The sequence below is a fragment of the Typopeltis vanoorti genome, chromosome 22 (assembly GCF_054136105.1).
Source record: "Typopeltis vanoorti isolate ZY-2024b chromosome 22, IOZ_Tvanoo_1.0, whole genome shotgun sequence".
In the NCBI taxonomy this organism is placed as follows: domain Eukaryota; kingdom Metazoa; phylum Arthropoda; class Arachnida; order Uropygi; family Thelyphonidae; genus Typopeltis; species Typopeltis vanoorti.
In genome coordinates, this window is record NC_143570.1 from 43,427,558 (window position 1) to 43,499,646 (window position 72,089).

At 34.0% G+C, this 72,089-nt stretch overlaps 1 protein-coding gene across 1 annotated transcript; it reads left to right on the forward strand.

The window, feature by feature from the left end:
• Positions 1–32,286: 32,286 nt before the first annotated feature.
• mei-W68 (meiotic W68) lies at positions 32,287–33,363 on the forward strand. Its single transcript, XM_090412403.1, has one exon. It carries the CDS (start codon positions 32,287–32,289, stop codon positions 33,361–33,363), a length of 1,077 nt encoding a protein of 358 aa, XP_090268529.1.
• Positions 33,364–72,089: the final 38,726 nt, after the last annotated feature.

Here is a 72,089-nt window from a genome sequence, read left to right on the forward strand (position 1 = left end):
CGAGCATGGCTGTGGAAGTGCGTGTGACGTTTGGATGTATTTTCTAGACTGGAATTGTTTACAGGATTTCATCGATAATAGATGGAAAAAAAGAGGAGTACTTGCATGTTTTGGAAAACGCTGCACTTATGCAATTCTGCGGTGTGTGGACATGAAGTGTTCTAGAAGTGTAATACCCATGTCACACAGCAAATTACTTATAGTGCCTGAGTTTGTCTTTAATGGGCTGACCATTTCATTGCCCCGATCTAAACTCCATTGATCACTTGTCGAATAAAGTGGAATAACGTTTAAGTTTTCGCCTCTTTGGGGAGTCAACATTACTGACAGTACTCAGAATAGCCATTCGTGAAGGATAAAACTTAATTTCACATGAAAGTTGTCAAACCTAAGTGGACACTTTACCAGGTAGAATATACTGTGAAATTTTGTTGAGGTTATGTAGTTAAGTTTTCATTTTTTTTATATGATGATGCAATATTTTGATATCTCTATATTTTTTGGATATTTTTGCAGATATAGTGATTGTTCATATGCTACGATGAAGACGGAAAGCATTAATAAGTTTTATGAAAAGTAAGATGACTAGTTGCCCAGCATGTGATAGGTTTGGTTGTGAAGAGGGTAGTTTGGAAGAGATGCAGCAAGAAATTCTGGTAAATCATTCATATGAAGAAAATTTACCCAGCTAACCAATAATACGACCAGAGCTGGATGTTTCCTTTAACATCACTAGTGATAAAGAAAAGTTTTGCTAGCCGAGATATAAGCCTGTTACACCTTATACATCGAAGCCTTAGTATGACGTAATACACTGCCAAGCGACCTATTCGTAGCTCAACTGTTTTAATAGTGTACCTGCATTTCATCTCCTCCAAAGGAGATGAGAGGAAAGCCTCAATAATGGCAATGCTTTTTTTTTTTTTTCATTTCTTCTGCATAATTGTTAAATCTCTATTGGGATATTAGCTAACATACCATAATGTAGAATTCCATTGTGGATGTCGTGAATGTTTATACAGTAATGATTTTCATCCCTCGGTGAGAGACAACCAGAGGGCTAAACTCGTTTTTTCTTTGAATGATAGTCGTCTTCTTCCTATGCGTATTAGGCCTAATGGCCCATTACGATTCGAAACCGGAAGTCCCACGGAATAGGTTGGTCATTCCATATTCCCGGAGTGTTCTATGTCTGTAGATGCGTGTGTTAACGGGGACGAAAAACCCGATTTTCCCCGTGAAAATAAAACCCTACCTCCGCATGAGACCGGCAAACTCACCTTACGTCGAAAGAGACCAGATGAAGGTTCCTCACGTCACGGACAAGTATTGAACACAGCTCTTTCCGACCAAAGTATAGATGATAATATCTTGTATCATCTCATCCTTAATCTGCCAACAGTACTCAAATTTATGGGAGGGGTGATTCACATAAAATTTCTTTAGAAATTTGTACGTCAAAGGGAAAACTGAATTAAATTTCCTCTGTTTTCATGAACGATATGGAGAATTATCTGGATCGAGAGACTTTCTTTCTCTCTCTCCTATATTTCGTGTCAGCAGGGCCGGTTTTATCATTAGGCGAACCTAGGCAATCGCCTAGGGGCGTTAAGACTTCGGGGCGTAAGAAACAGACTTAGAAAAAAAAAGAAACCATTTGTGTATGAAGCAGAGGATGAATTCATAACAGATTTTAAAGAAAACTTTAAGGTAGATTTTTATTTTTCAATTATTGATACCACAATTGTATATGTTGATGAAAAATTCAAGCATATGTCTACAATTAACGAAAAGTTTGGTTTACGTTTAATTATATATGAATTTCAAAAAATTACTTCAGCAGAACTGCTTAAAAAATGTTTGATATTGGAAAATTATTTAATTTAATACGTAATAATTCTAGAGATATTGACGGAACAGATTTATGTAGTGAATTACAAATAATAGCAAGGCGAATTCCAGAAAATACTTCCTCATTAGATGTCCTGTCAGCAAAAATTATTTAGAAAATAGTGCTCCAAATGTGTTTATTGCTCTGAGAATTTTTTCGACATTGCCAGTATCGGTAGCAAGTTCAGAAAGGAGTTTCTCGAAATTAAAACTTACACTCGCTCTACGATGGCTCAAGAGGACTCACTGGTCTAGCAATAATATCTATATAGCATGAAATTGCATCTACAATCAATATAGATGAATTAATTCAAAAGGCTTGCCAAAGCAAAATCTCCAGAGATTAAATTTTCATAATTTTTGTATTTAAGACGTAATAATTTTCTTGCTATACAGATATTAGGAGTAATCATATATGTATACAAATGTATTGGTTTTGATTAATAAATTTCTTAATGTTCATAATGATATTATTTTTCTATAAATATCCACATGTGAGGTGTGCTTGTGTGAGTATGAAAAAAAATATATAGAGCGAGAGAGAATGTACAGGGGTGCCTAAATTTTCTTTGCCTAGGGGCATCAGATACTCTCGGATCAATCCTGCGTGTCAGTGTTATATTTTTAGCAGAAACATATTCGTAACGTCTATATTAAAATGAATATGATATATTGCTCTTTATCTGTAACTTAATAAATGCTTATATAATTTTTCCATGGCTGATATGAGATAGTAAATCATAGTGAATGATTGCATTATAACCACGATTTCATTATTCAAACTATTCTTTTGATTATTTTGTTTTTAGAATGCGAATAACCATTAGTTCTTTCTCGGTAACTTTCGACACGGAAAACAGTTATGATCGTCAGCGGAAACCTAGTAAATGACCTTCAGGTGCCTCCCCATACCCGAAAACCATTTATTATGTCAGATGCCATTTGGATTTGTTTTCCCTACTGTTTTGTGTTTGAACATGAAAAATACATAAAATGGACAATAATATTCGGTGAGTACTTTCCTAAAACATATCACTGTATATAAAATCTTACGGGCGCGTGTACAAACTCATTTTAGAGAAAGTAGAACTCATCCTGTCAGTGAACACATAGTTTCTGAAGAACGATGAAAATAAAAAGTTAAGACGGTTCAAAGTTTCATAACACTAACTAGCTACATGAAAAAATAAAAGAGCAAGAAGCAATCAGGAAAGTACTTCACACTCTTCGTAGAGAGAGAGATGTCGTCATGATCGATACAAAACGAAAATTTTCTGGGAAGCAAACTTCATTTAACATTTTGACTTCATTTTATCTTTGTACAAATTAAACCAGCCTTATTTGCAGTCGAAATACCTGACAGCCTATAAGGATTTGAAGCAAGATACCGTCTTTGTTTTTCTTGAGTTGCTTTAAGTACCCTGATAAGGGTAAACCAAAGGTAATGGTCCATCAAATTTCACGCTTTAGCAGGCTAAGTCAATTACCAATAAACTTAAAATTTAATTAACTTGAAACACGAAAAAGTAAAGTTTCTCTCTACTCCATGCAAGCTAAGCCACTTTTTTTAAAAAACAAAATCAAGTTATAAAACTATTTGTGAAAAAGAATAAAAATATTCTGTGTAAACATTGCTGGAAAAATATCTCCTTTAAGCTGCATTTTTCAAGTGAAAGTGTTCTTTGGAAGGTTGTCAATCAACGAGCACTTGCGTCCTGTTGAGTACTTTTTAGCTCTTAATTAACAGATAGGAGTGGTTTACTTCGTACCTTCTCCTCATATTAATTTCTTCAGCATACAGAGTACAAACTTTCGTTGATTTTGTTAAGTCTTGACGTTTACTGAACCGAGGTAAAACGTGTTAAGCATACATAGTAGTGACGTCTATCAGTTTTTTTTTAATTTTCATATATTTCTCCTTCGAATTTGCATGCACGCTTAAATTTAATATATATTTGTATAAAATACTTAACCATATTTTCACATTCGAATTATGAACTTTTGTTGCTTACGAAAGTTGTTTATCCTTCATATGAAATTTAAATTTTTACTCATTAAAATTTTAATTGCATTATATAATAAAATTGTAATCGATAGCTTGTGCGTGACAATAATTAACTATAGACTTCACTTGTGTGTTAAGACATTGTGATGCATTTAATTATTTTTTGGATGAATTTTTTTCCATCTAAAACGTTATTTGTTCATTGTAGGGGGGAAAACACTTCCTACCAGTAAAGTTTGTAGAAATTTAGGCTTTTCTGAAGCCAGAAGATTTTTCCTCTCTCTCCTAATGTAAAACAAATATCTCCTCCGAAGCCAGCTGTATATTTGGCAATGGTAAATGGGAAAAAACTTGACTTACTTCAAAAGCGGTGTCAACATCCCTATTCGTTTGTGACATTGGCATAAAAATATATCACTCAAAATCCAACTATAAACAGCACCATCCACATATAGAAGCGGAGGGTTTCAAGAAATACACAGAGCCTTAACTCTGGACTAAAGAGTGCTTGGAAATATCGGCAGCCTGATGTGGAAGCGATCTAACACTTGTTCGGTAGGTGTTTTAAAAATAAGACGCTACTTTGTTTTTTTAACGAAACGGTATGTGTGCACGAAAGCCAATCAGTGACCCTAGCAATCAACAGCGCAGAATACACTAGTATAAGATCGTGATTACTTTTCTTTAGACTAGTAGTAGATTCCTGAAATCACACTAAACCCTCTTTTGTTCTGATAGGCAAGTATGTATATAACAGATGCCCGAATGCAACATCAAAGATATGAAGTTTGGGGAAAGAGGTGTAATAGTCCGGAGCTGTTTTTCCTAGTACGAAATGCCAAGAAAGTGAAGATTGTTGATGTATGCAACTCGGTTGCCAATTTATTATTTTCTATCGTGATATCTGGTAATGGAAGCTCATACGTTGATTCACTCGCATTGAAATTTAATGGAGGAAAAAACGTTAGAAATAATAATTATTAAATTATTTAGAGCTAATTTTAGTGTTCAGTGTTTTAGCTAATTCACTGGCTAAACCAGTCTGGTGTTTACCTTCCTGTTAGAGTACGTACTCGCATGTGCTTAGTTTATTTCTTTGAGCCAATGAAGATGCTTTGATGAATATTGGCATAATCGTGAATGAAATCGACCCATGTTTCTTTGAATATAACGATATCCTGTGTTATATAACGATATCCAGTGTTGTTTCACGAAGTAGGTAATAAGACGTGTATTTCCGTGCGAAGCCAGATCTCAATCCGATACAACGCATTTTGGACAACATGGAACATCATGTGCAGTCAGGAGTGATATGTCCAACGATGGTACGTTTACTAGTCATGTTTAAGGAAGAATACTACAAGATATCCAATTCGTACACAAAACTAACCATGACTTTATTCAAAAGTATAGCCTATTAAGAGCTGTTACGAATGGATAAATTCTATTTTCATATGCAAATCAGTACTTTCACCTATAACGTTCAAGCAAAAATTTCAGATTATGTTGTCTGAGAATATTCGCTAGACATGAAATAGCATTAAGATTGGTACAGTCGTTTAGCAAAGAAGCAAGTTTTAAATAAGTACACGTTATCGCCTTTTGGATTAGAATAGATATTAAGAGCTGTAAGTATCTGACTCCTGCATCATACGTATTTGAATTATATATTAGGATACATCTAGTATTTCGAATATCAATTTGTAGATATCATGAAATATAAGAAATTATTAATTCATAATTCAACTTAATGCCACCTGAGTTATTTCTTTTTAAGTTATAATTATATACCTTTTGAATAATATATCATACATTTTGACATTATGTAAGTTAGAAAAATACAAATAACATTGAAATCAATATTGTTGCTCCTCTTCTTTTCCGATAAAAATATTTCAAAATAATCGCTTGGATAGGAGCCAACCTAACCAATCAAGGATAACACATTGATTTTCATCTCATCAGTATATATCACTTTATTTATTCTTTATTTTTTTCGAGGTTCGCAGCCATAAATAAATCTCATGCAGTTTAAATCATAACGCGATAGAAATGTTTTTTTTTTTTTTCGCATTGCGCATTATTTCCTGCTTGACTTCCAAGTAACCATCTCTTCCTGTCAAATTTCTGTGTGTGTCACAACCGTTACTTGACGAACGCTGATGCAGCAAACAAGAAAAAGAAGAAAGAAAATAGATTCAAAAGAAATTTTATCAATTTTTCCCTTCCAGCGGAAGTTCACAAGCCTCCACATCATGCGCTAAAAATATTTGCAGATGAAAAAGTTTCCCATTTAATGGAACTGTTAGAAGAACTTAAGCTATAAGGAATTCACAGCTGAATGGAACAAAATCAGCAATTTCTTTTCTTTTATTGCATTAGAAAAAAACTCTCAGGCAAAATGGGGACTAACGCATACTTGATACATTTCACGCTTTCACAATTCGTACCGCAGGGAAATCAATAGACGCTTTTCAGTGGGGAAAAATGAAAATCTCTGCCCTGTGTTTACCAATCTTTTAACCCTATATTGTCATAATTTTCTATATCATCCGAAGCCTGCTATTGAATGAAATATAGGTAGGAAAAATGCATTCTTGATCTATGTTTATTTATGATCAATGAGCAAATTCGTGATAATGTTTGATTTCACTCCATTCAGATGTTGTATTAACAGTATAAGAAGGTTATTTTAATGTATGTTACTATTTACTATTTTTATTTTAAATAGCTTGCGCTTTGCTTGCCGTTTGACATACGAAGGCTAAATTAATTCAAAACGAATTCATTTCAGTGTCAGAAATCAATAACAGGTTTTTAAGTATTTTTCAGTAGTACGGACTTGAACCAAAATCCCATCGAATTTTTTACAAGTATTGCGGGATTGACTAGCGAAACAACTAGTCCCTAGTCACTAGTGTGTATAATATTTCATATCTGAAGTCTTGAACAAAATAAGCCTGTATTCCGCTTAATATCATAATGTTAAAATTAATTTTTAATACCAAATCCAACCAAATAATTCAGAACATCACTGCCGTGCGAAAGAAGGAATTTTTTAATGTGTTTCTTGTTTGCTAGTTCAAGACGTGAGGGTTGTGGTTTTGGGGAAAGATAGTGAAAGAAGGATATTTATAAAGAACGGATGTTGATATGGAAGACTAATACGTAGTTTGGAAAATCTGCGTCAGTAATGAAAATCTCACTACTAGTCAGATATTCTGAATTTACTCAAAATTATTTATGCATATGACTCCATGTATTGACATGTATTTTTAAATTTTAGGTTAAACCCTTAGCAATGAGTATTTACACCTGCTTGAAATAACAATTCTATGTGCGTTTTGCAAAATGAATAAGTACCTACTAGGCTTGTGTGTTTGAAATTATTCCAGAGTTCTGGCTAAATAGACTCAATTAAATAGTATTTGGAATCTTTGCCTTTTTTCCCAGTCGACCATCTGCATAATGTGTAAACAAAAAGTTTCGAAATAATGCAAAGCATTTTGGTTGTATGGACTTAAATTTGGTGTATATGATGTGTATATATATATATATATATACACACACACACACACACACACACACACAGGGTGTCCCAAAATTCACGCAAGATTTAAATTTAGCGCCGTTTGTGCGGTAAAGTGTTGCGAACGAGAAAAAAAAGACAGCGTGACAGCTGACAGTTCAGGGTTATTAAAAATTGACCACACACAGCGAAGAGAGTTCGTTGAATGGATTATGGAACAACAACAAATGGATGCTTATTTTTCGAACAAAATCATCTTCAGCGATGAGGCTCATTTTCATCTTGATGACTTCGTTAATCGACAAAATTGTCGCATTTGGGGTTCAGAAAATCCACGAGTGATTGTTGAGAAACAGACGCATCCACAACGTGCCACTGTTTGATGCGGATTTTGGGCTGGAGGCATCATCGATCCATTCCCTGGTCGTGTAATTTCCTGTTTTGGTGATCAGAATTGGCCGCCCAGATCATGTGACTTAACGCCGTTGGACTTTTTTCTTTGGGTTTTTTTGAAATCTAAGGTTTATACCAACAAGCTCACGACCACCCACGCCTTGAAGGAGGAAATTGAGGGCTGTATCAACGAAATTCAGCCACATTTATGCAAAACGGTCATGGAAAATTTCGACAAAAGAGTGCGTATGTGCCAGCAAAGCCGTGGAGGCCATTTACCCGATATGCTATTCCAAGTATAACCCTATACTGTATACTTTATGAATCAATAAGAAATTATAATTTTTAATTAAAAACCTGTGTTTTCTATCAAAATTACTTCTTGCGTGAATTTTGGGACACCCTGTATATATATATATATTCCCGGCTTGTGGCTGTAATCTGGCAAAATTTGACCAAATCATCGGATATAATTTCGCTTTGAGTGGATGAATTAATATGTAGGATCATTTTTAAAATTTGTCGAATCATTTCGTTCTTAAGGAAAAAATCTTAAACGGTCTGTGATTGCATTGCCAGTTTCAAAGTTTTCGGAAATAATCCAAGTTAAATAAATCCGTTAACGCCTTTTACTCCCAAAAGGAATAGGCGAGGCGGTTTTAGCTCTAACTAGGATTCGCAAATAGTTGGCCAGTCGATCTCAAAACTTAGGCATCACTGATGGGTGACCCAATGACTGTCGATTTTAATAACAACGAATGTTATAATTCATGCTATAATTAAACTTAAATAGTGTATTATCCTGTTTATCCAACTCTGACCGATAAATGAGCAAGTAAGCACGTGCTACGTGACTTAGAATTTAAATTTAGTTCACCGATCTTTTTCGTTTGTCTCTGATGACGTTCCTGTAACAAAACGAAATATTTTAGACTCACCGAATTGTATTTTTCTGTATATATGGGTTAGCGTTATTAAAAATATAATAAATAGACTGTTAAAATTAAGTTTTTAATACTTGCAGTATTTACGATTCAAACAATTAGAAAATTAATTTTTAACGACTGAGAAAAATAGTTAATATTTCTTCAAAATGATTAATGTTTCGGGACATTTAATATCAAATTTCTTTTATTCTAGAGAAAACATTTAGCAACCTGTAAAAGGTTGAGAATTTTTTTGTGTCTAATATAGGAAACGGAAAAAAACCGAAAATACATTTTGAGATAGGCGCATCCATTTTATAATTCCATATTTCATAAAGTTATCGAAATCCACAGAACAAGACGGAAACAGGAACAGAGCATTCAGTGGTACAATTATCTACATATCTTTCATGGGGGAAGGAAAAGGATTGAAAAACGAAATCGATAACTTTGCTTTAGGCGGGGATGAAAAGAGATTAAAATACATTCCGAAATCAGCCTCCAGAAGAATAGATCATTCCATTTCTCATGTTAGATTAAAGAAGTACATGTGTGTTTAAAATCAATACTGTTCTTCCTTCCCTTTTTAAACGATTCAAATCTTACATATGCTAAAACACCGGAACAAGAGAGCGAATGCAGCCGCTTTTTTCATTTTGAATTTCCTTTGTACTTGCATACAGATTTATAATTAAATTGTCTATCGCGATCCTGCCTTGCCATAAAACGTAGTTAGCATGTCTGTAAAATGTTTAACTTCAAGTGTTATTTGCATTTAGTCACAAGTATTTGGCTATAAGGTGTTCAGATGTGTACAGTTTGAAGAGTACGCAGTTGAAAGAAATTGGAATTATTAAACTGTATAATAAATGTGAATATGCTCACAAAACATTATCAGAAAACGTAAGCAAAATTATCATTCGTTTGCACGTGTTTTCACTTCTACAAAAAGTAATGTTTTCAGAGCGACCAATCGTTTCCGTTTTTTTAATGGTGATTTCAGAAGGCTATATTGTAAATAGTAAATGGCGTAGAAAATTCCAACGGTAACATTGAAGGAAGATGGCTCTTCATTCTTGAACACAAGGCTTCTTTTACGAAGAATGACCTGTCATTCCTTTGCGCCTCAGTTGTTTCTTTTCAATGAAGACATTGACAAATATTTCAAGCTGATGATAGGTCAATTTGTGTTCTTTATTATTAGCAGATAATATAAAACCTTTTTTTAAAATTATCAAATGTAAATTCAGTATTGGTAAGACAGAAAAATAACTAAAAAGACAAAGTATTCTAGAGATGAATATTATTTGTTGCTGATCAATTCTTGATGTGCAGCAGGTCTCCGAAACATTAAATATTGAGCTGGATTTCTTCGCATCAAATTTTTCATATAACGATAATTAAAGACTGCCAACGTTTTTTTTTTTTTTCAATACTACGATTATTCAGTATATTTGATATTATTTTTGAAATTTGAACACTCTAAAATTCATTGGCATCTTTTGAATGTTTGGAGATATCTTAGAAATAATTGGCTCATACAAAACCGGCTAATTTGTACTTGGGATGTCTGACCGCAAATTACTAATGTATACTTTCTACAACATGATATACCGTCTAATGTCTTTTTATCTTGGAACACTCGACATCTCCAACCTCACTAACACTAAAATTATACTTTTTTTCTCCCTTAGAGAGAACATATTACAAAGAATGAAATTTATATTGCGCAGGTGCAAATAAAGTCAGAGATCACTAGTGAGATTTTCATATTACTACTTCATCGCATACAGACGTTCTACTTGAATGTTTAAGATTATATTAGAGCAATAAAATCCAGTGACGCATTACGTATAAAGGATGTATTATGCAGAAAGAAAAACGTTGACACCACTGCATGAGACCAAATAAGTAATTTTCATTTATAAATAAAAACTGAAATCTAGCCCTGATCTCCAACCAAAGGATGTCACTATTACCGAATGTGCTACAAAGGCACAGCTTAATAATAATAGAATATTATTATTTTTAAATATTTTATTCATTTTTTGAGAATTTTAGTAGATTTTAATATAATTTATTAATATCCTGAGAAAGTAGCTATAACGTTTCGTTAAGATCTCTCTCAAAGTATCAGAGGTCGCGCCTCCTTTCATCACAGAACTAAATATGCCCAAGGCTAAGCTTAATCTCATATTTTACAGTTCTTTCCACCACGAAGTTTTGTTAAACATAAATACCCAAAAGGGAGCACATTAACTCTTAGCAGCAGTCTTTTCTTAAATTTAATCCTTGAACCAGACTCCATCCTAGGCAGAGGGAGAAATGGATTCCATCGGAACCATATAACAAGCGCTAACAAATAATTTCAACGGATTGAAGCTGCATTTTATCTCGTGTAATAATTCATTGGTAACTCTCAAGATTACAGAATTCGATCATGCTGGATTCCATTTTCGTATATATAACTGGAAACTAAAGTTTATCTTTAGAAAAATTCCGTATTTTATAATGAAATGCTGAGAAAGTAAGGTTAAAATAAGCCAGTCGGTCAATTAATCAAATGTTTTAAGTTGAAACTAGCAAAAATGAAACTCTGTTATGCAAGCCGTTGAAAGTACTTAGAGAATTTATTTGCCAGTTATTTATATTATGTAATCAAAGACGCAAATACCGCTAACCTGCGAGATTCGAATTTTGCAATCGAAACACGGGGGCAACCCTCTGGATTTTTTTTTTTTTTTGACGTGAATATGTCCTTAAATTCAGAACTGTATTAGGGGGGTACTGGACGAAAAGTGGAGTGTAACGAAATCATTCGATAAGGTTTGGCCTAATAATTTCTAAAGTATTAAAGGCAGTCAAGCCAAACTTATATAATTCGATAGCTGAGGGAACAAAGATTCGTCAGTGACCTTCAGATAGCGCGCCGCGCCCCGCGGGTAGCATTGGGGGCTCCGCCATTTTGTGTACGATCCGCCGCGCCTCGGAAACTTCCACTCAGTATAACTTCTCACTCTGTCGTGGTACGACATTCGTTTTAGTGTCGATCAACAGCTCTCGTCGAGATCTATCTACTTAACGCCAAATTCGTAAATTTCAATAGTGTTGGTGAAGAAAATTTGGATTGAAGATGAAAAATTTTAGAAATTTCACAATGTCTGCCTATACTCGCTGGAAGGCCAGCCAGAAATATGCTGAACGCATACGACAGGAATGAGCAGCTCGTCAGTTTCCAATAATGTCCCAATGTCTGGGAGCGAAAGAAATTGAAAGCGACGCGGCTGACGGCGGCGGCGCAAGAACCCATGGATGCAAATGACATAAGCGACTATGCCACCTTCGGAAGATGGATTGAACGAAATGGATGCGGATTTCGGAAGATCGGTGACAATGGAAGAGCATTGGAGGTCGGCGAGCCCGCTTGTGCCATAAGGATTCACAAATCGCATAATGCACTTTCGATCGAGTCGTCTTTCAGTACGACAAGTCACAACAAAATCAACTGGTGTACATTGCACTGAGCAGAGTCACTTCTATCGACGGGCTGTATTTGACTAACGAGAGAGACGATTATGAATTTTATCACGGTTGTGGAAATTCAGCACCCACTGTCAGGGAGATACGCGACGAATACGAGAGAATGAAGAAACACCACTTGCCGACGCTGGTTAAGCAAGTTGACAGTTTCTGTGGTCGACGATCGTCGACTGCTGCGATCACAGAGGAGGTCCAGATATTAATCGTAGATGATGATCATGAAAATGGCGAAAACTCAGGGCGGGGAGTCTTACTTGTCTCGGCGATCAACGCACAGAGTTTGGTGGAGCACGCCGAAGGTATCGAAACTGAATCCATTATGAACAGATCTGACCACTTGGTCTTCAGTGAAACCTGGATGCCACACCTGTGGATGTATCTGGTTTCGAACTTAAAACATGTAAGAATACAACCATAGAAAGGCGACATAATCAACCGTCAACTTCGTCGTCATCGTCCAAACGCATCGCCGGTGGTGTCGCCATATACAGGAACCTCAACAGCTTCACCGATTGTCAACGTATCATTACCATTGATGTCAGTCGTAAGCTTAGAGTCGAAGAACCATCCGTGGATATATGTCTGGACGACGTAACGATCAACGATGTATCTAAATTTGTCCTCGGAGCTGTGTACATTCATCCGAATGCTTCATCGTCAGCGATAGAATGTTGTATCTATCGATCCCTGCTGCAATACTCGAAAAGCATAAAGAAAATAATCCCCAGTATCGAGCCAGACCTGCATACGCCCATCAACATCACAAGTGACTTCAATGTCGATGTGTCGCAAAACTGATCTCTGCAGGACTTTATGGAACGCGACTTTAATCTAACTTACGTTCAGACCACGGCGACCACGCTAGGTAACACCTGTAGTGATTTGACTTTCGCCAGAAATTTGGATGTATCTTGTCTACCGTTTGTATCTTACTTCTCTTACCATAGACCTATGATAACTAAAATTATAATCGATTATTAAACTTGTTTTTATTTATTTACACTTCCCAGCACATATATAATCCGCTGGCGTGACGTATTCACGTAAAACCCCTCCGGCCCTGCTCCGACACAGCCATATCCGATTTTTTTGTTTGGGGTAAGGGAGATAGCTGCAGCATCTGATATGTATATCCACACAGCTTTCTTTTCTTCCTTCAGATTTATTCGTCATCGTTGAAGGGTCAGATAATCGATATCATGCAAAAGTAGGAGTTTTTTTTTTTTTTTTTTTTTTTTTTTTTTTTTTTTTTTAATAACCCAAAACAGAAAAAAAATGTGCGACAGTGTTGCCCTCATAGCCTTGCTTGCTTACACTGCAATCCCAAATAAAATAAAATATTGAATGCAATTTAATGTTATGAAGTGGCACGAAAAACACTGATGACAGTAAACATTATTTATACTGATTTCTACGTAGCTTAAATATGCAAATTAGTTATTAAATTCAAATATTTAATAGCTAATTTGCATTTAGTTATTAAATATTTCCATTTAGATTAAATAAAATAATATATATATTCATATTGAAATAGTGAAAGCAATAATATTTACATAATGCTTAGCGTATTTCTTTTAAAATACGCTACATACATATGATTATTACAGCTTTACTTTGTTAAGGTGATTGTTGTTTACAAGAAACAAGGATACAAATTCTTATTTACCTCATGGAATCCTTTATTAAGGTTCCAAGTAGCCAACTGTACCTGACTTCTGTTTTTGTAAATAAAAAAAAAAAAAACGAAATATATGGATTTACACTTCTGAATTAAAACTCATGTTACTTATACAGGTTTGGAAACAGCCGTGGTTCTCAATAACTTGTATTTATTGAGAACCACGTTTCTTGCATTATCAAGTTTAGTGTTGGTCAGTAGGTGCAGACTGGTTTTCACTGCAGAACATTGTATAAAGTTATCAAGGAGATAACTCGAGTTCAGGTTCATTTATAATGGTAACGACGTCATTATATCTAATAACAATAACGTCAAAAAAAGAAGTAAAAAAAGAACCTAATAGGTGCTTTAATCTACTTGGACTGCGTCAATGTGATAATCACAGCTTTTTGGGTATTGCAATTTTAAAACAGTTACAAATTGGTGCACAGTCATTTTGCCTTATTGAGAAATATTGCAGAATTGCCTTTGAGTTACTAATATTTTAATATTTTGCTTAAACTGTGCATATTAAGAGTAATTACAGTAATTAATTTGAATTACAGTAATAATTATCAAAAATGTCAATTGGTGTTATTAAATGTATTGAAATGTTATTCTAAAACGATAATTAATTTATAATTATATATTCCTCTCTTCTAGGAAATTGGAATAGGCATTCGAAACACTCATCATAATGTTCGAACATTTTTTCCCACATGCAAGGACTCCAATAGCCACTTTTGGTAATTATGTGCGATTACTTTAGTTTAGTTCATTTATTTCATTAGCTAAATCTTTAAACGAACAAATCGTAGTTCTTGATCAGTATTTTTGTATTCATATACACTGAATGGCCACTTTATTAGGAACACCTCTCCATTTAGGAAAATGGGGGGGTTCTTAATAAAGTGGACACTCAGTGAGACGATATTAGATGTCAATTAGTTCTTCACTAATAATGGCGACATATGTGACATTTTTAATTCTTTCCCAGTAGTCACAGGATGCTTTTTTTCGTCGATTTAAAATAATAATAAATTACAAGAAGCAATTAGATTGTATACATACTTCCATTTTACACTGCTTACTTATAACCTAATTTGAATATTCTGTTCCTTATGATCCCAAACCTGAGCGGCACAGTTGGGAACATTTTCTATCAGACAGTTACTAAGTTTTTACTGCACAAATATCAAATTTTGTTATAAAACAAAACAGGAAATTCATAACTTGGTAAGTTTTCACTAAAGCCATATAAAAGTATAAAGAGATTTAACCTAAAAGAATTGTGTTTTAGTACGAAAAAGTCGAGTAATAAATATTGTCATAATTCGCCATAGATTTAGAAGTTGTTACTACCAAATGTAACATTAATGTCTTAGTATTTAATTATATTTACAGTGGAAAGAATAATCGATGATGTTTTATTAATTGAGATTTGTTTCATTAATTCAAAAATGAAACAATGCACATAAAGACACCGAGGTGATTGTGGAACTGGGGAGAATGTTCCCTAATGCCACTTAGCAGTTTTACTAGTCCCAACTATTCTTTGGAATATCTAGTGCATCATTTCTTTATGTATTCATCGCAAGTAATTAGCGATGGCGAAAATGCTAATTTACGCAACTTTCTTGAAAAAGAATATGCAACCATTAATTTAAAATGCATTACGCACTTACAAGTTCAAGAAAAATGTACTCAACTCTTGCTTGCAATTCTTAAAAGTATTACAGCACATTTTTTGGCAGAAAATTTTTACATTGTAATCCATCCGTCTTTTGTAAAACATACCTTAAAAGAACTTGAACATAATGGTTAGGACATTTGACCTTCTCCTCCTATATTAGATAATTCATTCTTGAATAAATCATTGCACTACACTTGAAGAATACGAAAAGCACATTATTTCTCTCTTATTCTTATTTTCTTTGTCTACTGTAGAAAGTTTTCCTTGAAACTTCGTACTCAGAAATTGGAAAAATAAATCATTGTCAAAAATGAAGTATTACTGGTCCAGATAAGAAAATGCGACGAAGAGAAATATTGGGTGACCGTGTCATGCCCATAATAGTGAGGTTTTGATTAAATTTAGGCATTTATGTTTCGTCTATTACTTTATAAAATGATGAAGTTTAACGCTATGTTTGAATTATAATAATCAACTGTAAGTTACATTATAACCACATGAAGCTTATAAGAGCACTACGATCTCTTGGAGCAAATAAAGAACTATTGATTTCATTCGTATTTACAAGGCACAATCGCATAATGCCTGTAGTGGCGTATAATGTATTGGTTAATCCACTCCCAGGGGTCAAAAGTATAAAACAACAGAAATAAAACAAAATAAGAGCTGCAATTATTATATTTATGGCTCTCAGTAGCGTGTTGATTCGCGTATATAATCCCACAGCTCACGACTCGCACGTGAGCAAATTTACTAGAGGGTGAAAAGCATTCCACACGCATTTGGTAAAAAGCGAGATTCCGTTTTTTACGTAATGTTTAATATTTTACTTATTGTTTTGTGATTTTAACGTGCATTCTCTGCAGTAGCAAATGTTGGCTTCAGTTGGTATTATTTGTGTGGAATTCGTAATCTAAGATAATTAGGTATTGGAAATACCTAATCACGTGACGAAAACGGCGTATTATTTGATTCAGTAAACCGTTCTAAGTTGCATTTCACAGAGCTGCCCAGAATGATAAATGACTTGCTCCTGTTTGTCCTGCGTGATGCCACAGATGAATGCATCAAGAAAAATAGATAACCTATATAACGCAAAACGCTGACGATATATTATTGTGCTGGTCGGTATGAATTATATGATGATGAAGTTTGTCTGAATTTTATTATTATTGTGTGGGTCGGTATGAATTTATTAGAACAAACGGAACATCAATTTAGGTTTTTTATGCATTGCGATGAGAGAGCGAAGCTGACATACCATTGGTCAAGCGAATGTTCTCCAGTCGTTCTGTCAGTTTTGCAGACGGGGGGAGCGGGGTAGGAGAAATTCGGTCTTCTGAAGAACACCAATCTGGGAAAACTAATATTTTGTATAAGAAGATTGAATATTAATTTATATGTATGTATGCGCTCTTTCTCTTGCTAACTCAGACGTGTGATACAGCTTAAAGAAATGCGTGTTGTTACCTTGAAATAGCAAACAAAAACTTCTTACATTCCGTTATATATTACATTCCCTTATATGCTCGGCAAATATATATATATATATATATATATACACATATATATATATATTTAAATATTTCTGTTGTCGCGTATAAGAAAAATACGATAAATAAAAGTTGTATGTTGTTGGGAGCAAGAACTCCACGAATATCATTCATACAAAGTGTATGTATTTGGAAACCCCACACACATACACACAAGTAATTGCAAGAAAGAATAATAAACGTGCTCTTTTCCAATAGTATTTCATCTTGAATTTGGGAATCGAACTTCGTAAGCTCACTTTAAGTATTTCAAACAGTTTTGAATGATTATGCACAGCACCTCAAATCTGTTTGTCTGAACAACTTCCATTTGTCCCATTTTCTGTAACCGTGAATAAACAACGTCATTAAAAATATAGGAAAAAACTCAACAAAGTGACTTGTAATTGAATTGCTCCAAAACAAAAATTACGTTTTTGATTTGGACTTTTTACTCGGTGACTTTTTATTACCTAGGTTAGTGCCGGCGTACTATAAACGGATTTCTTTTTTAAAACCATTACCCATATATGAGAATTGCACAATTTGAAATAAATTAATCTTGACACACACAATTGGCCGAGCATTTAACGTAAAATGGACTCATTCCAAAGCAAATGTTAAAACTTCATTATAATAAAATCGGATGGGATGGCAACTCAAACTCTGATCAATGAAACTGGAACAGAGCCAATGGAGTAATAGCCATTAAAGAAGAGACATATATCAAATGAGAAGCTGAATATATAGATTTTTCCTCTCTTGCCAAGAAAATGCGTAGTGATGTATTTGATTAGTTTGATAGCTTTATACAAAGAAATCGAAGTTTTAATGTAAGGTTTAAGAACTTAACGAAAAATGCTTTTCATGAGTGAAAAGTTGGAGTTTTAAAAGTATCTGTTATGAGAGCTTTTAAGTTGCTAACCATTGTTCGATTGTCATTTTATTGCTATTCATCAAATAATAGTTTTATAAAACGTACATTTAGCTATCTCTAACGTGACAATTTAAGTATATTCTTGTAATTTAAACTGGCATTGTATATTATGTTATAAATGAAGAACTTTTTATTTTGAAATTCCACTTGGATATTCAATTGCTAATGTAAGATTTATTTTTGCCACATAAAACCGGTAGTGCTCACCTATATCTGAATTATATATGGATCAGCTACCTTTGGTCTAGGAAATCACTTTCAACCCAGTTAGTATGAGTAATTAATAAAATATACGAAATGCCTTGACATTGATGCACTTGAGATTCCAAACAGATTACACAACAAATGTCAACTCACTGCATAACTCAAAAAATCCAAAACAAGATATATATTGCTTAGAGAATTTCCCAGTTTGATGGTGAATATGCTGCACATGATTAATTATCCACAGTAATTTTAACTAGAACTTTCAAATGACGGAACCATCTTATTCCAGTTACACCTATCGGTGGAGTTATGTGCTATCTTCAATGGTGCGATTGTCCGTAAACGTTTTCATTAGACTTCGCATGATTCTGTCCGCTTGGTACCAGCAGTCATTTTGCTGTTACAGGGAACCTTCGATATGAAATCAGTCGTCATTGCAATTAATATCTCCCCCCATTTTACCCTGGTAGACGACTAAGCAAGCTATGAAAACTAGCTTAGAAAGAAATAATGCAAGTAAGGTAATTTTATCCTAACAGCCTTAAATGTTTCTCAGAAATCACATTTTTAGTAAGCAATCCTTGACGTAAATTTCATAATTATACTAGTAAGTCGATGTTGTCTAAAATCAGTCAGTAATACTTTGCTTCGATTCCACAGCATTCTTTGGCATAAGAAGACTGGAAACATCTGCGATGAACGAATACATTGGGATGATGGACTAAAGCTTAATATACTGTTATCAGTTGCGTCACATTTTAGCAGTCGTTCGAAAATGCGCCTTCGTTAGATCATACTGAAGATAATTTTTGATTAAGTGAATTTAGGAGATTGACAATCAAGATCTGAAATTATGTGAGTATATACTCTACTTATTTTAGCACATTGTAACGCATTCCATATCTGGCTTTCATTTCTAGAGATGAAATAGCTGCTCTGTTATTTTGAGCAGTGGCAGTGAAATAATCACATATTTGCTTTCTGAAATGATGTAAGGTCATTAATCCTTACAAACACTATTCTTTCGACATTGAAATGGATATAATTATTATCATTATTATCAAATTCCTGATAGAGAAAGCTATTATGCTACACGATTTGCATTAGTATAAACCTCATCAATGGTTTTCCTCCAAATTAATGTGTTATTTGTCAGGACTTCTACACTATCAAATCATTATATTTTGGTCTTCTAAGCCGTAGTGCTTCCCAAACTTATGGATGTAAAGGCCCCCTTGGAAAAATACAAATATTTCAGGTCAGGTCCCCCACAGAAAAACAAAGCGTAATACAGATATACACTATTATATTATTTACTGTATTTATATTCAATACAAAACATACACAATGTTTCAAAAATCAAATGCAAATATTACATTTTTAGCATCTTACATACACGTTTGACATGACACACTTAGTCTTAAAACATTTTAAATTTGTTTTCATTATTTCACGGCCCAATCAACAAAACTAACGGCCCCCCAAGGGGGCTGCGGCCCACAGTTTGGGAAGGGCTGTTCTAAGGCACCAATAACTGAGTCAATCCATTTATATCTTGATTTTTGTTAGTCAAACACTTATGTTGTTAACATTTTCTTTCCCCATCCTGTTTAAGTGACCACACCCCTTATATTATCTGCTCTCACGCATTTCTGAATGCTAACAATTTCGAGTTCTTTTCTAATATATTCATTTTAATACGCCATTGATACCATCTATGCGTTCTTCTATATTTTATAAATTTATGTCTGTTCTCTCTAGTGTTTGATCCACTGCCTTATTTCATTTGAACATTGTCTTAGAACTGCTAGTTTGTGTTTAGGCTAATTACTGTCTAACTCCATATAAATTTATTGAGATGGCTCTACATCAGACCAGCCTCATAATTGTGTATTTCCATATTTAATTTGCCATAATACTAAAAGTGGTGCCTAAATAGCTAAAATATTTTACTTCTTATATAGGTTCTCCATTGGGAATACAGTAGCAATTTTCCATGTTCCTGCATATTTTCATGGTTTAGTCTTTTATTGCTGAGTTTCATGCCAAATTTGTTACTGTAGTCATTCAATTTAGTTAAGAGCTCTTGCACACTTGTACCTGGATTTATTGAGGAGTGTAACAACTGCATGAAGTAATAAACTGATATTAACATCCCCAATCTCCAATTTTGTTATTAGTTTTAATGTCGCTTTCCTTCATAATGTGATCCATATAGATTTTACATCAAGCCATATTTTTATATATCATTCAATTCTAACTGCAGACGTACAGCGTATATTCCATATACCGCTTAATATAATTGTCCCATTTGCACTTTCCTTGACTTTTGTTTAGCGACTTTTAAACACAGATTAGCTTTCTTACATTATTATCTATATTCTTTCAGTGCTTCTGTTGACTTAACAGGAACTCTCGATGCGCTTTCTTCTATTCCAAGACTGCCTCTTTGACTTCTTGAGTCCACCATGAAGTTCGTTTTTTCTATCTTTGCAAACTACCTCACTCTTCGCTCGCTGAATCAATCAATGATTCTTTAAAGCTTGCCATTGGCACTCCAAGGTTTAGTTCTGTTGTTAAAGCCTTTCGTTTTTACTTGAATAATATTTGTAGAGTTGTGTCTACAACTCACTAGTGAAAGCTGCTCAATTTTAATTATTTTTAAATCTTCTTAAATAGTTCGTGGCTTAACATGTAACAAAAATATATAGAATTTTATTCAAAAACTCCAATATATTTCATCGAATGCTACATGGACAAAGGAAAGCAGACCGTTCCGTTAATTACATTCAAAACGTGAATCACGATAATGAGCATTAATCATGCGTATGGAACGATAAAAGATCCAAAGGACAGCCCAGAATTAGATGGATAGATGAAATAAAAGAGGACCTGAAAACCAAATCATAACAAGCGGCACCAAACTGGACAGAATTGTTCGGTCTCTCTATGGACAGACAGAAGTGGAAACAGTTCGTTCGGTCTCATCATCCACATAGATGATATGAGGGAGAGAGAGAGAATAAGCAGAATCATGAGCATATTAGCTCGTCCCTCGGTCGCAGCTTAAGTCTATGATTACACTATTATAGTTCAAAGGAACAACTGTAAAAAGATGCGTAGATAAAAGAAATTAAAAATAATTATTAATTAAAATATTTATAAAGAATTAATAGAGATCACTTGAATATTCACATGCCAGTCTGATCGCTTGATGCTCTGACTATTTTGTAGTGTTTCACGTCTTGTTAGAATGAAGAAGTTTTGTCTGGTTCCAAAGAACTGTGTGCCTAGTGTCAATAGTATGAGAAGCAAGGCCAAACTGGTTAGATTCTGAAATTGTAATATAGTCCTGATGGTCTTTGATCCTAATGAAGGCTGAACGGCCAGTCCATTCAAAATAGCAAAGATCACATGAGCAGGATACTTTATAGACTAAATTAGGTAAGGAAAGGAGTGATGTATCTTTTTGTAAATGGTTGGAAGAAAGTTTCTGAACTGGTTGAAAGGAAGCGTATAGATTGAATTTAAAAAGAATTCTTGCCTCTTGTTCTGAGGTTCCTTTAAGGTAGGTTATTGAAATTCTTTTCACATTGAATTGTCTGGTAGAAGGATGATAATTGTCAATAATATTTGAAAGGCAGTTTTGTTGTATCCATTACACAACTTTTTACAATTATTCCTTGGAATCTAATAGTATAATACTTAAACTGAGATGGAGACACGAGCTAATATACGCATGATTTATGACTCATTATTGTGATTCATGTTTTGAATGTAATTAACGGTCTATCTCCCTGATGATGTCCACGTAAAGTTTGGTGAAATATATATTGGAGTTTTTGAATAAAATTCTATATATTTTTGTTACATCGTGAAATCATCGCGAAAATATCACTATCAGCCATAACATAGTCAATAAGACGTTGCTTATTTATTGTTTTTTCTATCCATGCGATGTTGGAACATGGTATCACTGTTGACTGGCGATGAATAGAGTGATAAGTACCTGCTAGTCCCTGTCTAGCTGATGCGTACCATTAATATCAAATTTGCCTGTTCCAGATATGAACCATATTATATTAATTCATTTCTTCAAACTTCGCACATTTACTTAATTTATTTTGTCATAGCAGTAATGTAACACTGCAATTACTACATCTGAATTGAGGAAGTTTCTCTTCTCTTTCCTTATATCTCGCTTTGAGATTGTTCATGTTACTGAAGAAAACATGCTTTTCAACAGATCACCAGTATGACCACTATTTCTCATTAACTAGCTCCAGTTATTTAAACAATGGAAACTTCTCGAGAATTCTACTCACCTTTAATTAATATATTTTATGTGAACGTTAATATAAACGAATGAAATGTCTGTCAGAAAAGAAATTCTTTGTTTTCATTGGGAGTAACATGAATAATGACACATTCTCTCATGGATTATAAGGTACTACAGTAGTTTCCTCCGTATTTATCTTCTGGATTTACGGATAAAAGTAGTTGGTCAGTGTGGTATTCGTTTCGACGTGTACTGCTCGAACGTGTGTGTTTTAGATAAAGGACTCCAAAGCATCCATCGTTAAATCTCCGATTATTTATCTAGGATTAGTTTATCAAGCAATACAGCATTAGTGCAAACCAACCTAAAAGAAAAACACGCAAGATTGTACTTGCGTTTAAAAATAATTTTATACAAATTTGAAGTTTTGTAAATGTAATATCTCCAAATACATTGAAAATATATATGAAATTTATCTTTTATGAAATACTTAAGTTTTGCTAAATTTAGTTTCCTGTCCATTTGAAATTTTTATAGGTTGTCAAGAAATTTAAAATAAAAATTCTTTTTTTTTAAATAAAAATAAACCATTAAAACACGAGACCTTATTTTCTTACAGGGGGCGCTTTAGTCTGTGCTTTTGAATATTGCTAACAAGAGTGTGGAGTTAACTTTAGCTTGCTTAATAAGGTAAGTGAAATATTCTGTAACAAAACTTGCAGAAAAATGAATAGTATTATATTATATAAATTCAGATATTAACACAAAAATGCAAACTATATAAAAAATAAAAAGCATGTGTTTATAACAAGACACCTAATGTTTCTGATATGAATTATATATAGATCCAAAAAGTGCCCGTAAGATCGTCAAAAATTTCTTGAATATAGAGATGTTTCAGATTGACAGCAGCTCTTATTTCAGTCTCTTGTTACATTTATTATTATATGTCAGTTCCAAGAACTCATCCCGGAATGGCACACGATTCCACCATCATACACAATTCACAATCTCCCATATTTAATCTTCCAACGAAAAAAAAATAAAAATAAATAACTTCGAAAACTCGAATTGATATCAATTTTAAGTGTTTTTAACTCTAATCTTATTATCGTTATTATCATTATATGGGTATCTCCATGGAGTCAGAAGACTCATCGCGGGAGACCCAAACTATCAAAACAATATCTATCATACCTCTTCTTGAACTCATTTACAGACGAAGCACTCACAACTGAGTCAGGCAATGCATTCCATTCATTCACCATTCTCCAAGCAAAAAATCTAGTTCTCACACCCTTGTTAATCACACTTCTTAATTTCCAGGGATGACCTCTTGTTCTTCCATCACTATCACACAGCTGAAATATTTCCCTTGCATCAATCTTATAAAAACCTTTAAGTAATTTAAATGTTTCTATCATATCTCCTCATCTCTGTCTATCAATCAACATCTGTAATCCACAAGCTCTCAATCTATCAATGTAAGGAGCATTTTTTTACATCACTCACCAACTGCGATATATTTAGAGCTAAGTAATTTATTTGCAAATAACAAAAAACTGGAATGAAGAGTTATTACTATTAAGCTGTCTGAAATAATATTGTTTCTAGTTGGTATTTTAGAAATACGTTGATGTGACTATCAGGAGAGTGGAGTACATTAATATCCTTCAATATGTTAGGGGAAGAACTTATTTATAATTTTCTACCAATATAAAAGAACATTGTCTCATCTTACGATTTTACGTAGTTTACGATTTTACACACACACACACACGCCACAACTTTTTTTTTGAAAAGTAGGGTACAGTCGATATACAAACTTCTTGTTGTCATGCGCGAAACATGAACAGGCTAGGACTTTGGGTAATATAAGGAGTGTGTGTGGGAGGGGAACTGCTCTGTTTCTTTTGGCTGTTTTCCTCCCTCGACCACACATTCGAAATTAATCCACTTTATCGCATCTGTCAGTGAACATACTGGGTACATGAATTGAATTCCAATGGCTGCAACTGTTTTGTTATTACAAAACTGTATGTAATGATAAAGCATGATATTAAGATATAAACATCTTAAGAGGTGTGTGTGTGGTATTCCATGTATGATATTAAGATGTAAACATCTTAATACTACACCTCAGACTGCATCTTTTGTTGTAGAAGTACTTCTGGTGTATACCTGGCTTACCTATTCACGCATGTATCATTTTAAATACTCAAATGTCCGTAAACATGAATAGCACCCATATCTATATGATATTTATCATTCAAATTGGCCTCAAGAATAAGATCATGAAGTATTAGCATAAAGTTACTAATACGCACTGCATATTTATTATTATTATTTCTTAAATCTTTTGAATAACCACCGTAAATATCCTTTAGCCACTTGCAAACTGTTCTCATTACTTGACCCACCTTGGGTACACAAACACACACATACATTTCGATGAACTCGTTTTAGCCTTTCTACGTAATCTATTACACTTAATTTGATTTTTGCTGAAATAGGAAACTATGAACGCGTCTTCGAAAATTAAACAGTCGAAGGTTCTATAATGACCATAACCTAGGACTATACACTAAATGTACACATAGTGATGATTATGATTTCTACAACATAATAGATGCTGCAATAAATAAAAGTAATTAAACCTAATTGGTGGTCATGGACGCTTCATTCTCTCAGCATGCATGAGGCATTGATTGGGCAATTTGGCTTCTTATTTCGAAACCCGGTTGGAGAAGGTTAGTTTTGTTAGCACGAAAAAATCCCTCTAAGTAACAGATTACTTCAAGAGCAAACCTAAAAGATAGAAATAAATGGCTTAAGAAAAAAATAATATCCAACATAATTCAGAATATTATTGCATGTATTATTAGCGATAATGAGATGGCAGCAGTTATCTGCTGTACTCAATGAAAATCATTGATAATCTTGGGCAGGCTGTCAGTGGCGGAAAAGGATGGAAGTCTGCTTCCACAAATCTTCAAAAAGTTAGGGCTGAAGGGGTTCGTCTACACTTCTTTTGGAAAATAAAAGGCGTTAGGAGATAATCATATACAAATGTAATCTCAACAAGGAACTAAAACATTGCTCGCTCTGCAGCTAAATGGAAGCGAAATTAAAGTTTCAGTTAAAAATAACCATTAAAATATGACAAAAAAGACAACGTTTTCATCAAAATACTTAGGAGATAAGGAAAAAAAAAACAATTAATGGTTAAGAACAAGAATGCGTCTACAAGAAATAAAATCGAATAGGCTGAATTCAACAAACTCCTAGAGAAAGTTTAGAACGGACATAAAGATTGTTGTCACCACATTAATAAAAAAGTATGAATCAGAAAATCGTATCAGCCTAGAAATATAAAATGATGATTATATCTACTGACAAGAGAAGAATTGGCCAACTACAATGAAAAGGAAGAATTCACAACAGATAAATGAAAATAAAATAAATTATTTCCATATTAAACTATATTCTAACCCCCAATTTTGCCCCATCACAGGCATGTAGCGCACAAATTCAGAATGCTATACATGAGATGGAAAATAGAAAAATTCCTAGCAGCAGCTAAATAAATGTTGAACTGTTAAAATGTATACTTGAGGAGTTGTCATCTGCTCTGGTGAAGTTCTGCAACAACGTTATCAATGAATCCATCTTGGACCACTGGCTAAAATTAATGATAATTCTTTTACACACAAAAAAACTTGTAAATCATATATATAATGCACACTGGACTAATGAGCTTTATTTTCCATAGCTACAAGTTTTTCATGAGTTATTAATAATCTAAGGCTAGCTAGAAGCCAACAAGCCACACGAGCAAGCAGGATTTTGGAAAACGTTCTCTACAACGGATCACTTATATCCAATAAATCAAATATTATTGAAAAGCATAACGAATGTAAAAAAATCTCAATATTATATCCTTTTAGTCGACAAAATATTTGACTCCATAGACCATGCTGCTCTTTTGGATTTTATTGAAACAGGTTGCAAACGTTAAATATATCAAAGTAATTCAGTGCATGCTATTTGCAGCAAAGCAAACATCAAGCAAGCATCTGTTTTAGCAGAAAGAAATTGAAATTACTTTTCAATGAATAAAGGAGGTAAAGATGATTTAATAGCCAGTATACTTTACATGTATACTTGGAATAATACATGTTAAAAAAATTCCCACATTGCTAGATAGTCAATATTGGATACTTGCAAAAAATATACTTATCTGAAACAAAAATGTTCTTCAACAATAGACAGAAATCTGGAAATGTATTGAAGAATAATCAAAGAATTGAACTGGAGATTGGGCCAGCAGATGAATGATAATTTTTGGCGTGCTTCTTGAAAGGAACATCATATTGTCCATACAGTGCTCTAAGTTGATCTTTAACAAAAAAAAAAAGAAGCTTAGTATATGCCGAAGAACAAAGGAAATATTGTAGAAATTAAATGAGCACACAAGTAAAAAAAATTCAAGTAGATCTGGGCTAGATATGCAACCAAGATGAAACATGACAGGGGACTTCAATTGAGATTAGAGAGGACGAGATGGAGATATGAGATAGATCACAGAAATAGGAGGAAATAACTGGATAAGGACGGTCCAAAGTAAGTTGGAAAAATTTGGGAGAGGCCTTTACCCTGAAGCGGGAGATCCTGACATTATATCCCAGAATTACCATTACACTTGCAAATCGGATAGAAAACCCATGCAGTTAACAGACCTAATGTCTTATACACACAGCTGCCTCATAATGCCAAACAACTCGAGGTAAGACATGAATTAACGTAAATGGCACGAATATCAAGGAATAAGATTAGATATTAGTGATGATCTATTTAATGGTGTTTAATATGTGCATAAATTTCTGTCTGTACTTCCCAGATTTCATTTTATTTGTCTATGATTTCATGTTAACACAAAAACGTCATATTAATAATTTTTTTTTAATTGACATGAAGAGAGGTGGGCCGATATATTTTTAAAATCAATGGAATAATAATCCTTTTTTTCCCCTTGATATGTCCATGCAATAAACTTCATCCACGGGTAGGTTAGTTGTGTCCAAAGTCGAACAACTTCTCAACTGATGAATAATTTGTGTCGATATCTTTTTAAATAGAAAGCGATTTTAATAAGAAAATAAAATCCCTTCCTTCATACAATTCTAAATTCTTACTATTAGCGTCAACGAATTATGAGCGACGTGTTCACATATTGCCTGAGGTCTGAAGCAATTTGAACTGTTCACTGTTTCTGTCTATTACTCTACGAGCATACAAATTGAATGACTTAAGCGAATTTTACACATAACACTCAATAAAAAGACGATTGTTTTTTGCATCGCTCGCCTTAAAACTCTAGAAGAATTTACTTTCGTTAATGGACAGACCATTGTGCATATTATTGGATTTAAGATTTGGTACGATTGTACAGGAAACTGTTTTCCCAAACAAAGCAGAGACACGAACGTTTTAAACTTAAGTTATAATATTAAGGTTGTTTCGTTCCGGGAATTGATCTATTTGAAATTATTATTATTCATTGAATATTTTAAAATAAGCGTAGTTACGACTATTATAATAACTGTGCGAAATTTTGTTCAAAATTAGCAGTTATTACGGTACAGAAACTTCAACAAAAAAAGTTAGAGTAGAACAATTCCTGCAAAAATGATTTTAATAAATGATTTTGAATTTCTGTAAATTATTTCATTGTAGTTACAGGATTAACCTTAAGAAGAATAAAAGGCCTAAGCATTATTCATAAAGAGCTGATCCCTTTTAAACTTAACCTCAGTATTTCAAATGAAATATTTATATTAGCTAATTAAATTTTGTTTTAAAATAACTTTTAATGAAAAAAACATACCTGAAATGAAATTCGTTAGTGGAAAGATGATTTATCTGATGCACTTTTCGATTTTTAACATGAAAGTTTTTATATATTGATAAAAATATAATATCTCGGACACAGGACCAGAAAGCATCAAGTTTCGTAAATTGGAAATGAACAAAACCAACACATTCGTATGAAAAGGCAAGATTATAATACAGTAGAGCCAGAAATAACAAAAAATTACTTTTTCGATTATTTCGAAGAAATCATCTTGCGAAGGGTGAAAGCAGGTTATGAGCTGATCGTAAACTATAATAACTCCATCCGTTATACTACTATGACAAATTCAACTGTTAGCCCGGATACAATACAAGCAACATTAGATCCGCTATTCGTTCATTAAGATCAGGTCTAATTGAACATTGCCGTGACTGCAATATATTTAGACCTGACTACTTACATCAAATTCCAGAGAAAAACGCAAACAAAACAACATTACCAGATAACCCAAGACCGAAATACTGCTAAATTCTGCACGGTTAAGATAGACTGGTCTATATGAAAAAAGACCACCATGAATGATTTTGAACAAAATGAAAGAAAATTTTGTTGCTTAGTATTTAGCTATAAGAACCGAGCAATACGCAATAAACACGCAGAGACCCTACATAATCTTCTCCACAGGTCGATTACATAACATTAATCGTTCCCCTTTACTCTCAAACGAAAGCCTCACAACATCATGACTTGTTTTCTTCTATTAGACTTCATTATCTGATCACAGTTTAATGTAAATTTAAGCACGCAATAATAATAGCGTGCTGAACTTCCCCGTATTGTCTTCCTAATGAATGCAACCCGCAGTTTCAAGAAATATATTAACATATTCCTTTTGTCTTCCTAACACTTGCAAAAGTGCTGTTTTTGTATTTTGTTGTAAGAAGCGAAAAGACGAGTGACGAAACTTACAGTAAAGATTGTAAGTCTGTTGTTGAGGTATGGTAGGAGTAAATTGAGAAGAGCAGTAATTGTAAATAAATCAATTGATTGAATAGATTGGAAGAATGGTGTATAGTTCATAGATGCATGCAATGAATTTAATTGACAAAAATAAGTATGTATGAATGATGGTATATATTTAAATAGATCTGTAGTCTGGAGATTTGAGAAAATGTTAGAGAAAGAATTGATAATTGAGAAGGAGGGACACTAGGAATATTGAGGTGGAAATAAGTGGGTGTACCTGCGGGCATTTTTGAAGCCCCTTGATTAGGAAAAGAAGAATGGCCAGAAAACGATAAATGTAGTTCTATTGGCCTAAAATCTGAATGGGGTTATCTGCTATAGGGATTTGGATGGGTTGAAAAGAAAGATATCGACGATATGCATTTGCAGATTAGTTCAATGTATTCAGGAACGGTAATTATCACAAAAACTCTCTAATTACTGGTATGTAGACTGGAAGAAAGGGAGGAATTGGAATTTATTCAACTGCTGACAGATAATTAAAACAATAGGTGATTTATGGGAATTAGGGTTATCAGGGAGTCCTTGTGTGGCATCAAAGCATGTAGAATGTTCGGTTAAGAAAGGATATATGTGACTTGGCAAACTTTACAATCAGCTTGGAGCACTCCCATAGAATAAACAACTGCATGAGAAATGATTAATTGATATTTATGGAATGCATCGTTAGATGAATATCCAGAGTTAGATGTATAAATTAGAAAGGAGTTAAACATTAAGCAGGAGTTGCCAAAAAGTTATTTAGTGAGAATGTAGTGGTTAATGTTATCATGAAGCTCATGAACAATACAAAGTGTAGTTTAGAAAGAAGACCAACATTGTAAATGAGACAAAAATCTTATGAGAAGAAACTGGCTGAATAAGCTAGTAAAAATCTAAATGATTTCTTTCACTGTGTAGCGAATAAAAGGAAGAATGATTTCAGCAGGATATATTTCAAGATGCAGGTGGCATGATGCTGACAATGCCACAAGAAATAATTGAATTGCTTCGTGATCATTTTGCGAAGCTACATAAATCCAATGATTGCTGTAACGGAGACTGAAGTGATAATTAAGGTGATGTACTGAAATTGCTTCAGATACTAGAAACTCTCAATTCAAATACGACCACGGGATCAGATGAGATATTGGCCAATGTATAATGTGGAAGAGATTTTGTAGTATCTTTGACCAGGATGTTTTAGTCAAGGTCTAAACAGCGCTGACATGGACCTAGAAGAGTAGAAGAAGATTAATATAGTTCCCATTTATATGAATTTAGAGCAAAGGTAGAATACAGACATGTTAGAATCTCAGGATTAGTGTAGTTAATCCTTAGGACAATTCAGCTTCGGGCCAGAATGAATATTTGCATGAGGTAGTTGTTATTGGCCTTAGCAAAGCATAAAGAGAATGTCTTTAGACTGGTATAAATTAATATGCCCAGAGATTTGGGAGTGACAGTAGACAGACAAAGACTTGAAGTTCGGTGAACATTGCAAAAGTGGACAAAATATCACTCAAATGTTGAAAAAGACACCAGCAAGCACATTTAGACAACTGCATTCAGATTTGACTTGGGTTTGTTGGGAATGGCTAAGCGATGGAGTTCAAATGGGTGATCAAAATGGTGTTAAGTCAATGGAATGTTTCGCATGATGTGTGGGTAAGAAAATTTATTAATAGATGAAAAAGAGAGGCTATGAAATAAACATATGTTGCTAAAGGGGGTTCTATAGAAGAGATGCAGGGAAAAGATTTCAATGACAGAAATGAAAAGAACAAGGTCACCCTTAGAAGTTGAGTAAAAGTGTCGTTAACCGGGATGTCAGGGCTAATTATTTTTTTTTGCTTGGAGGGAGGGTAAAACGAAGTTGCTGTTGGTGGTTGTAAGCACATTTTCAGTGGATGAGTTCAAGAATTATTTTGGAGTTTCCGCGATAAGTCTTTAGGTTCGAGGCATTTCATGATGATCAATTCTTTGCATTCTCGCTTTCATTCTCCTGGTTTTTAAAATTCTAATAATTTAAAATAACTATACCTTGCATATATATATATGAAATTTTGTATGCCTTAATGCTATAGATTTGTACCGTATTAATACTGTGAGAGAAAATAAGAAGCTTGCTAACATACGAATCGCTTAAATAAATGTTGTTTACAATATTAAATAAAAAATATGAAAATTAAATTTAAAAAAAAGATTACATTTATCGTAGTTGATTTTATTAAAGTTTTAACTGATGATAGATACTGACTCTGCTCGAAGTATTATTGTGTTAGCTATATAAATAAGGAAAGATACATTTATATAAATAAATACCTTTAATATATTTATTATACAGAAAAAAAGAAACTTACGTAATTCATTTGATAAACAATACAATTCACACCAGAGGTCGCTTTGTTATGTTGATAGTGTCGTTTGCTTTACGCTCAGAGAGAAAAAGTGTAAATCCTACTTGAGGTAACACTATATTTATAAATTAAGAGAGAATATTAGAATTATTTTAAACATCTATATCTCGAAAATGTTACCTTAAACCTCATAAGATGTATTTCTGTCATTTATGATGAGTTAACCAAGTTCTTCCGCATTGCATGTTTTGTTGCTTCGTCAAGTCAATGAGGCAAGTGAATTTTAAAAAATGCTGATTATTTTCGACTTGCGGTTTATATTTACGTTTGATGACACGCTGAATTTAAAATATATACAACATGGAAAATTGTATGACTCCGTGGAAAGTGAAGTAACTTCAAAAATTATTCGCCGGATCGCTCCATAATATTGCAAAACGTCTGGTCTGTTATTGCATGATAAGTATATATGATACATAATGGCAGTTTGCGCTACTCATTCTGTAACTCAGCGAATCGAGTCGGTAATTGAGGAATGTATCAAATTAATTTTAGAAGACAAACAGCCATTTATATCAGTTTTTAATAGAAGCACTTGGAAAAACATTACCTTTAACAAATCAGTGGGAATCGAATTGAAGGCCGAAGCATTGCGAAAGAATATTAAATTTAAAAATATTTCTTCCATTAGAAGATTTTCTCTGCTCTTACATTTACTCTCCAAGATACATTATTTGATCCTAACCAATACTTATAGCACCAAAAGAGACATTTATTATGAAGACTGCAAATTATATAAATCGCAGAATATTTTGAATTCTCTTATTGACGATATTTCTTGTATGCTTAGAGTATCACGTATTGAATTACATGTGTTAGCGACATCCAAAGGATGTATACTGGGGAACCTTGAATTTAATGATGGAAATGGTAATCATATTGACTGCTTAAGCACTGAAAATGGAGTTCTGATTCCTTCAAACATAGACAGAATTACAAATATCTATTCTCCTGCTCATTTCATTTTGATCATAGAAAAGGATGCTACTTTTCAAAAATTGCTCAACGATAATATACTACTTAAACTTCAACCTTGCATTTTAGTTACTGGGAAAGGCTTTCCTGATGTCGGAACGAGAAGGATGGTTCATATACTCTGGAAAGAATTAAAAATACCCGTGTTTGTTCTTGTCGATGCAGATCCACATGGAATAGAAATTCTTTGTGTCTATCGTTATGGTTCACTGAGTTTGGCATTTGACACTTGCAATCTCTCAGTACCTGATATTAAGTGGTTGGGAATTCATCCGACAGATATTGAACAGTTTAGGCTTCCAGAAAATATTCTAATTCCATTAACCAAATCTGACGTGGATAAAGGTCGTCATTTGCTACAAAGACCTTACATTCAAGACAATGCTACATGGAGATATCAAATTTTAAAACTCCTTACATGTGAACGAAAGCTAGAAATAGAAGGCTTATGTAGTATATCGAATAGATTTTTGAGTGAAGTGTATTTACCGAATAAAATTAAGTTTGACGACTGGATATAAAACTACAGCTAGACATTGAAAAAAATTATGTAGTGTAGTCCTTTTGTGCGAGATTATATTCGCTTATTCGATATGCTATTCTCTTTTTATATTATTTATAAACAATGTTATGCTTGCTTATTTAGCACAATTTTATGTATAAGTATTATTTTAATTTAAAACGAATTGTCACTGCTAATTTAATGAATCTGAAAATGTTGTTAAATATTATTTAAAATAAAATAAACTGGCATTATTTGGTTTAGTTAAAAAAAGGCATCAGTTATTTATCACCTTAACTCGATCATTCCATTCACACTGAAATAAACTGTTATGTTTCGTTTTCAGCTGTAGATATAGGTAAGGCTAAGGTCTAATGAGACGTCTGGTGATAGGCTGTAATGTGTAACTGTCATATTTTGAATATATTCAATACTTTAAAACGAAAGTTTTATTGCTTTCCAATCCTCTGGCAAAAGTTCGTACTACAGTATTTAAAATGTTAAAAATGTTCTACAAAAATATTATATATCAATTTAATGGTCATTTCATTCGTGTGTACATAAATAAATTTTTTGTTACTGAATATATTATAATACTTTAAAAGTGAAAGTTTTGTTGTTTTCCAATCCTCTGGGAAACGTTTGCAGTAGTACAGGTTTTAAAATGTTAAACTTTTGCACAAACAACAAAAATATTATATATCAGTTTTGTATACAGAAAAATAATATGTCACATGTTCTCGAACACCATTATAGTAACAAAAAGGAAAACTGCACAATTAGGGAGACAGTACTCCGCAGGCTATCTTGTGGAGCATATGAACAACATATAGCCAAGTCCTAGGAAAGATGTAGTTTTGTACTTTAATTGGGATCTGTATTATTATCCTTTGTTGCTTGTTGTTTATTAAACAATTTCGATGAGGAAACTCACTTTACCATCTGGTTTATGTTACATAAAGAAGTGAAGTTATATTTTTAATATAACGTTTTCTTTTCATTACTTTTTCATTCGTTTTATATTATTTTTCATTCTTTTATCAACTAAATCCATGCTTGTCGTCTCCTTTTAAAAAAAGCTTTGCTTAAGAAACAATATAATGATAATATATTTTAAACTGATTTTCAGTTCAAACTTGCAATTCTTGGGTTATAGCTTTGTCTATACCATGTCATTTGTGATAAAAATGTAAGTAGTATGGATTCCACTTCTATCAAGATAAGATAAGGAATCATGACGTGATTGGATCATTTTGATGACGACATTGTGGGCGTGACGTCATGAGATTGGAATGTTAGGAATTTCCCTGGGGGTATAGCTGTCAGTGACGTGAGTTCTTGTGTTTTAGTTCGCGTATGGAATTATGCTTGATGGTAGAGATAAGGATTCATGTTGTGATTGGTGGTGCACTTCTGACAAGATCAAGATAAGATAAGGAATTGTGACGTGTGTGTGTGTTGTTATGAGATGTACATAAGTGATGTCATTTGTTAGTTGTAAATAAGTGACGTTATTGTTTTAAATAAAAAGGTTGATATATTAGTGGATAAGGAATCGTGTCGTGATTGGTGGGACACTTCTGACAAGATCAAGATGAGATAAGGAATCGTGACATAAATGTTTGTTATAGAATTTGGAATTTTGCTAGGGGCCCTCGTCTGTCAGGGATATCACATGGTGGGTATGGTTCGTTTATTGCCTTGTGGGCGATATTTAGAGATAAGAATCGTGACTTTATGTGTTTGGAAATTTCTGGGGAGCATATGTCTCTCTGTGATGTCACATGGTGTTTTGGTTTGGCTATGGAATAGTGGGCGATGTATTTGAGATAAGATATCTTGGAATTTTCTCAGGGTGACACACATCTGGCATTGTCATCATGTTTTGTCTTTGCTTGTCTATTGATGGGTGTACTAATTTTCCAATACATTTTGGGGTATTTCTTTCCTGTTAAAGGGTGGGAATTCTTAGAGTAGAGTCTAGTGGCGGCCGTGTTTCGAGCTTTTCTGATTCATTCAATTATATGCCCTTAGGTGTCCCTAAGGCATTTTAAAAATAAACTAAAATAAAAACAGTTAAATGGATTACAAAACCTTTTGTATGTATTCTAGAAATTCTAATGATAATTTAAATGACTTAGTTTGCCATAATTATTCTTCTTAATGCAAATAGATATTCCAAAATAATTGAATTTTTATCCACAGCAGAACACACACACAAAAACACAATCTTGAAAGAACGAAATTTCTGTAATAACCTGAAAAGCTATTTGACTTTTGTTCCTTAGATTTTCTGTCTGTTTGGTACACTGTTAATTCCGTAGCATTTGGTCGTACGATGTTTCTGATGTGACTATATGTTTTTAGCATTCACATGATTCGTTCATTGTGACACACATATCCTGAGTCATGTGTTTTTCATGAGTAATATCCGGCAGCGAGCAGTAACTTCAAATCACGGTATTCAACTTTTTCCGACTCATATTCTCCCTTTGATGTTTTGCGTGGTTTTATCAGTTCAGGGAAGTACGACTGTTTTTCTAGTGTAAAAGTCTTATGACACATATCCTAAAATTATTCGTTTCTGATTAAGGATTTTATATGCTTATTGTTTTCAAGTAGATGGCTTGTTTGTTTATATTTTGTGTAGCTATGAAACTATAATTTATTTCAAACGAATATTAGCTCTGTATATATATACTTTGTTAATTTCTATGTTACCTTTTATTTGACTGTAATATTATTAACTATGTGTATTTACTGAATCTAACATACAGAAATTAAATAAAGTGAAAAAGATAGTTTTTTTTTCTTATTTTTCTGATTTCAGATTTGCACTGATGTTCATAGTGTATGATTTCCCACTGGTGCTTACGTATAATTCACGTGATTTTTCTCCATGTGACATTTCAAAATGCAAATATTGTTTTCATCATTTGGTATCATTTAAATGAAGAATGGGTCTGACTATTTAGTTCGTTAATGTTTTCTTTTTTTTATATTCCCTTCCAATTACGAGTACTATTTGATATACGCATGTTGATTCACTTGTTATCTGCATGCTACGATACCTTTTATTATTTTTTTTTTAATTTTCAGGTGAAATATTCTCCACTAAATTTCTGCCTATTAATTTAATACCCATTTCCTTTTGCTTCCAAGAGTTGACACAGTTTCACTGAGTGGATTAAAAAAAAAGTCTGGTTAGTTTGTGGCATGAAATTTTACAAGGAGAAAAAAAATGTTATGGTCTTACTTAAATTTGTATAATACATCAATGACACCCAATTTGTTCATTTAAATTTATACATTTTATTTGAATGAAATATTATTTACAAATTATATTTACAGAATCTAACATACAAAAATAAAGTGAAAAATACAATCTATTTTTTGTTCCTTAATCTTCTTATCGTTAAATTTGCGCTGTTCAAAGGTTCTTCCCATGCTTGTGGAATTGCCATCATGTAGTTTTGACAATGTGACTCTCATCTGAAAGTTAATTTTCATGTGGTGAACATTGGGAATTTATTACTGTAGTAAACGTAAAGGTTGCATATTTATTTTTTTGAAACCAATACATATACTTCTGAGAATTATTAAAAGCACAATCTTTCGTTATGTTTCCAAAGGTATTTAAAAGTACACCTTGTTTTCACGTTTTGGGCATTCAATTTCATTTAAATCAAGAATAGGCCTCCCTATTAACCTCGTTAATGTTTTTGATTTTTCTCTTCCTTTGGTGAGTAATATTTGATAATTGCATGTTGATTTAGCATCCAATTTCTTAGTTTGTCCAGAGATAGTGAACCAATTTCCCACTTCAGCTGATGGTTATATTTTATTAACCAAGAATTCTGTTTTTTAACTCTTTCATGTAATTCGTTCCAACCACAAGGTGATTTTGTCAATTCATATCTTACAATAATTCCATCAGAAATACAAATTTCTTTAGGAAAGAAATTTGAATTCTTATTCAAACGAAATTGGCAATTTATTCCAATGATAACTGAAAATTCGTATTTTTCACCCACTGTCGATTTTTCATATTCGTTTTCCCTCATTCTTCTTCTTAGATTACTTCATATGGCACCACAAATAAATAGTTATTTATTATTATTATTTCATTGATTATTAGCTCTGATCTTATATTTTATGTTAACTCTCTGTTACAAAATTCTAAACAATTAGAACTTTTCACAAAGAAACTTTCAAAGAATTTTGTAGCCAACCGTTATTTTTACATTACCAAACACAAAACAGCACTGCACTGGATGAACGATTACCTTAAGTCCAAAGTCACTCGACTCTATGGTTTTTTCTTATAGTACTGTTTACCCTTACTATATGCCCTACCCAGACTGTTCCTTCAAAAATGAAACTTTTACGCAGATGACACATACAAACATTTTTTCTATACCAAACTTTAAGAGTTAAAATCACGTTTTTCAGTTAATTATCTGCTATATCTCTGTAAAACAACCAAATTCTAACAGTTGGGACTTTCCATTATATGAACGAATTGTTTTCAGATAACTCGAACAATGTCAATAGGTAGCATTAGACAATTTCTAAAATAATCAATACATGGATATCAGTTTTCAACATTTTTTCCCGTTCTTGGCATTAATTTCACAGTAGTGATTTTTTTTTTAAATAATTAAACAGAATTGCATTAAGGTATGAAGTTGTGGATTTAAATATCAAGTTCTAATCAGAATAACTGAGTAAAAAATTCACTGGAAAAAACACAACAACAAACGCACACATCTTTGTTCATTTAAGTTTACAAATGCATATTTTATTTTGCTGAAATATACTATTTACAAGTATATTCAGTGAGAAAGATTCGAAACATATAATTACCTAAAAATATTTCACAAAATTTAGTTTACACTCAACATTTTCCAAATAGTTTCAATGAATAAAATTTTTGTTACTCACTGTTTCTTGGTTATATTACATCAAAATAGCTGGTCACACAAAAGAGTTTTTAAAGCAGATACCATGGTAAGCGCAGCTCCATACAATTGATATTGTGTCAGCTGGAAATGACACCATGTCTCCCTAAACATTCTGTGTATTCTTTTGTCACCAAATATACACTAACAGTTTTTATAAAATGTTCGTAAATGTCCCAAAATAAAGAATCTTTATCGAATTGGAGAAAATCTTGCAAGTCTAATTTTACCATTGATGAAGTGAAATCATTAGCAATAATTTTCTCCATGATACAAATAGATGGTAATTCAGTTTCCAAAAATAGTAAATGATTATCAATGTTGTACATTTTTGGTGGAAATCTCTCAGCTTCTTCACAACTAATAGAAAAAGCTTTATTCCCATCAGCTCCTGTATCATCAAGTATTAGTTCCCCATCTTGGCATTTCAGAATGTAACACTCACAGAGGTCATTTTGTAGTCGAGTTTTCTTTGCAAGTAGCTGAGGTTATTAGACCACTTCCGGCGTAAATTTTCCCAAGTGGTCCTGGATAAATACATCACAATGTACTTGTCTTCTAAAATAATAATCGGTTTCCATTCTATGTGAAGAGTTTTGTCTCATGCTATTTTACTGTAGAAAGAAAATTTCAATGACTTTTGTGGCTCACCCATTATTTTCCTTTACTTTCCTGGATACAAAACACCACAACACAATATGATAGCTGCATGGGATGAACAAATTGCCGTAACTGCAAAGACAACTCGTTTGTTTTTCCATATAATACTGTTTACCTGACCCTTAACCCTGACCGTTCCTTCCAAAATGAAACTTTCACACAGATGATTCACGGACATGTTTCTACATGCTGTTGGATATGATGTTGATGTGAGATTATCTTACTTTGAGACATCATAGGGCAATTCTTATCTCTGGAGGTCTAAGGGAATTCTATATTATTTGTCCTTATTATGTTAAGTATTTTATCCTCAAAAAGTGTTTTTGATATTAGACCATGTGACTATTTTTCTCTCATATGTCCGAAATTGTTGGGATGGGAAGAAAAATAGCATTAAATGGTGGAAGTGAAAAGGTCGTCAAGAGGGTGACAGAGGTCTTCCCTGCAATGCTCCCCCACCCCACCCCTAACCCCATCACCCTATTCTCTCCCCTCTCCTCCAGAAAATGTCTGCTCAGCCTAGTGGAGATGAGTGAGCTCAACATTTGCTGATATCTTTTAGTGATGTTACCTCCAACTGATACTGATAACTTTGGAGGAAAAAAAATAGCATCAGATGGTGGAAGTGAAAGGGTAGGCAAGAGGGTGACAGGGGTCTCCCTCCCTTTTCTGCCCCTCTCCTCCAGAAGATGTTTGCTCAGGCTAGGGGAGATAAGTGAGCTCATCATTTGCAGATATCTTTTAGTGATGTCACCTCCAACTGATATTGATAACTTTGGAGGAAAAAAAATAAAATACGTTTTTTTATTTTATAAGTACAGTCATCTATAGCAGAAAAAAAAAGTGTATGTTTGAGTGCATCAGCATATAATTAAATTATTCAGAAAAGCTCGAAACACAGCTGCCACTAGACTACTCTACTCTATTCTAAAAATTCCCACCATTTAACAGGAAAGAAACACCCCAAAATGCATTGGAAAATTAGTACACCCATCAACAGACAACCAAAGACAAAACATGATGACAATGAAGGATGTGTGTCACCCTGGGAAAATTCCAAGATATCTTATCTCAATAACATTATCGAACTTAATTGTCAGACCTGTTCTTAATTTAAATGATACCAAATGATGAAAACAATATTTGCATTTTAAAATGTCACATGGAGAAAAATCATGTGAATTATATGTAAGCATCAGTGGGAAATCATACACTTTGAACATCAGTACAAATGTGAAATCAGAAGAATAAGAAAAAAAGACTGTCTTTTTCACTTTAATTTCTGTATGTTAGATTCAGTAAATACACTTTGTTAATAATATTACAGTCAAATAAAAGATAACATAGAAATTAACAAAGTATATATTTACAGAGCTAATATTCGTTTGAAATAAATTCCAGTTTCCTAGCTACATAAAATGTAAACAAACAAACAAACAAACAAGCCATCTACTTGAAAACAATAAGTATATAAAATCCTTAATCAGAAATGAATAATTTTAGGATATGTGTTATAAGAATTTTACACTAGAAAAACAGTCGCACTACCCCAAACTGATAAAACCGCGCAAAACATCAAACGGAAAATACGACTCGTGAAAAAGTTGAATACCACGATTTGAAGTTACCGCTCGCTGCCGGATGTTACTCGTGAAAAACACATGACTTAGGAAATGTATGTCACAGTGAACGAATCATGTGAATGCTAAAGGTCGTACGACCCAATGCTAAGGAATTAACAGTGTACCAAACGGACAGAAAATCTAAGGAACAAAAGTCAAATAGCTTTTCAGGTTATTACAGAAATTTCGTTCTTTCAAGATTGTGTTTTTGTGTGTGTGTTCTGCTGTGGATAAAAATTCAATTATTTTGGAATATCTATTTGCATTAAGAAGAATCATTCTGGAAAACTGTAAGTCATTTAAATTATGACTAGAATTTCCTGAATACATACAAAAGGTTTTGTAATCCATTTAACTGTTTTTATTTTAATTTATTTTTAAAATGCCTTAGGGACACCAGTATAGAATTAAATTATTCAGAAACGCTCGAAACACGGCCGCCATCACGGCTTATTCTAAGAATTTCCACCCTTTAACAGGAAAGAAATACCCCAAAATGTATTGAAAAATTAGCACACCCATCAATAGACAACCAAAGACAAAACATGACAACAATGACGGATGTGTATCACCCTGGGAAAATTCCAAGATATCTTATCTCAAATACATCGCCCACTATTCCATAGCCAAACCAAAACACCATGTGATATCACAGAGGGACATACGTTCCCCAGAAATTTCCAAACACACAACGTCACGATCCTTATCTTTAAATATCAGCCACAAGGCATTAAACGAACCAAACCCACCATGTGATGTCCCTGACAGACGAGGGCCCTAGCAGAATTCCAAACATTCCAAACTCTATAACAGCAAACATGTATGTCACAATTCCTTATCTTATCTTGATCTTGTCAGAAGTGTCCCACCAATCATGACATGATTCCTTATCCACTAATATATCATCCTTTCCATTCAAAACAATAACGTCAATTATTTACAACTGAAATGACGTCACTTATTGACAACAACAAATGAAGTCACTTATCTACATCTCATAACAACACACACACACACGTCACGATTCCTTATTTTATCTTGATCTTGTCAGAAGTGCACCAGCAATGACAACACGAATCTTTATCTCTACCATCACCCATAATTCCATACGCGAACCAAAACACAAGAACTCACGTCACTGACACACATGCCCCCAGGGAAAATCCTAACATTCCAATCTAATGACGTCACGCTCACAATGACATCATCAAATGAACAACCAATCACGTCACGATTCCTTATCTTATCTTGATCTTGTCAGAAGTGGGACCCATACTACTAATGTGTGTGTGTGTGTGTATGTATATATATATATATATATATATATATACACACACACACACACACACACACACACACACACAAAATGAATGAATATATATATATATATTCATTCATTTTTATATTACATGCTGATTCTTCAATGGTATTTTCTATATACATACATTTCATATGGATTGTATTTGTCCAAACAGAAAGATGAAAACAGAAAAAAATGAATATAAGTACTAAAACTAGATACGAAAAATCACAAATTTAAGTTCTTATTGTCTTCTAATCCACTGGACTTCGTCCGGCGTAGCCTGGAACGGGTTCCATCAATGTGTCCTTAAAACTCTGCAGTGGGCAGTCCTGGATAATATGATTGACTGTCTATTGATCAGCACCACAGTCACATGTTGAGATTGACTCAAGCCCCACTTGCACATAATGGTAGCACTTCTGGCATGGCCTGTCCTTAGGCGGTTGAGTGTGCTCCATTGTTGTCTGGGCAGGTCAAAGCCAGGGGTCTCTGTTGTGGGATCTGTAATGAGGTGTCCCTTTTTTATTATTAAAGTAAGCCAGCGATTCTTCCATTCAGTTTAAGGAGAATATGTATCTGGTTGCCCAGTTTTCCAGATCGGGTTGCGGGACTTTAAGCGAATAGGTGGTAGATTTTGGAAGTCCTCGTGGATGGGTAAGTTTCTATTTCCCGTACATTTTATCCACTCTCTGTAAGCGGAAGCTTTCCTCCTTGTTCTGGTGGTATGATATTAGATAGTGTTGGTAGGCACTTAACAGGTGTAGACTTTATGCAACCCGTGATAATTCTCATGGCATCGTAAAGTTGCACATTGACCTTGTTGATATGATGACTCGAATACCACACTGGAGCACAGTATTATTTACAAGAGTATACTAGGCCATGGGCAGCAGATTTTAAAGTGTTGGTTCCTGCCCACCCATCCCGAATACACGCGCTTCCTGATGGTATTATTCCTAGTTTTTAGCTTTTGGCAGACATTTACTAGGTGTTTCCTGAAGGTTAAAGAGCGATCTAAGGTATTTTGAGCTGTTCCGAGATATTTTGGGTTGGGATTATGCTTCAAAGTTTCTTCTTTGAATGAGACCTTCAGCCGTTAATCAGCTTGATGATTGTTCAAGTGAATGTGCAAACCTTAGTTTTAGAGGGATTCGAGTGTGCCTGCATTATGTATATTTGTTAAAGTAATATTAACACGCTAATCATACCTTCTTTCTTATGAGATCCATGAAATGCATGGTGAATGCAATACGTGGGAAGCAAGTGTTTCGATGAACTAAGAAAGTGTTTAAGGTGGGAGCCCTTAGACACTTTCTTAGGTGGTGGGCAAAATATGAAATGGGGATTCCAATGTGGCCCGGGTAGAATTATAGGTTATGCAGTGGTTCAAGGACAATATAACTCTTGGCCTACCCACTAAAATTTGGAAACCTATAGCAGACATTATAGTATACGGTTGATCACAAAAGTGCAATAAATCCACTTAGCAGATTCCAGTGTAAAAGAAAAAGCACAGTTTTTCAAATATGTTATTTAAAACTGATAGTAATAATCATGCCTACAAAACTGGACTTCCTTTCTGTTTATTTGAAAAAGATATCTAAAGCACACGGAAAAATAAATGTTGTTTTTAAATGACTTGCGCAAAACATTGATTCATTTATTATGTATGCATGTTTTTTTTTACCTCTGTGCTCGCTGGTTCGATTTTATTTAAATTTCTCACCTATGATGTTACCAAAATTTCTCAAGGCATTTAAATTGACTAGTTTTAGTTGTTAAACAGTGTTTTTTGTGATACGTGCCCGCAATAGAGTACATCAGTACTGTGAGTGGGATAAGACTGAATATTTGTATTTTATTTTTATTTAGTTTTTTACACAGCCTGGAACGAACCAGCTCTAGAGACCGCACATGATAATTTTAAAGCAACTTTAGGCCTCCAATAAGTGGGATAGATCTCTTATAATACATAGCATTTTATTTTGCTTGCATATCTTCTAAATATATGGAAACTATTAAAATATTTAATATTACTATGCGGTGTATGGACTCCTAGCTGAATTCTTATTGAAAGGAATAATAAGTTGCAGTATATTTATCAAAATGCAGATAAGTGATGTACCTATCAGTTATTAAATTAAATAAGTTCCTTTTGTCATTCGCATTTCAGGATCTCAAACTATTTGCAGAGTCAAGCACAGCTAAAATTTTGAAACTGAGATTGAAACAGATTTCCTTTCTGAAATTGATTTATGGTTTCGTTTAGCCAACGTCGAGTTCTCTTACTTGCTCTTCAGCTCAAATGGAAACCATCGTCATGGAGGCATGCTAAAGAATTCGAAACATCTAGTGGGGCTGTTAATGTCCTTTTCTGCTATCAAGATGCTAGTTTAACTTTCTGACTTATCATGTCTGCTCTACAATAAAGTCACAAAAGGGAGTCACTGTCACTCAAACGTTACTCTAGGGTTCGTAAGCAATTTGCGTTCCTAGAGAAATTCCAGCTTCCGGCAGCTATCGATTGAGGAACGTTCTGGTAATTGTCCGCCCGGAGTTCATGGAATACCTTTCAGCATTATCGCTAGTTTATTTTATTGCAAACGCGTATCAAATCTGGTCATTTATCATTGCCTGGAGTATGTAGTAAATTGAGAAGGCTAAAAATGTGAGCGAATCTCATGCTCACGTGAAGTAGGAATGCTTACTAACAACGAAATGCGTGCAGCTGCTTCATATTTACGAAAAATAACAATAGATCCAATATTTCAAGAAAATGTGGGGAAGGAATGTTGAAGGAAGAATAGCTTTTTCAATAAAAGAAGTGATTCGATTTCAAGATCGAGTCGAACTTTCTCCGAAATTTTCTTTCTCGAATTTTATATATCATTCATATTATCTTACTACCTCCACGCTATTTGATCTAGCACAGACTTTGACAACTCTTCGTGAAACTTTAGACTATTATGAAATGTACACTGCCGATTTATTGGATCCCAGATTTTGTTGAATATTTAAGGTTTAAATGAAATTAAGTACTCAAGCTGAACCATAGATAATCCCCTCCCCGAAAGGAAAAAAAAAGCTTTAAGTAAGTTTCTCTGTCGTCTTTTTTTTTCCCAGATATCGGCAACTGCTTAATTAAGTAAAGTAAGGAATTCTGTAAAGCGTGGAACCAAGCTTACTCTGCTATTCAAAGAACAAAATAATAATATATCGGACAGTATTTGCACAAGTAGTTGGCCATTTATGAGCAGTAGTCCCAAATTAAAAACAATAATAGTTAGTCATGGAAGCTTCAGAAACGTAGCTACTCAATGAACTCTTTAAGCAGTTATCATGAGTTTCTAAATATATAAATAAAGTCGGAGAGCCACTTTTGTATTTAAAGCCAAAAGATAAATTATAACCTAAAAATATTTTGTCAAATTCTACCGAATTTGTATTACGAATTTGTATTTGAAAGTCGTAATACTATAGTAGATTTAGTACCGTCACTGTACGGTACTATCTTACTAGCTTGGGATATTTATAAATATGACATCTTATGTGTAACCAACGATTATTAACATACCGTCGATATATTAACTGCTGAATTGAATGAATGCAAGAATTAGTAATTCGAAATCGCCTCAAATTAAAACACTATAAATCAGTAAGATAGAAATCTCTTCATTCACCGAACAGAATATTATTTTTTATTATAATTAAGAGAGACCACTAGGTAGTCTGGAACTCATCGAGGGAGGCCATACTATTTGAACAAGCTATCATACTTGTTCTTGAATTCATTCATGCTACTTGCACACACAACATCCAACAGCAATCCATTCCAATCACGCACTACTCTATGAGAATAAAATCTAGCACTAATCCCCTTCTTGATAACATTCATTGTCAACTTCCATGGATCCCACCTTCCATAAAATGTGTCAATACTTTCATAATCTGTATTCCACAATCCTGATATCATTTTGACACTATCCTTTGCACTCTCTCTATTGTATCAGAATCACAAAGAAAACCAAGAGACCAGACCTGCGCTCAATAGTCCAAGTGACGTCTTATCAAGGCCTTGTAAAGAGGCAAAATGACTTCCTTATCTTTACATGTCAAGGTTCGTTTCAGCATTTCATTCCTGTCTGAGTTGTATTTACAATTTTTTCTATATGACTCTTTAACTTCGACTTCATGTCAACTAAAACTCCAAGATCCCTAGCATCTTCAATTTCTTCGAGCATAATCCGACCAAATATAATACGACATTGGATATCTAATCGCACCAACGTGCATGACTTTACATTTATTAACATTGAAATGACAGCCATTTTCACATGCCCACAATTTCAGCCAATACAAATCATTCTTCGAGTACTGCATATCAGCACTCCTGATATGCAGTACTCGAAGAATGATTTGTATTGGCTGAAATTGTGGGCATGTGAAAATGGCTGTCATTTCAGTGTTAATAAATGTAAAGTCATGCACTTATGTGTTTGTATCATCAGCAAATAGCTGTATGTCACAGGTCAAATCCTTCCCAATGTCATTAATGTACAGATTGAATAACAATGCATCAATACTGATCCTTGAGGCACACCACTAGTTACCTTGAATCTTGTAGATTCACCCCCCCACATATACCACTTTTTGATATCTCTCAGTCAGCCATCCTCTTACCCACGCTAATATTCTATAATTCAAACCCATATTCTCCAATTTATGCAACAGTTTTCCATGCTGTATTCTGTCAAAAGTCTTAGCAAAATCCAAAAGTATCATCATGTATCCATTCTCCTTGTCTAGTTCAAAGGTTCCTTGCTATTCATTGCAAACTAGAGATTCACCGTCAACCTATGTCGGAATGTGAGCTGTAAACAATTTTTCCAAAATCTTCACCACCACTCCTGAGATACTAATTGATCGATAGTTGGATACATTGATCTTTGCATCACCTTTGTGAAATGGGATTACCATTTGGTAATCCCATTTCAAAAAGAATTACAAAGAGACTCAAATTATATAGCCTGATCAAGGAAATAATCAGTTCAGCTGAACACTCTTTTAGCATGTGTGCTGATATCCCATCAGTTCCTATTGAAGAATTCTTATTCAGTTTGTGCAACAGCTGTCGTACTTCCTCTTCATCCGCATGAGTTTCCTCGTACGGTGAAAAAGTACCGGTGAGCTCAATGTTGAATATACCAGGTTGACAGCTTTTAACAAAATGGCTGCTCATTTGTTGCACAATCGCTTCTGCATCAATCACCCGCATACCATCTGCATTGAGTAGAGTTATTCTTTCAAATTCATTATTTTTTACCTGCAGCATAACGATAGAATTCTTTTGGGTTGTCTTTAACTTGCAGAGCTAGTTTCTTTTCATACTCGAATTTAGCTTTCCGTATAATACCAATACTTGTGACCCTTCTGGCCTGCGCACATAATTATAACTGATATCATCCTTATGCACACTATATTTCATTGAAATCGTTTTCTTGCGAATAACTTGCTTAATTAGATTATATATCTATTTCACTCCTACTGTATTTATTCTTCAAACCTTAGGAACATTCTGATATCGCATCCTTTATTTTTAAACACTTCCCACGCACTGTCGACATCCTTCCCATCCAATAACTACCATGGCACAGAACCCAGCATACGCCTCAGGTAGTCATAATTTCCTGCTTTGTAAGTTCAGCATGTAAGCTTTTCTGAATGGAACATTCATAAACTTAGCGAATTCATATGTGAGTACCGCATGATCACTATCACCAACCGGGGACAGAATAGTTACGTCTTTAAGTGAAAGCCCCCCCCCGACCCGACACCATAATCTTTGACCTCGAGTTCCTTCTGTCACATGCCTCATGAGGAAGTTGTTGCAAGATCAACAGCTCAATAAATTCAGTTTCATTCTTCTCACGCGATTTCATAGCTACCCAATTGATATTTGGATAATTAAAGTTCCCGTTTTTGATTACTCTAATTCCACCCATCGCATTTATTGGTTGATGCATTTCTTTGTCACCTGCAACCGATCCACCAGGTCTGCTAACAACACTCCACTGGCTATTTAATCTTGTCAGACTCCACCTCGCACCAGATGACTTCAAACTCACTGCCACATGAAAAATGTTACTAGTATTGCACTCATAGGTCTCAACTCTAACTGGATTCAAGACATTTTATATCATTAGCACCCCACTCACCACCCTTCTCTCCTATCCTATATATATATATCCTTCCTAAAAATGCTATACTCTTTGCACTCGATACCAGTTAGTACGTCTGCTTCTGATAGCCAAGTCTCACTAATGCCTACAACATTGAGGTCCCAATATATTAACCATGGCAACAAGCTCTTCTCCTAGTATTCGTGTACAGACATAATAAACTGCACGCATGTTCGTTTGTATACTCTTGTCTGCATGACACATTTCAACAACTTGCAGATCTCTGTTTTTTTTATCTAGTTCCCTACTTATGCAGACTTCGTTACACATGCTTGATAGTTCCGAACTGGACGAACACAGAATCGGTTTCTCTTCATAATTACTTCTATAATAATCACCATTCCCATAATTAACACTGTTACCTAGCATTGTCCCTCATACACACAGCTTCTCAGTATTCCTCCCATCAGAATTCAGTTTCGCCCTCTCTGTGCTGTGTCTTTTATCAATTAATACTTTTCAAGACTCCTGATGCCAAATGCATTCAAGTGTAGGCTTTCCCTCTTATACAAATCCAATCTTTCCTCAAACTCATCCCATACATCCAAAAATTTGCATCCATTCCTTCTACTCATCCTACTCCTCGAATCATTTGCCATCGTTTCCCTTCTTCGTAATTCATTTTTATCTTATCGAGGTAATATATATTTACTATTTTCACTTTCTCACCCTGCACTCACGTCTGTTCCAACAACCCTTTCATGTCCACTCTCTCACGCTGAACTTATCGCTAGTTAAATCGTTAGTACCTACTACAATTATGAATGCCGATTACGAATATGATATTAAACTATTAAAAATAAAACGTTTGTATATTCAAAAGAATTGAAACTATTCATTCATTATACGTTTTACACGACCGAATTTATTTAAATGAATACTAGGGGTCTGTTCTTTAGCACTTCGCATATACTTCGATTATATTCATGGTACGAAGTTTAATTCTAAGTGAAAGTGATTCATCTAAAAAAAAAATAATAATAATAGTTACCACAGCTTCTAAAAATGAAATCTCAAAGTCATGAAGATATTTTCTGTAAAGAGTTCTCAGATATTGTTCCAGTAAGAGGATTTCATGAAGGAGTCGATGAAATGTCACGCGAAAACGTGGATGCCGTCCGAAATTTCTTCCGCTACTTGACTGACAGCAGCTGATTGATTTTATCTTACTGGACTGTCTTCCGGGTACAGAGACGTGATGTCTTATTGACTTAAATCATCTTGTCGCCAGACCAAGTGCAAAGTAACGCGACCCTCTTTTTAACAGCTGACGTCTTGGGGGCTCATGTGGAGTGTCCTATTTTCGCATCGTAAAATTACTGTTTAGAAAGTAAAAGCCTTTTACAGGGTTTTTTTTCGTATCAGTAAAATCCGTTTTTGCCTCCAGCAGTGGACTGATATGAGGTTGCGAGTGAGAAGAACGGTGACAATGCTACTTTGTTTTCTGCAAATATATTTCGAAGTTACTACATTTACATGAGTGACTGACAAGTTAATCCATACGTAGTATTTGTCACATTTTTTAAACTTTAGAAACCTACTTGAATAAAATTTAAGATAGAAGTAGAAAACTATATGTATCGGTCTTTTTAAAGTGAAATAACATTTTAACAGTCATTTGTGGGAGGACATAATCATTAACTCTTTATAAATGGAACATCATCATCCAAGATGCAGATTACGAATAAGGGTATTCGTAAAAATTGTTTTCATTATATTGCATTAATTAACTGCACGAAATACCACTGAACTTGAAACCGTTTCATTCACAAATGAAAATTTCCATAAACGTTTACGTAGTGTAATGGAATATGAGATTGGGAATTTCTTTCATTCTCCACTCCGATTATGTGCCTTTCATGTCTCCCATAAGTGTTAGTGTCTGTAATATTATTGTTCATTATGTCTGTTGTTGAGTTCGCTATTCTCGGCCAATGGTTTATTTGTTTCCCCAAATACAAATCCACTTTTATCTGAGTGGTATAATTTTTCTCATAAGACCAACTAACTATCCTTTTTCAAAATGGCTCAGAAAATTTCCTCCCTTCCTTCTGTGATGAGGACACGAATAAAGATGCATTTGTTTTAACTATTACAAAAACGAATTATAGATCTATCGACTTACAAATGTTATAATAAAATGCATTTAATAATTAATTCGATGAAAAGAGAGAGATCTATGATTCAGGACTTTTATTCCACTCTTTCTTCTAAGTCCTTGTTTATTTTAATTTAATTTGCAGCTTTCAGATGATCCGATCATATTTGAAATACGCTTTAGATCTCTCAAATTGAAATCTGCGTTAAAATGATAAAATTTACTCTTTAATAATAGTATGTTTCTAGTTTTTTTAGTAGTTTGGATTGTTTTCATATGCAATAGTGATCAACGTTTTATTAGAGTACATGGTTCCTCAAAAATATTTAACTTCTCTAAAATTAGCACACTTTTTGTTGCCATAAAAATTTTAAAGTTTAGTCTTGGCATCATCCGTATTTTCTTTAGTATTTAGCTTACTATATTTTATATAGCGTTACTTTGGTGATTAAAGAAAATACTTCTGTAACAACTACTAATTTTTAAATAGATATTTCTTGTTACACGTAACGTGAGAATTACAGGGGAATTTCCCTACGGTGTTCCAAGTAAGGTTTATGCAAGCATACTTGAAACGAGGCCGAGAAAAACTGTGGAAGAGAAGCTTGGAGAAGAACAACTCGTTTCATGCCAAATAGATATTGTCAGAATCAGATTTTCACTTTAGTTATGAAATCATGGAAATATGACAAAGATCTCTACTTTAGTGCGGTTGATCTAGAAAAGACATACAACAAGATTCCCAGAGAAAAGCTTTCCAAAACACTATAGTTATATGGGGAAAATGGAACATTATACAGAACAATATATGTGTATAGACAAATTGTAAGTTAGCAATTAAAATTGAAGGAAATACAGGAAGATGGTTAGTATAAAATCCGGTGTAAGACAAGGATGCACATTATCTCCCCTCTTATTTACCATTATGAAAGTGACATTGAACTTAATTTTATCGGAGACATCAAAGTTAGCTCTTTGCTTTATGTAGACGATGTACTCCTAAACACATCCAGTCTCCAGAATTCTCTAACTAAACTAAATAACAGCTTGTCATGAAAAGCTATAAAAATAACAGGAGCATAGACCTTTAGCTGTATTCTCAATATATACAAGGTATAGATAAACTATTTCAGCTATTTAGACATAATTTTTAATGAAGATGACAATTTAAATATGGAAATAAACAACAGAATATGCAAAGCTGGTAAGGCAGTGATCATTGAATAAATTTATATGGAATAAGAGTTTGGCCAAAACACTAAACTATCAGTATACTCGACAGTGTTCAAACCAGTTTTAAGTTATGAATCTGAGAGTTGGGTTAGAAATAAGCACTTGATCTAAGATGTAATCTTAGGTCTGAGATATGAAAGTTCTGAGAAAACTTTTTTTTTATAATAGAGTGACAACTGAGTTGGATAAATGGAATGGCCACACGATAATATTGCTGGATTTTGCAAAGGCGTTTGACAGGATACCATATTGAACTCTGTTATGCAAACTACAATAAATGTAGATGAAGGAGTAGCTGATAACAAATACCAGAAATAGTATGAGGAGGAGCAGAATCTAAAAAACAAATGGCTAGTGGTGTGCCACAGGGCTCTATGCTTGTACCGTTGCTATTTAATTTGTACGTAAATAATATAGGAAATAATTTGAATGGAGATTTCAGTTGTTTACTGATGATGCAAAGTTGGGTAGGGTAATAGTTAATCAAAGTGATGTAGAGAGCATGCAGGATGATTGAAATAGGCTGACAGTCCGCGCAAAACATAATGGATGTTATAATGTGGAAAAGTGTAAAGTTATGCATTTTGGGATACAAAGATTACAAGTTGTGTACCACATTGAGGGAACTGTACTCTAGGAAATTTATGAAGACAGGGATTTATGGGTAGAAATAGACAAAAGAGTTGAAGTTTAGGGGGGGGATATTGCTAATTTAGCCAGGATAGCTCAAAGGATTACTTGGTTATTGAAGAACACACCAACAATCAGAGATAAGGGAGTCATCATACCTCTTTATGAAGCCTCAATACGACCATTTGGATTACTGTGCTCGAGTCATCTAGGTGTATTGGGGATGAAGTGGTAGAGAGGATCTGAATCCAAAAGTGACCAAAATTTGTGAGTGGTCTGTGAAATGCTCTCTATAAGAATAAATTGAGGGTTTGTGGGTGCAAAAGTTGATTGATAGGCGAAAAAAGGAGGGATATGATACAAGCATTTAAGTTTATTAAAGAATTTCATACGATTAATACAAAGGAAATATTTCAGCACTTGTCTAGATGGCGGGTCATCCCTGAAGACCCGCCCTCCAGACAAGAGCGTGAGGACTAGATTTTTCGCTTAGAGAGTGGCGAATGAATGGAATGGGTTGCTTAAGTCAGTTGTGAGTGATTTTTCTGTTAGTGATTTCAAGTAGAGATATAATTGTGTTAAGAGTTTATGGAGGTGGTAATGCAATGATAATATTAAATTAGGGCTCTGAACAGTTGGCATCAATAGCAGAACTATATTAAACATGAACACATTAGGAAGGGACTTGACATTGTTTGCATTCAAATATGTGAGCAGGATTAACCTAAGATAGTATGGTCATTTAAACAGAATAGAAGAAGAGAGGTTAGCAAAACAGCTGTTTGATGCTTCAGTCAGAAGTGCCATATAAGAGCGAAATGTTAGATAAAATATTGACGTGCTAACAAGTAATATATTAATTTGGAGGAAAATTGTTGACATGAGATTAATAATAATGTAAACTTTATCGTGTAGAAGCCTGAACACCCATTGAGAGTACATATCAGGAAATTGATATTTCTTGTTGTATTAATTTTAACATTTGCAAAGAACATAGCAGCATTTTTTCAAAAATAACTTTGCTACTTGTAAAAATTTTAAAGGCACGCTATACACTGTTCATATTTCATATACTTCATTTGGGATATTATATTAATATATCCAACTTTTGCCAAAGCATAACGCGAAAACGCATAACATCAAATAGCTTAGCGCTTCGACTTATTATCAACGAACTGTTACGACTTTTAGTATGTGTGTGTGTGTGTGTATATATATAATATTGCACTTATAATACTTAAAATACAGTTCTCCAGTTGAACTCCCATAACACAAACAGGGTGAATTACACAATGAAATGTAAATATTAAGCAATTTTAAAGAAATTTTACGCTTTGTCTTCCAATATGGATTTTATTTTGTCTGTAGGATGCGATAAAATAGAATCAAGTATATACACCAAAGTGCCATTGAATTAGGGATAGGAAACGCTATGCAAATTCTGTACCGCAACTCACGTATTTGTGTCATGCGTGGCCGAAACTGGGTTATACGTAGCCATCAGCGTTGAAAGCTTCCCCCAGACATTCGTCGTGAGAAGCGTAAGCCGGATTAAGATGCATTTGACGGAAGGCAGATCGCAGGTGCCTAACAGATGGGTAACTCGATCTCCAAAATTGTCAACTAAATGGATTCTCTCGTATGACAGTTTCAAGAGTGTTTCAGGAATACGAAAATGCTGCAAAAAAAAAAAAAAAAAAAAAGAAGCACCCGGACAAACTGCAAAAGGCAACCAGCCTTAAATGATCGTGGGCTTTGCAGTCTGACCTTCATGGTACGGTGGGGGGGGGGGGGGCAGATTGATATAGATTGTTCGATGGGGCCAGACATTATCTGAAATCACCTCTCATCTGAACGAGAATTCTAACTGGAAAGTCAGTGCAAGGACCGCGCAACGTTCACTTCACCGTCTCGTCTTCAGGAACCGCCGACCTACGAGAGTTCTGCTTCTAACGGCACGACACCGGGCTGTGAACGCCTGTGTTCTCCAGGTTGTCTGGGCTGTACATTGAAACTGGACGATTGAAAATTGGCGACATGTATTCTGGAGTGATGAATCGCGATTTAAACTTCATAGTGCTGATGACAGACTTCTGACATGACGCCAACTCAATGAACCCATGGAATCCTCATGTCAGGTCGGAACTGTACGGTTGTGGCTCAGTGATGGCCTTGGGTTCTTCAGTTGGAAGTCTTTGGAACCTTTGGTACATGTACCAACGACTCTCCATGCATCCCGGTACGTGGAACTCATGGCCAACCATTTATCCCCATTTATGTCCATCATACATCCCAATGGAGATTGCGTCTACCAGCAAGACAACTGTTCATCGCACAGGTCCAGGCAGGCTACTTCTTGGTTCCAGGAGCATTCTGTTGACTTTGAAATAATGAAGTGGCCACCTAGAAGCTCTGATTTTAATCCCATCGAAAATCTTTCGGATAACCGTCGAGGAGATTGTTCGAGCCAGTGTTCCATCACCGCCGAACCTGAGCGAATTGTGGACAGCTCTGGATGATCCATGGGTCGTCATATCTGTGAAACATTTTAGCAAGCTTGTGGAGTTCCTACTTCGTCGTGTGGCGGCCGTTATCCGGGACAGAGGGGGGTCCAACACGTTACAAATGACTGTCCCTAATTCAATGGCACTTCAGTGTGTGCGTGTAGATATATATATATATATATATATATATATATATATATATAATGTAGTTGACTCTATAAACATATATATGGAATATATCTGTGTGTATACATGCACGCATGACCAATAAATCACGAAGGGGTTCAAAATGTGAATAACTCGTAACTAATAAAAAAAAATCTCCAGGTTCTTTATTTCATTATAACAAAAAAAAAGAATAAAATTAATAAAAAGCTATTAAATGTTTAAACAACTTCATGACTTATGAAAACCACCCTCTATGTGCGTGTATATATATAGCATATTTATCCTCCTCATACACAAGAAGTTACAGAACCGGTACCTTACCTTGTGTAGGAAGAGGTTAAGAAGAAGGAAATGGTAGCTGTATGCTATTGGTTCTGTAATCTCTCATATTTTCCCCTTCAAAATATGACCTAACTGTCCATATTATCAAAATACAGGTAACAGTCGTTTAACGCGGATGTTCGGCTCCACAGAAATGCCGCGTTATATAAATCGCGTTATGCGAGACTATGTTCCGAAATCTTTTTTTTTTTTCAATTATACAGTATAAACAACACTGACATATCCAACAAAAATATTTTTTTATTTAGTTTAGGTAATTCATGTAAGTTAAGAAAACACACAAACTATGAAACAAATACATAACTAAAATTATAAAAATTACAAATTTTACGTAAACTTCATTGCACATAATGCATAAATGTTTTAGGCAAAATAAAATAAAAGTGCGTATTTTAATTGTCATCATTGTCTTCAAAACTAACATTTCGTAGATGTTCTTTATTTACAAGTGGCTGGACGTCGTCATCACTTGAAATCTCATGGACATCATTTGTATAATTGTCATTGCATACTTCGGCTGGTTTAGTTATCAAAAATTCAGTAATAACACCTTGCTCACTATGCTGCAAATTTTTATTAAGTTCATAATATGGAGTTGAACAAATATCCAATTGTCTCGTGAATTTTCCGGAGCTCTCCATTGAGGGATCATTGTCCGTAAAATAATTACTAACTTTCTTGCCAAGTATAATCCTTCTGCTAATTTCTTTAAACTGAATTCTTTAACGGATTCATCACAATCAGAATCTTCGGCAGAACTTTCCTCGCCATTTGGTTCGACGTCATCTAGTAGCTGTACCAGTCCCTCCTCATTTAAATCTATTTACCCATCAATTAATTCACTAATTTCGTTTTCAACCATATTGCAAAAGCCCACTAAGTGGCCATTACTATAAAAATTATTTTTTTACATAAAAAAGCATTACATATTAATTATGTGTATAACTCACCAGAAAATAAAGTGCTCAGCTTGAGATTAATTCACTTATGATTTTTAATGCTCTTTCCCAGCACAAAATGAAGACAATTTTCAACCATAAACATTTTATACGGTAAACAATTGACGTACATGCGTGCTAAAGGGTATTTCCCTTTAGTCTAATATAAATTCGCTACCTATAACATGACGATACTGGCAGACGCAAATTTAACGAAGATAAAATTTGATTTTTAAGTCGCGCGGTGAAAAATATATGAAAGGATAAAGGCTTACTACAATTTGTAGACCTGTTATATCAAACCGCTTATACTAGGGTTACCTGTATATTGTTTGATGGTATTCACAGTCTACCATTTGAAAATAAAATTACCGCATCACAGTTTTCAGTAAATTCGGAGTCTGAATAGTATGAATCCCTTGAAGAATAGCAGTTGTCTGGTACCACTAATCTTTTTTTTTTTTTTCACATTTTCAAGTGAAATAAAACATTTGCCTAAGTTGAGTGAACTATCTCGGAAAGTTAGAAGAAAAAAAAAGTGCAGTCGATATCTTAAGAGGAGATATAGAATCTCGCTAAAACTAACTCCAAATTTCTTTACTTTCCTATAATGGAGCTTCATATTATTGCTGGTGGTACATTTATCTTCATACCTAGTAGCAGGTAGAAGCTAGTGTGGGAAAACTTTAACCTTAAGCGTGTGCATATTATGGAACTCACGTGAAAAGAAATATGATATAAACTTGGAAAAAATAAAACGCATTTCTTATTCATTCAGCTAAGTAATATCAAAATGTTGAACTTTAGACAACTAGAAACTCATGGCTATTAAACTGAATATAAATTGGAAAATATTCTTAAACGTACCGTTAGGAAGATATTTTAGGAGCTTCAATCAGGCTTGCTCTGTGTTCAAGTTATGACCTTAAAAGAAGGAATATTCTTATCAAAGCCGGTGATGAATGACCTAAAACATGATAATCTTTTTTCACCATAATTTATCACACACTTTGAAGAAAACCGGTGTTTATAAAGAGGGCTCTTATTTGTATAGTTACTTCGAATTCTAAAAGGGAGATGCTCACTTCTTAATGTTTAAGGGCACCCAATTTGATAAATTTTATTTACTTCACGAAAGTATCCTCAACCTCTGTTTGTATCGACTAACACTCACATTTTAATGCTGTTAAACAATTAATATTACTCTGAGTTAGCATGAAAGGAAAGATATCTGCGTTTTTTGCATTTCTCATTCGCCATCTGTATTCTAATATATAGTCCTAAATGTAAGAAAGAATAAAAGAATAATCATGTAGACAACTCCTATGTGCAGTGCGATATTGCTGAAAGCTAAACAACAGATATGTAACACTGTATTATTACTGAAACAGGTGATATTATCGATTTCCTCAGAGTGGTCATTATTGGCAGCCATGAATCCGATGATTGTAAGCATATCAGCATGGTTTGCGGGGCTTAATAGTTTGCTTTGAAATATTCAAGTAATGAGGGAACAAAATCTCAGAGACAGCAGCAAACGTCTGTGGTTAATCGGCAGAAAATGTGATAACTCTGCTTGATTCCCAACTTCTATCGATTAACCGCTGAAATTTTACTGATAATTTCAAGACATTGATATCAATTGGGAACATTGAGTCCATATTTGGAGAAAACCCGGTTTTGTGACCAGTCTTATTTCATATGGGAATTGCACTTCTGTTGTGTAGAAGTCGTATCCCAGAACAAAAAAGAATGTATCTAGTGATTTGATGAATTCAGGTTCATACGGGCACTATTATATATGAAGATATCGGTGTAATTATATGTATGATATCGATATCATCACGATATATCTGCGATATTAATATTTAATTCACGAACCAAAAGAGATCGTTTCTTACACCACCAAATAAATTATTAGGTATAGTATTACATTCTGTTTAAGGCAACAAACAAAATTAAATATAGTTAATTTAATTATATATATAGTATATTTAATTAAAATGAAATATTATATATATAATTTACAAGCATATGTATATAAATATATAAATGAACTTTGGACTTAGATCTAACGAGGTCTTCAACTAAACCAATTTTTTCAAAGCGTGCTTTAAGGTTAGTCACTATAGCTCGTTTTATTAACCGGCGGAAGTGGGCTTCAAAAACAAATCCTATAATTCTCTGTCTTACGAAATGGTTTCGCAGTAAAGACACACTGATCTTCAGTGCAACGTTACTCATTACACTCTTCTCCATGGTTCAAATCTTCCATCGATGCGGATTTTGAAATCACAATAATTAGGAGTTAACATAAAAGAAAATCAGTTAATAATCAAAATAATAAATTATAAAATGATGAAATTGTAGTGGCTATTTTTCCTGCAGCATCTGTTTCTTCTGGCCACTCTGTATATGTGAGGAAAAACTTTGTAGCGAGTAAACATCCTTAGATGGATTGACTAACTCAATATATTCAAAATACGTTAAGAAATAATTGACTTAAGATCAAAATACTAAATATATTTACGACACCTTAATATTAAGCATATATACTGAAAAGATTAACAAAATTATTTCCTATCTTGTACAGACAGAAACATTTCTTAATAGTTGTACATTTGTGTCTGTAAATAAGGGAGAATTCTATATGCAAGATGGAAATAAGCACCACAGGACCTTTTCTTGACACTATCAGTTCCATTGAACTTTTTTTTTTTGTTTTCTCACAATCAAAATTTAAGAGCCCCCCTTACAATGTACAAAAAAAAAAAAAAATACTAAATTGCCTACTAACAATAACATGCAATTCATAATACTAGACACAGTTTCTCATATCACAAGTAACAAGTATTAATTATTAACTACTTCTGCATAACTATGCCACAAATAAAAGCTTTCGTTTCTTCAAATCAACATATTTCGCTTCCTTACGTCTATGATGAAATTTTGCGTTCGATTTTATTAACTTTATTTTCCACTGGTATACTCGTTATTTCAGTTTTAGTAAGCATAAGAAAATATGAAATAGAGGGGCGGGGAGGAATCAGACATCTGTACAGGAGGCACATCATTCAACCGATGGACTTTCAGATCCATCGATTTGAAAAATAGCTGATTCTAACATTGCTTAAAGTCATTCAAAACATTCGGACTAAAATGGGGAGGGAGTCGTTCAGATCTAGGTCCCTCATCAGAAGCTGTGCAGATCACATCGTTCAACTGTTTTAAAAATTTAGAGTATAATTATTCGCGGATGATTGTTAATCAAATATAGGGACTAAAGTGAAAAGAAGAAGGAAAAAATACTGTAAACATGTTAATAGATCTGAAAAAAAAAACATCGCAAAACTAATTTTAATCAGTTCTTTGTCGACTCTTTTACCTTCATTATATATATATATATAAGGTTAGAAAGTTCGTGCGATAATAACTGTTTAAAGAGCTAAACTACATATGAATTTCGACAGCAGCTGATTTCTGTTACATGTTTAGAGCATGGTTGAGAATTAGTGGCCTCTTGTTAGGTAGGAACGATGAAAATATCGGGATAAAAGATAAAATGCCAAAACAGAATGTGTAGAAAGTAATTGAAAGGCGTATGTAGGAGAATAGTCATCTATGCGTGATTGCTCTCTTCTGAATAGCATTCGCATAAATGTGAGGAGTATTCGAAGATTGGACGAGTTGGCATTTATACAGTGTTAGGAATTATACAGGCATGAACAGAAGAGGACAACGTTTTTTGGAAGTTGAACTATGAATGTGATTTTTATACTATTAAAGAGGCCTATATTCGCTTAAAAGTTATGGTGAGTGGAGTGAGATATTTTACGATAAATAAGAGACATCTGTATTTTGGTAGCATTGAGATTCATTATATTACCCTCATTCTATTGGAGAATGGAAAGAAGACAAGTTAGGGACATTGGTTATGAAAGGCTTTGCAACTTAAATCATTTAAGTACTGTAAGGTTTATAGAATTAGAGGTGGAATGGGGGGGTACTATCATCAGACGAATTGGGGATGTATTTGAAATTAGACAACTTTATTAATATATAGGAGGAGAAATCTGAAGACGGGGGACCATCCACGAGGCCATGCTGTGAGCGACCAAAGATAAACTGCAAATCCAGTCGCTAAAAGCAGAATACAGATTATAAGACTATAGTCTGGTAAGTAAGTTTATTTAGGACCCAATCAAATGTTACGGAAACATCAAGAGCAATCACGCAAGTTTCTTCAAATTGTTGTCACTTTGTGTTCTAAGGGGACGGGCAAGGTCTGCTAGGAGATCTCTTGTCGAACGAAAAATGGATGAATCGAGATTGTTGATCATCGATTTATTGGCCGTCTCCTACTCAATGGAAAAGTTGGCTGTTGATTACCTCTCACTGTTTTTGAGAAGACTGATGTGCCTGCAATGAGACGATACTTTGTGCCTAAGGTATCTTTTATAGGTGATATTATTGAAAGGTGGAAGTAAATTCTACAGCACATTTAGGAGTATATATCTGAACAAGAACACACTGGCATTCTAGTCTCTTTAAAAAATAACAGCCTACACACATACACATGCGTATAACCTATAGCATCATTCTCTTTTGTGGACAATAGGTCTAGAAGAAAATACCCGTTGAAATGTTTTTTTGAATTGAACAACAAAGTTCATAAGGTAGGCTTTGGGGGGGTGGGTGAAGGAACGTTGTGGGGAAGACGAACATTTGGCAACAATAACGTTTTTGACATTTGTTCCTTTCAAAGTCTGATTTCGGTTGTTACGACTTTATTTCAGCTTACTGGGCTATGTTGCAAGCGAAATGGAAAGTTTAAGTTGTATTAGTATAGTTCGTTTTAATTTCATTGAATCTCAGTAATGTTATCTTCTATAATTAAATGGAATCCGTTTAACTAAAGATTAACATTAATACTATTTTTTTTAATTCTCGTTCTATATCAGGACACTGCCTTGCTTTCTCTAAAACGTGTCAATTCTTCTTTCCAAAAAATCTCTACACTTCATACACAACTAAGGGTCAAGTCATACACCACCAAGTCCATATTCGCACATACGAAACACCAAGAGCATGACTATCACAATAAAACTTGTAATGCCGAACCGGCCATTGCAGTTATGAAAAAAAAAAAAATGAACAAACTTGTTCAGAGATACTTGGGTAGTCCGACTATATGGAGTTGCTGATAGCTGGAATGACAGAAGGTTATGCGACCAGTATATCATTTGTGTTAATTGCTTGTGCACTTGCATATTAGTCATTCTGATATAGCATTATGTTTATTTTAGTCCAGATGGGGATATGTATGAAAACCATTTTATTTCCGTTTGTTGGTTTAAATTAGTATCAGCATTTTCGTGTCACGCCTCAAGTAAGAAACGGGAATCCACACGAATCAATAATTTCCTAATAAATGCTTCTTTTTTAGTAGTTAAATATTCCGAATAAGAATTGCTTCTTAAGTCCTGTGTAATACGAAGTGAATTTCTGGAAAGGGGATTCTGTAACGAAACGCAAATGTGGTTATTTGAGATTGGAACATGGAATATCGCCGAAAACCGAATACCAGGGAGAAATAATCTACATATCATTGGAAAGTTGAATATAGGTTGCTTATTTATTTCAATTTTGTTGCGAAATTTAATGAAGTCTTTTATGAGAAGGTTATGGTTACCATCTAGAAAATTTGATTTCGACAGTTTCATTTAAAAAGACGGAAAGGAGAGTGCCCAACCCCAAGGTTGATTTGTTAATGATCTAACGGAAATGATTTGATAATTCATTTTTGAATGTTCAACATGTTATAGACCAGGATTTCCTCTATTAAACCACGATTTCCAAATCCAAGGAGTTTCAGTTATTACAGTGTTTAAAAACATAAATTTCTTTACTCACCAGTAGGAGGAAATAGTGCATCAAGAGACTCAACTGCATAAAGTTTTTTGATGGCACTGGAGGTAGAAATTGGATTAAAATCAGGGATTAATGAAAACGTTACCTGGCATTATTATGAAAAAAAAAATAGTCGGCTTCTCATTAGAAAAAAAGTAGATGAATTAGATAAAAGGAAAGAGTTCCTAGTTCTTGAATATTACTGATAGTTTAATGTATTCTGGTACTACGAAATTATGCAAGTATGCACAGTTACTTGGAAGGCAACAGTCATTCCTAATAAAATTATTACCTCAGACAGGAAACGATGGGATTATCTTCAACACCGCATGCTCAAAGGCACATTACTTTACGAAGATAAAACATAAGCTCTCCTACCTCGTTCACCTTCTCTTTCGTTTCTTCTATTCCCTTTCATCTTACCAGACGATTCCCTGACTTCCCCAGACACAAAGGAGCAAGCCTTCTTTAAATCAACACATTGGCCATTAAAAGAATTGTGCGTTGATCATGTACTCGTAATCCTAACTACTTACGTAGACAATGTTTCAACATACTGGATGTTTCTAATCACATTACGTTTTTAATATTTTATCGCATTCCGTAGTTTTACAGACATCTCTTATGTATATCTTTCCTATTAAAACTGATTATAAGTTACTTTTTTCAAGAATCTTACTGTCTTGTTCAGAAGGAAAATTTATTACAAAATCTATAAACAACAATGTTCTTATTGCTACATTTCCTTTATTTTTATGAGTAATCGTGTCTTTGTTGGAATAGAAATGCTAAGAGAACTGAATGATAACATTTTTAAAAGTGTAGAGTTCATCATATACTAGCGTATTTCTAAACTGATTTTTGCTTGTTAGACATATTTAAGGGTGCGTTTATTTTTAAAATATACAGTAGTAGGTTGGCTGAACATCAGTGTTTCTCTCTAAGTAATGAAATTTAATAATTGTGTAAAGGTTTGATTTATAGATATTTATGGTTTAAATGACGGCACATAGAGAGAGAAATTGGAAGTGTATTGTATAGGATGGAAAGATACTGACTACCAAAAGAAGCAGTAAATACAGATCAAAGGAAAGAGAGAGAAAGGCCAGTAGCAAGATCGAAAAATTGTGAAGCCCGAACAGGCCCATGCCCAACCTTGATGAGAAGTTGTAAAGGTTTAAAAATTGGGTGGAAAAAGTTTATTAATACTGTTAGTCTAGTCGTATATATTGTAAGTGTGTATACATAATGCTACAGAAGGAAGGGGAAATCACACGTGCTAAAATACTGAGCTTAAACCACCATGGCACAAGCCGCTTTGGTAGATATAGATACTGGTCTACAGTAGCGTAGGCAATGATAGCTCGACGTCCTGGTGCAAATATTTACACTCACTTAGTTCCAACACATTGGTTATTACATAGCCCTATCATCTTCTTCACACACTCAGGCTTAAAGTACAAGATAGGGATGGCCAGTAAATTATAAGTAATTGCTATTAGGAATATAATCATGCGATATATGGAATAAATGATATTGCTATCAATGAATGTATCGAGAAGGAAATGTCTGTTTTAATAATGAAACTATTATTAGGTGCCAAATTTGATAAAATCTGCAAAGGCAGAGCAGCTCCATATTGGCTAATGTCATCACGTTCTTATCAGTATTACGTTTTGAAATTTTTTATAGGAATCGTTTAATTTGTGCATTTGGGAGACATGGATAATTTTCCCTTATTTTAATTTAATATGAATAAAATAAGCATTAATAATAATTTTACATATTGGAAATATCGAAATAAGAACGATCTGTAATTTATTTACATATAATATACATGAAAATGTACATTATCATTAGGTAGCGTTATGTACACCGAAAGATAAATATATTTTTCAGTGGCTTAATTTTTGATTACATCTCTTTGCGAGCGTTATTACTATTTCCATCCTATTAGAAGTATCAGAAACGCTGATTTTCATATGATGGGAAATGAATAAAGCCTGTTTCTTCCTTACTAGACAGTATATTTCATCTTGCGATGACTTTGCATGCAAAGTTTCATGACAGGAATCTAAACTGGGTATTTCCATCCAAAGACACCATCGCTGCAAAGGAGGTGCTATGTGTGGAAGTTAAAAAAAATAATTTGCAGACACCTACAAGCAGTTTTTTATAAGAGAAAAATTGATTCATTATGCACGTTTCGTAAAAAACGTTAAAAAGAAATTGTTTGATTTGCAAGCGTACGTTGAAGTAAAGAGTTGATTTAAAAAAAAAAAAAAACATTCTTAGTAGTCATTTTGTTTCTTTTTTATCCTTGACGAAGCACTTCCAAATATCATTGTTGACAGTTAGAAATGGCTGAACGAACTTTCTTTGCCGTTCCGCTGTGAGCAGTTAAAACAAATCGCTTGTTTTCAATTCAGATTTTTTTCCGTAAATCATCGAATACTGAGCGACATTTCTTTTGTTTCTTCTTTGAATAAAACACTTGGGGAAATTGGGATTTCTACTCACTAGAAATGTCGTTAATCAGCTATGTAAGGAAAAAGATCTTCGCTGAGGAGGTGTTGGTCTGCCTTACGGTTCGTTACCGCAGACAGGCGTAGTAAGACGGACTGACGGAGTGAAGTCGTTCTTTACTGTTAACCCACTGAAACAAGGCGGCACAGATAATTAGGATGTGTGCGTGGAGGTTTTGTCACAATCAATAAACGGAGTTGCTTATTCTTGGATAGAAGAATCTTTTTTACTACGAGAGAAGTTACAATGGAAAGAACTTTCAACGAAAGTTAGTGAAACATGAAATTCAAATTGCTAATAGTGTTGAGGGGTATTAAGCCAGTCGTTTGTAATTAATGGGATCCATTTATTTTCATTCCATAGACAGAGAACAAAGACTGGATGAGCAGTAACACTCGTTGGAGGAAGCTCAGTGAATTTGACCGGTCATCAGATTAATTAAACATTTTAAGATGCGCTGTCATTCATGCATGCAGAACTAGAGAAGCTTTACTGTCAGTTTACGACAACCTCTTATATTAGCATATTCCTTTGGTCTCCACTATTTAGTTTAAGTAATATCTTTTAAATTGATTTTACAAGGTGAAAAAGTCAACTATTCCTTTTGGTTTGAATAATATGTCGGCTTGATTGGCCGAGTGGTTAGCGTATCCGCTCTCCAGGCTGCGGATTCGAATCCCGCCATGGGCACGGATGCTTGTGATTGTGTGTGAAAATACTAGTGGTAGTGGGCGATAGATGGCGTCGGTGTAAATTATGATGGTAGTTGCAGTTCGTTGTAATTGGTGGATTGAGTGATGGAGAGAGAGTTGTAGAGTAGGTGCCTTCCTCGATGAGTCTTTGAACTCCCTGGTGGTGTCATGTAATAATAATAATATTTTCGACTGAAGGTGAGTTAGTCGGTTTTATACGGAGGTGGAGCGATTCACCTCCAAATTTCTGCGGTGTTTTTTTCTCTCATCACAGGAAACTGAAGAAGATAATTACCAGACATAGCACGCTAGCTTCATAGCCTTAGTTGTATTGAACATCATTTCACGAAGTTTCTATATGAAATCTAAATTGGTTATATATACGAAAACAATGAAATATTCAAATAACTTCTGCTTATATTTGTTGACTAATTTAGATTTACTTTAATACGAAACACACATATTTGAGTCTGTTTCGTATTTATATACAGGAGTATGTAGGAACGTTTATTGGCATTCTACGAGTTGGCATCTTTCAAATTTAATTTCTTATGATGAGAAAAGTGATTTAGTGTTGGAATATATCGATATTAAAATGCAGCTGTACAATCAGACAATTGTTTGCAAGAATTTCGAAAGTTTAATAAGCCAAATGCGACATGTTTTTTTTCGATCCTGAGTGAACTGTGCACTCCATTTGAACTTTCAGAGATATTCTGCGTCTGAAAGTAAACTAAACGATAACGTTGCCTTTGATTTGATTCATTATATTATTTCGCTTTTATGCCAAGCAGGTTTCGGATGTCCTAGTAGGGAAATGAAGTAGAAATTGGATTAAAATGCCATCATGTCGGATATAAATATTTGGAAGTGTTATGAAACAGCAAAAAAATAAATAAACAGCGACGACAATAGGCAAGAATGCAAAAATTTTGTTGTCAGGAAGGAAAGAAAGAAAGAGAAAAAATATCATGAGAACAAATAATACAGCTTTATGCCTTCAAAACGGAAGCTTCGGTACTTCTTAGATATGCATAATGTCTACGGAGTGTTGTTTGTTTTAAAGAAAACTCTAAAAGATAATATATGTTAATGATGTTTGAAGAATCACAAAAGGAAAAGTCGTCCTCATTTATAATTTGCCTTTCAGATAGTTAAAAAAATTATATAAATAATTTTTGAACTGTCTGAAAGGCAAATAACAAAAACTCATCTGTGCACTCAATTCGTATTCATTGAAAAATTATATTAAAAAAAAGAGAGTGCATATATAGATAGATAGATAGAGAGATTTTTTTTATTCAACTTGATAAAATATACAAAGGAAGATAGGCAACAAAAAGGATTATTTACATATAAGAAAATATATTACAGAGAAAAAAAGAAGGATTTTCGTTTTAGATATACAATTGAAAGGAAGCAAAAGATACATCAGTGGTAGACAGGATTTGTCATTTTAGTCACAGTCAATATTACATTACAGTTCAACATCACTTTTAGTGATTTTTCAGAGTAAGTGTTTCGTCGTCGGCAATCCAGAACAGGGTACCAGTTGGATTCCATTCCTCTGTGAATTTTGCGGCAGTTCTTGTTTCTTTGTAATAATCAAGTTCCAGTGAAAGTCTACTTTGTAGTTTCCGACGTAGGCTACACATGAAGGTTTGTTCCGATTCAGTGATGGATGGGTGCTGGTTATTTCTTGTGTGTTTTAGGTAGAAACTGTAAATGACGGCCTTTGCGCAGATGAAGAGGATATTGCATATTCTGAGTATGTTCTCTTTTGTATGGACTAAATTCCAGTAGTCTTCTTGACTGTGTGTGTGTAGTTACAAGTGCTAGAGGCAGTGTTAAGAGCATAGGTGATCATCGCTTTATTAGCAGGACAGGTTGGATATGTGTGTTCCAAGGTACATGAAACTTCGCAGAATAGACACAGATCCGTTTCTCTAAGTTGAAATTTGTAGAGCTTAGGAGTTGGCAAGATGTTATTATGCCATAGTCTCCACTGTATGTCAGAATCTGGTTTGGCATACTTCAATTTATATGGGAGATTCCACTGAAAACTGGGTGGTATGTACAGCTTTGTGGATGAAAGGGTTAAGGATGAATATACGAAGGGCGAAGTTGGAGGCACTGACATCATGAGGTGGTATATTTTCTTGTAGTTGGAGGGAAGCATTGGAAGTGAGGCTTCATGTGATACAAGATGAAAGATCGGCTCCGCGGAGTTTCTAGAAAGAATACGGATTCCCTGAGGTGTAGCGATATCTGTATAGGTTTTTATAATAGCAGCTTGCATCCGTTGATAATTGCTTTCTAGTTTTGGGGTTTTTCAGTGCTAGGTATATGAATGTTTTCCACTTTAGGGTGTGGGTCAGGAGGTGGTCCCCTATGATTCTTATTCCTGTCCAGTTCCATGTAGGGAAAAGCAAGGGTTGGCCAGTTGCGAAACTTACGTTTCTGTTCGAAAATAGAGGTTCTGTAAGAAAGCTGACTCTGTTGATCCTGTCAGTGTGTGATGAAGTTCTGTATTTTTCCACCGCTGTAGAACATCTCTGTAAAAATGAGATAATTTAGGAGGTGATGGTGCAGATGTGGCCATTCAGAGTGTGGAAAGTGAGAGTCCTCTGGTGGATGATTTCACGATGTAATCGAAGATAGTTACATAAGTGTGATGGGACTTAAGTGTCTTTAGGAGAAACATTATCATGAAGGATCTAATCTTGTTTTCAAGGGAACTCAGGCCTTGATAGATAGATAGATAGATAGATAAAGAGTATTTTCGCATAGCGTTTCATTTAATATTACGTTTATGTAATATTAGAAAAATACCATTTAATAGAGTTTATTCCAATGAAGTGAGATAGTTTGTTCTCTTTCAACTTTATTAGTTAATACGTTAATTTTGTTCATCTTGAGCTTTGAATATAGGGGATAATCTCCCAGCTGCAGCTGGGTGGAATGTTGCGCGATTCTGTTGCCCTTTGTCTCGCTCCACTTCAACTTCGCTGTTCTCGTCGTTGCTGTTCGTGTTCAGTAGCTCCGCTTGCGAATCACTACCTCTGGATTTTCTACGTTTCTAGAGGGGATGAGGGGAGTTTAATTTTTACATCCATATATGGTAAGAATTGATATAACTAATTTTTGCAAGAAGTATGTAGAAATCCTTATTTCAAGTAAGTCAGGAATTTCACTTTAATAGCATTGCATCGTAGTTTTACTACCCTGATTATATTTGAATCGAATATTTTTCTATAGTCCTTGAATATCCCTGAATATAAATGTAATGTTATTTAGAAAAAGTAAATAAATAAATAAGCATAATGCCTTAAGAGAACGATAAAAGTTTATAATTTGTACGTTAAAGCTTCCAAATCATCTGTAAAATTTACAAATCTCAGTACAATAAAATTATTTTAATCAATATTAAATGCACTTTACAGAATTACGCAAAGAATTTTAAGGGGAAGAAGAGGCAGATTTGTTAAGTGCATACAGAACCAAATGTAACTGATTGAATAATTATAAAAATTTAATAAAGCGATATTTCCGATTTTAATTTATGATTTCAGACGTAAATTAAGAAAAATGTCTAAACGTTTTATTAATACTAATTTAAAAATTATCTTACCATTAATATAATTATTTCCTTATTTGTTATTAAACGGATACATTTTAGTATGCAAATTTGATTAAATTTATAATCCTAGAACAATTATTCTATAATGTTTTATTACTTTTGTCAATATACGCAATTATAGAAGACCTATCAAATTTAATCAACCCAGTGAGTGATCCTGGGCAGTTATTTTTATTGTTTATGCTTATTAAATGGACCACGACAAGTAAAACAACCTGAAGTCATAACTATAATGACTTTACATATAGTTCAGGTATAATGACTTTTATAATTTTCTCGTCCTTCCCTTCAAAATTCATAACTTGATAGCGAAAAATACCAACTGTGGACCTGGAGAAAAATTATGCGCTAGTTTGGCGGCAATATTTCTGAGCATTTCCAAGTTTTAGTTTTCTGATTTTTTTATCTTTAATTCTTGGAAAAAATTATTCAGAATTAATAGTTTTTAGCACAATTTCATATATAAAAAGATTGACTGGCATATTTCATTAAAAATCAACTAATCAATCCTAAATTAAATTATTTCAATTTAAAAGCGAAAAAAAATCATGAAACTAACAAGTAAAATAATATTAAATTGCACACACTTGCCTTTTAAAAATGTATTTTTCTATTTAAATTTGTTTCACTCTAAATTCACATTTCACTCAGTAACTCACTAGACACAGAGGGCAAACTAACCGGTCACTGCTGTTCACAAATCAGAAAAAGATGAAACAAAAACAATAACATGCTTTATTGCTGAAATAAAACACGTGTTCTATGGCTATCCCACCGTGGGCCGAAATAGGGTAACCCATGATAAAATTTTAAGACAGACAAAGCGTCCCAGGGTCGAGAGTGTAAGATTGCGTATCTCAATCAATTTTACGATTATAATTTGTGGAATATTTTAATCGATCCATGGGGGAAGTTCCCCGTTCCCACCCGCGACGCCCAGGACCATGTGATTCCATTTTTATCGATGTATGAAAGTTTTGAGAGGGTATAGCGCATCAGCGCTCATCTTAATTGGTCCAATGCAATTAATTGCAGGATAACTTTGAATACTTCTGCGTAGAGTGGGAGAACAATCTACTTGTTTTAGGATTTATTAGAAAACAACAATGAAGGTGAATGCTATATTTGGCTGATATATTTGAAATACTCAAAGATGAAAATATGCGAACCATAATTTATAAGAGAATAAGAAATGAAAGGAAAAAATAAGTATGAGTAGAAACACCTTCATGAATGATACAAGAATTATTAATAATTATAATTTGTGATATGTGTGTCCTATAAGTTTGCTGGGTAGAGCGAATAGCACTATCCTATAAAGTCTAAACATGAATAAGTGAATTTATGATGGCATAATTAAAAAAACCTTATGAAGAGAGAGAGTATTGCAGGAATAAATATGGTTTGATGGAGCAGCAAATCATCTCATAAAATTTGTTGCACATGTTATGTGTATTTCTCTGGTTTGTGTATATTTCGCTCCATTTTCCATGAATTTTATTTTGTTTACTGAGACTCAGTATCCATAACATCCGATCATTATTGGAATTATCCACACTTTCAGGAATCCTACATTCATTTGTTGTTGTTTTTTTAGTATCAGTGGTTCTTCTGTCTGTTGTTTCCGAAGACTAGAGTAAAAATAACTATACTGTTAAAAAACTTTTCAACTTCAACAGATGCTATACTGCACAAGCAAAAACAATTAGCATTTTTCTCCTAACATCCACTTTCAAATTTGTAGTTCCAGAAAACATGTGTAACAGATGTTTGTAATACTCGTACAGCCATCGGATATAGAAAGCACTCAACTCATGTCAAGTGACAACGTTCAATTGGATTGGTTGACACAATAACCAATCACAGACGCTAGATGCTGGGTGTGCTCAATATGTTAGCTCACCTACCCACACCTTCTCAGCAGTTTAAAAATAATAGAAAGCTAAGAATTTTACCGAATGTGCCATCTTTACATCTTTTCGAAGGGCTCAAAGGTGTATGCATTTCGAAAGCACACCCAGGCTATTAACACGAATGTGACACAATGTTTACGCGTTGAAAAGTGCCCTCTTCATGAAGCACTAATGCTTTATTACCCTTCTGAAGAGGACAATGAAGTATTAGTATATTGTGTTCAATATTAAGTCTGCAAACAGTTGGGGGAGTCTTAATATAATATCGGTGATACTAATGTTTCGTGGATGAGCACCGTATACTTAGCACACCTGGAATATTCGCCATATATATAAACTCATAAACAAAGTTTTTTTGGGGGGGGGGGGAGTTAAAGCAGCATAAGTATTTATCCCCTCATAAAAGACCATCCTGACTTTCAGTAAATGAAGAATTTGTTTTCATTCACAGATTTTGTTTCTTTAAAAGGTCTATCAAGGACATTAGTATAAACAGAAATTACGCACGCCCACTCACTCACTCACTTATGGGGATAAAAACTCAGTTAACAAATATAATCACTGTCCTCATAATGTTTGATTTACATTTACTTGAATAGTCTCATAATTCTAATAATCCATCTGAAAACTTTATTTTGTCAACGTCTTGAAGTTCAGTTTTCACTGTAACCGGCAAAATAATGCTAAACAAGCCAATGTAAGTTAAAGCACTGCAGTGCTGAAAAAAAGTGCCTTAAGACTAAGTTTTTTTTTATATTAACTTCATGTCCCACTAACCCCTTTTCCTATCCTTTGTTGGCGACTTGAAAATTCATAAAAATGTACTAATAACTTTTATAGCCTGATAATATTTTTGCATTATTATTAAGTACCTATTATCCTCTGCCCCCCCCCCCCCCCCAAAAAAAAAAAACACTGGAGCACCAATGCAAATCCTAGATATTTGAAGCAAGGAGTGTTGTCACAACTAACTGCACTATCTACGCACTACTTATATAATCACCAGCTATGTGGTAGGATAGGAGCTTATAAGAAGGTGACATAGTACTAGTACTTTAAGATAAAAGTTATTGAAAATACCTTTGAATTGAATTACCTATGGCTTTTCATCCCTCAAAGCAATGTAAGTGGTCTGAAGAACACAGGTAATTAGCATAGTAAGCTAGCGTCATAGCTTTGGTGGCTTCGTCTGTCATTCAAAAACAAGCGAACTGTTTCAGAGTTCTCGTAATTTTTTTGTTCTGCATGCAAAACAGAAAAACGAAACCATAGAATACACACAATTATCATAATTACCGGTCTCCTAGCTGCTGTTGCTTCGGCTGTAGGAGCAACTAAACCAAATAAAGACAACTAAAACAGGAGA

Bases quoted from the DNA above. Each gene is read 5' to 3' on its own strand.
- mei-W68 (XM_090412403.1), top strand. From the start codon at position 32,287: ATGGCAGTTTGCGCTACTCATTCTGTAACTCAGCGAATCGAGTCGGTA.